This window comes from Telopea speciosissima, chromosome 8 (assembly GCF_018873765.1).
Source record: "Telopea speciosissima isolate NSW1024214 ecotype Mountain lineage chromosome 8, Tspe_v1, whole genome shotgun sequence".
Classification (NCBI taxonomy): domain Eukaryota; kingdom Viridiplantae; phylum Streptophyta; class Magnoliopsida; order Proteales; family Proteaceae; genus Telopea; species Telopea speciosissima.
In genome coordinates this window covers 45,676,831-45,748,919 of record NC_057923.1, presented here as the reverse complement: position 1 = coordinate 45,748,919, position 72,089 = coordinate 45,676,831, and the positions used below count along the sequence as shown (strand labels likewise).

General features: G+C 40.7%; 1 protein-coding gene across 1 annotated transcript; it reads left to right on the top strand.

Annotated features, from left to right (window-relative positions):
* Positions 1–27,975: 27,975 nt before the first annotated feature.
* Positions 27,976–67,514, top strand: LOC122672703 (elongation factor Ts, mitochondrial). The gene is made up of 8 exons (XM_043870173.1): positions 27,976–28,330; positions 28,439–28,611; positions 29,091–29,180; positions 52,569–52,743; positions 52,913–53,097; positions 56,566–56,691; positions 66,255–66,343; positions 67,135–67,514. Exons 1-8 carry the CDS (start codon positions 28,021–28,023, stop codon positions 67,178–67,180), a joined length of 1,194 nt encoding a protein of 397 aa, XP_043726108.1. The 5' UTR covers positions 27,976–28,020; the 3' UTR covers positions 67,181–67,514.
* Positions 67,515–72,089: the final 4,575 nt, after the last annotated feature.

Below are 72,089 nucleotides of genomic sequence, written 5' to 3'. Positions count from 1 at the left end.
TTTAAGTACTAGACAGTGGTGAACGATAAGCGTTATAATGAGTTGAAGGCTGAGTTTGAAGCAAGAAATAAAACTCCAAGAAATATCTTTGATAAGTCACCCGTTATGACCCAAGCATTAGAAGTTTATACTCCTAGAATATTTGAAGAATTTCAAGAGGAGTTTGGCTGGATTACTGCTTGCTACATCAAATATCGAAACTAGAGTCCACCCATTCATTAATATGTAGTTGTTATTGTGAATAAAGAAGGGGATTTTAATGTTGTGTAACCCAGTTGGCCCTACTATTGCTTGTAGTTGCAGGAAGTTTGAGACATTAGGCATTCTATACTGGCATGCTTTGAATATCGTGGATGTGTGAGATATAAAGTTCATACCTGCAACTTATATGTGAGGAGATGGACATGGGGAGTAAGGAACATGATAGTGGAAGGTAGTGATGGAATCCAAGTTGAACAAGATGTTAACTTGGATTGTACACAACATTATAAGCTTCTTTGCCTAAACTAGTAAGGATAGCCTCAGAAGCATCGAATTCGTCTAAGGGATATGCATTGGTTGACAGGGCTACCAATGTCTTGTTTGAACAGTTTCAAAATATTTCAATTGATGCCCCCTATATAGGTGTCTCAAGTGAGTATCATGATGTGAACATAGTAAAAGGGTTGAAGAAGAAAGAGCCTGGCAAAGGTGGAAAGCGATTGAAGGGTTGGGAAAAAAACCTTCTAAAGAAAAACAAAACGGTGAAACAAATTCTTTCTAATGTTCTCATCCAATTCAACCTAGCGCACAACTCCATACTTCCCAATCTTTTACTTCATTATTAACGGTAAGAAGTCTTGAAACAAAATTTTCATTGCATTAAGTTGTGTATTATCGAGTTTTCTAATTGCATGTATGTATGTTTGTGCAGGGTTCTTTTGATTATTCTCAGTCTTCCTTGTGCTTTTCTCAATCCTTAAATATGTAATTGTCTCTTCTTGTATAAACTAAAATTTTGATTAGCTAATGTATGTGGTTTAAACTGCCTCATTTAATGAGTTCAACTCTACTTTTTATACTATTATGTTATTGAACAACTTTTAAGTTATTAGTTTTGCTTGGTTTTACCCGGTAAATTGGTCAATTATGGAAGTTCAAGGTATGTCTCGTTATACTCTTCCTTGCATCCGAAATATGTCATTTTATTTTTTTTAATAATTTTTTCTGGGAGAAAGAACTCTACTTGGTTGCGTAGGTGGCACATTTTCTACGCAAGCAGTCTTCTTATCGTCGGATTAGGACTAACCATTTTAGACCCTTGATTATATCCAGACAATAAAAAAAATTGATTTAACAAGCAGTCTTCTTACAAATGGAATACTTATTTCATTCAATTGGTCTTTTTTTATTGGTTTAATTATATCAAGGGTCTTAAATGGATAGTCCTAGTCCGACGGTAAGAAGATTGACTACGTGGAAAATGCGCCACCTACGCAACCAAGTAGAGTTCTTTCTCCTATTTTTTATATTGGATTAAACTAACATGGTTTATGGAGATAGGTGAGTCTTTAGCTCAAAAAGGAAGAGCACCTGGGTTTGGTCCCAGGAGATGGTGATTCAAATCCATCGGAATTCTTAATTTCTTTATTAAGGAATGTTCCTTATTAATGATAAAATTCTTTTTTTTTTTAAACCAAAAATATATTAGAAATATCTCTGTTAATTTCTATAGATTTATCTCAGCAATTTCTTTGAAAGGGCCTTGGTGGATTCGAACCACCATCCCTGGAACATTCTCATGTTCCAAGTGCTCTACCAATTTGAGCTAAAGACCCATCACTTGAATGCAACAACTGTTATTAGCACTTGGAGGGCTTCCAAAATCAATCAATAGCCTCAAGAATTTAGATTTAGCGGTAGTAAATGAGAAGGTGGATGTTGTGAATGTGAAGGTGCAATGAGTTCAAATGTTGTTGAACAGATTTAGATTTTGAATATCAAGTAATTGAAGGCTTCTTTTCTTTGTTATCTATTTAAAAGGAGAGTGAAAGAGTAAATGAATGGATGGACAGATGGGAAAGGAGTAGGAAAATTGAGATCTAGTAACTGTGATGATAGAGAATCTGAGTTCTGGGTTTTAGAAATTACCCGACTGATTCACAACCTGTGGAAAGAGAATTAATAATTAAACACCCAAAAAGAGAGAGGGAGTCGTTTATATGATGTATGAATAGAAGGTGAAATGTATTTCAACAACCCATAAAAGTGGATAAATCAGGACCGAGACAAGAGGACAACTCCCCATCCTAGCTGGAACAATTTTGTTCACTAATAGCCACTCAAAAAATCATATCCCACTTCCTGTTCCTGCCATTTTGTTCAATTTCATGTGTAAAATGCACAATTTTTCAAGACAACGCTATGCTAAATCCAATCAAGTATGTGTTTTCATCAGATCATGATCCAAAATTCACCCTTAGCAGCAATAAAGATACTCGTTTTGACTTCTAATAACCACCACAGGCACCAAATAATAAGCCCTAGTAGCTCCATCCACACCACACTGCATCCAAGATCTAGAATAAGGAACCCTTAGAACCATTAACTGCTGATCTGAATTCAAGTTGCTATTTTGATAGCAAATGAATGAACATTAGCAACCTCTATAAGTGAATCTGGGTCCTTGATTGATCTTCTAATCAAGGATCAATCATGATACAATTGCATCTCTCAGTGTTAAAATTTATTGAATCTATATTTTCTTTTCATTACTAAAAAATGTAAGTAATCCACAATTTCACAAACATTTACATTTCTTCCAAGTAATATCATAATTGCTTGCAAAAGAGGGGCCCTTTCAGCTAAAGACTCAGAGCTCTTAACCCCACTATTTTCATCCAATTTCTCTTGTTGGGATTTTTCCCATACTGCAGCATAAAACCTAACAATATGGTAATTGCCTTTAAAGTTCATTAGAAGGAGGAGAGAGAGAATGTCAATATATAGTGATGTAACAATTTTCATTGAAAGTGAATATCAAACATTTATCTTTACCAAAAAAAAGAAGAATATCAAACATTTATAGTTCAGAAGAAAACAAAATAACCATAATACCTTTTTTCTTTCAAACTTTCTTGCCTTTGTTTTTATTTCATTTAAACAAAATAACCTAAACAGTTTGATAAATATTTTTGTTGGATCTAAACAAGAACAATCATGTCAGTCTATTATTGTGTTAAGTCTCATTTTATTCCTTTCTTACAGCTTCAAAGAATTTGGCTTCTGAATTGGAGCTATAACAAAATAGAGTAACATTAAAAATTTTCTAGTATTTCCCAAAGACGCCCTGGTCCTAAACACAGGTGGTCAAGGGATGGGGGTGGTATCTTAGCAATTAGAGTTAGCAAATTAGGCTTATTGTAGCTACCTAATGATAAGACCTTGGAGCCATAACGTAAGAGAGTGGATCCATTCCCTCGACAAAATGATTCAAGAACACCTCTATTGCTCCAACAATGATCATGGCTCCCTCACTTGCACCAATAACTGCTTTCAGTTGCTTGTCCTAAAGCGACAGAACACAAAATGGTAAATTAAAGGGAGAGAGAAAAAAATTTGAGTTGAGAATTTGCATATTTTAAATCAATTTAGAGCTAATTGATTCTCCACTTAGAAGTAATCCATTGGTTCAAAAAAACAGTCAAGTAGACAATCTGAATATGGAAACAGAAACATATTCATAAACATCTACTACCTTGAGGATGATGGTAGGAGTCATAGTGTAAGTACCATGGTCCTCGGGACGAGGGTTCCTCAGCCCTTATGTATGGCGACATAGGGTTTGGTATATATATATATGGATGGATAATAGATAATATTGTCAATGTATAATATTGATAAATGGGGGATTAGGATCATGCATTAAAATATGCTAATATAATGTGAAGTCGCCACCTAGGGTTAGGGCCTAGGACCCATTAAGTGTAGCCCTATCCGTTGTGAACAGAATCGGGCTACATGACTCCATATGATCTGACCAGAGGTTTGGGTAAGGGGTAAGGTTACGAGTGTGGGAAGGTGTTAGGCACCCACCTCGCTCGGTCGAAGCCGGTCTCTCTGTATTAGATGCTACATAAGGATGAATGTTCTCTCTCTTTTATTACGGGGATGGGGAATATTATGAACTACATTCAGATGCTATGAATCGAACTAAAACATAATAAACTACATTACATATATGAAAAATACGGACTAAAAAGATGGAATACAAAAGGACTACAATGAATCAACAAGAATGCAGTTATTATACCTGTATGGTTGTATTCCCTTGGCTCAGGGGAGATAGACGAATGGACTGATGCCGATTCCTTTCTGGGCAGAGTAACGACTCTTTCAAGTGATTTGGAGAGGAGTAAACAGCCAGAATACTGTCTGTGATAAAAGGGTTTTGATTGTTAGCCGCACACTGATGGGATAACAATGCCTAGGAGCAAAAGCGCTCTATACTCAGAGGGATAATCGAAGGATCTATCTGCAACCAAGAAAACTTCACTCACTCACACTCTTATGAGAGAAGGAGGAGAAATGAGGGTGGAAAGGGAGAAAAGAGGGTAGGAATTACTTGGGGAGGGTCTCTCCACCCAAAAATTCCTTTTAAAATGTGGGAGAGGACCCTCCTATTTATAGGGAGGGACCCCCTCTCTCTCCTTGCCAGATAAGTCCTCCACGGTGCCGTGGAGATGTCCACGGCACCGTGGGGGACTTTTCCACGGTGCTATGGGTGACGTCAGTAAGCTGATGTCATACCCCCTCATGACGCCGTGAAAATCTGGTACACATCCCCACGGTGCCGTGGGAAGGCGCCCATGACGCCGGGGGAAGGAGTCCACGGCGCCGTGGGAGTGCAGTGCCATTTTTCCTTGTTTTTTTGCCTAAAATGGGCCATTTTGTGCTTAGCATGGTTCTTGGTCTTATGGGTCAGGTATCTTGGGTCTAGAAAGAGGGAGAGTGCGTCATCCATCGTCCATGTCCCATTGTCATCATCGCCAATTAGGGGGTGACAAAAATTAGTGTCTACAGTTTGCCCCTCTTTGGCCGAGGCCTGTGCCAACAACCAAAGGGTAAAGACAAAAGATCGACTAATTTTATCACCAAGAGCATGTACTGCTGACGCTTTGCTCAAATGCGACAGAGTTGCTAAAAATAGGCGGTTAATCACGATGAAATCTTTCGATAATCCTCAAAAGAAAAACTCGAAAGAACCAAATCTTTTATCTTGTGAGCATTGCTCAATCAATTTTTTAGGTTGATAAGGCACCGCTCGACCAAAGATCTAGATAAGGCACCATTCGGCCCACAAGATTGAATATGAGGGACTCCACTGGGGTAAGAATTTTAAGGGTGATAAGGCACCACTCAACCGAAGATCTAGATAAGGCACCACTCAGCCCAAAGATCAAATTTGAGGGTGATAAGGCACCGCTCGACCGAAAATCAAACTTTGATTGAAACCTCAAGTTTGGAGGGTGATAAGGCACCACTCGATCGGAAGTCAAACTTTGATGGTTATAAGGTGCCACTTGACCGAAACCATCAAGTTTAGACGGTGATAAGGCACCACTCGACCGAAAGTCAAACTTGGATGGTTATAAGGTGCCACTCGACTGAAACCATCAAGTTTGGAGGGTGATAAGGCACCACTCGACCAAAGCATTCAGTTTTGAGGGATTTCACTGGGGAATTTTTTTTTATTTTTTATATTATTATTATTATTTTTTATTTTCTATTTCTTTTCTTTTTTCTTCTTTATTTTCTTTCTTCTTTTTTTTTTTTTTCTTCTTTATTTTCTTTTCCTTCTTTACGTTCTTTCTTCTTCTTTTTTTTTTTCTTTATCTTCTTTCTTCTTTATTTCCTTCTTTTCTCCTTTTATATATATATATATTATTTTTATTATTATTATTTTTTATTTATTTATTTATTTTTTGTTGTCCACGACGCCGTGTGAGGGTTCGCACTACCCCGTGGATGGGAGGCACCGTGCTTGCACGGCCCCGCATACGCGGCTCCGTGCCAGACTTCACGGCGCCGTGGGCGCGATGGAGAATTCTTATAAATAGAAGGTTCCTCCCTCATTTCTTTACTCTCATTTTTGCTACGAAGCTCTACTGTTTTTTATTTTTGACTTCACTCTCTTTTTATTCACTCACATCATGTCTTTCCGCCAACGAGGAGGCCAGTCTCACAGGGAACCACTGCTCGGCACTACTGCTCGCGACGCACGAGCTACATGGTACCCTTTAGGGGCTACTTTAGTTGACACTGCCCGCCATGGTTGCCGCTCCATATGGGGCCAGGTCAGTAGTCTTACTCTTTCCCTTTCAATTTATGCATTTTATTTACATTAGTAGCTTCATACCTCACCGCATAGATTTGAGGTAACGTCCCTAGATTCTGCCCCAAGCACTTAATGACACGTAAATCAAAGCAAGGCCATCAGATACTACCATAAGTGTCTTTTGGCATGCAAATCTAGGTAACGCCTCTAGATACCATCCTAGGCACCTAGTGACACACAAATCAAAGTGAGGCCATCAGACACCACCCTAAGTGTCTTTTGGCACGCAAATCTAGGTAACACCTCTAGATATCATCCTAGGTACCTAGTGACACACAAATTAAAGCGAGGCCATCACACACCAGCATAAGTGTCTTTTGACATGTAAATCTAGGTAACGCCTCTAGATACCATCCTAGGCACCTAGTGGCATGCAAATCAGAGCGAGGCCATTAGACACTACCCTAAGTGTTTTTTGGCATACAAATCTAGGTAACGCCTTTACATACCATCCTAGGCACCTAGTGGCACGTAAATCAAAGCGAGGCCATCAGACACCACCCTAAGTGTCTTTTAACATACAAATCTAGGTAACGCCTCTAGATACCATCCTAGGCACCTAGTGGCACGTAAATCAGAGCGAGGCCATCAGACACTACCCTAACTATCTTTTGGCACATAAATCTAGGTAACACCTCTAGATACCATCCTAGGCACCTAGTGGCACGTAAATCAAAGCGATGCCATTAGACACTACTCTAAGTGTCTTTTGGCATGCAAATCGAGCTAACGCCTCTAGATACTATCCTAGGCACCTAGTGGCACACAAATCAGAGCGAGGCCATCAGATACTACCCTAAGTGTCTTTTGGCACGCAAATCCAGGTACCGCCTCTAGATACCATCCTAGGCACCTAGTGGGACGTAAATCAGAGCGATGCCATCAAACACTACTCTAAGTGTCTTTTGGCACGTAAATCAAGGTAATGCCTCTAGATACCATCCTAGGCACCTAGTGACACATAAATCAAAACGATGCCATCAGACACTACCCTAAGTGTCTTTTGGCATGTAGATCGAGGTAACCTCTAGATACCATTCTAGGCACCTAGTGACACACAAATCAAAGCAATGCCATCAGATACTACCCTAAGTGTCTTTTGGCACGTAGATCGAGGTAACACCTTTAGATACCATCCTAGGCACCTAGTGATACACAAATCAAAATGATGCCATCAGACACTACCCTAAGTGTCTTTTGGCACACAAATCGGGGTAATGCCCCCCTTTTTTACAGCCTCTCTCTCTCCTTTTTTTTTACTATTTATTTAATTGTTGTCCCAACTATTTTGGCTAACCATTTGCCTTATTTTTCTTTGCAGGGCAGCCCCCTTCCTTCGCCCAAGAAGTATTGTGGGCTGGAGGCTATTTCAGAGTAGTACCGCACACTCTGCCCGACGGTACAGTCGCGGGTGGTTCGGATCAGGTTGGGACACATCGCCTCATCCCTAGCCCACGAGTTGGACAGCCCGACTGTGAGGGCTTTGATAGAGAGGTGGTGGCCAAGCACCCATACGTTTCACCTTCCCTTTGGTGAGGCTACGGTCACCCTCCTAGATTTCTACATGATCACGGGATTACCCTTTGGTGGGGTACCCATGACACTGACTCAGGAGGAGAGGATTATAGCCTCGAGGAAGCCGTCAGAGCACCTAAAGTATTATAGGCAGCAGCTGGGGGTCGCTGTTACAGGGAGAGAGATCCCCGCATCGGTCCTGAGAGGTACCTGGGATGAGAGGGTCATTACAGACCAGTCGCCGTCTGGCCTTCAGGATCAGCAGGCTCGATGCTTCCTCCTCTTCTTACTGGCGGAGGTGATCTTCAGTGATATGATGGGTACGGTGACAGCCGATGCCGCATATATTCACTTTTTTGAGCACTTTGGCGTGGCCGTGGGCTACGATTGGGGCGGTTCAGCATACGCCTACTTCTTAGATATGTTGGACTATCTAGTTGTGGGGTCGCCAAACCTGATCGGATGCTGCTACGTCCTATGGGTAAGTTTTCCCAACTTTGCCTTTCTCTCTTTTTTTTTTTCTATTTCTATCTTATTTTTATTTATTTGAGCTCATTTATGACTATCTATTACAGACATGGAGCTATGAGATCCTTCGATTCTGGGTCCCCACCTTCAGACCTGGGGATGATCCTGGGACCACCTTTCCTCGGACTACGCGATGGCATAAGTCCCATTTGCTCAAGAGTGGTCGTGATAAGGACCTTGGGTCCATTCATGGCCTCCTGAACGAGCTGCAGCCTACTGAGGTAAATCTAAACTGATTGTTTATCTTATTTTCTCTTTTCTTCTTTTTTTTTTTGCATTGATCTTGACTTTTACTTGACATGCTTCTCTCCGCCCTTACTTGGGGGAGATGATTTTAGAGTCGGACCTATTTGCTAGGGCCTCAGCTCTCTCCACCCGCAGGGTTCTCTTCGAGGGCCCATGGGGGTTGCCTTTTACTTGGGAGACCGAGTGTCTCTGCAGTGGTCTGAGGCTTGCTTGGTGCCCTGCCCTCCTCCTGCTTGGGTCCATCAGCTAGCCTTGATGGATCGGGAGGAGATCGAGCACTGGAGGGTTGGTGAGCCCGCGACGGGGCTGGTGCTAGCCGAGACTGACTATATCGACTTCCTTCTCCGAGAGACAGTCTGCGTCCCCCTCACCCGCGAGGGGCCTCAGGTGAGGTTTTCTCCATTTTTCCCTCTTTTCCTTAGATTGTTAAACTAGCCTTTATCTTGACTTGCTTCTTTTCTTGATAGTTTCCAGGTCGCCCCGTGATTCCAGGGGTCTATGGTGGTGGGAGCTCTTCTCGCGCGTCTCAAGCGATGGAGACAGAGTCAGGTGTTGGGCCTTCTGGAGAGGCCCCAGCCTTGCGGATTGCCGGTCCAGATGACCACATCCCAGGATATCGTTCGTGGTTTATCCGCCACCACGAGCCTGGGATGGTCGAGGTCATCTTGCCACCTCCTCGGGCTACAGACGCTGACCTAGGCCTCCCCCTTCCTTATGATGGGGTGAGCACACCTAACTTTCCTAACATTTATCCATTGTCTTTTCAAATTCTTGATATTTCGAATGGATATCTTATCCAGGTGGATGTGAGCCGATATGCCGACATGAGGCGTATGATGGCGAGTATGGACGAGATGATCATATCTCGCGTGGATGCGGGCCATCGAATGGTAATGCTTCATCTCTTTCCCCCCTTCCTTTTTTGTTTATTTTATTTCCATTTTTTTTTATTCATGCTTATCTTTTAATTTTCCCCTCTCTTTTTTAGAGGGTTGAGCTTGACCATTGTAGGAGAGAGATTGAGAGACTGAGGCTTGCGAATGAGCAGCTGCAGCTCAACCTCACGCGGGTCGAGGTCGAGAGAGATGCCCTGATGGCATCGCAGAGTGGAGAGGGGGAAGGCTTGGATGTTGACGATTACTCCCCTAAGCCGTGACTCCTCCTCTTCTTTTTTGTTTTGTTCTTTTTCTTCTCTTTTTTTTTTGGAAATGTTGTTACAACTATGTACATTTACTCTCCTTCCTTTTTTTGTTTATATTTATTTTTTTTTGTATGGATACTGGTGCAATTTTTATGTACACTTTTCTTCTCTTTTTTTTTTTGTACACATAATTGAATTTTTTTTATGAATTCATTGGATATTTTCTTCTTTGAAATGCACATGAGACTCCATCCCTTTCTTTAGAAGCACAAATTCCATTGGTAAATGATTTCATTACATGAGAAAAGACAGACAAACAAGTAAAGATAGGAACATCAAATTGATATCACTTATTTATATCATTTTTCAGATAACAGAATCACCACTTCTTGTGAAATTCTCCATCTTAGGTTGTTCCTGCCTCGGAGATACTAAGGAAGGGATATAAAAACTGGTGTGAGTTAAACCCATGAATCTCACATAATTGTACCCTGTTGTTTCTGGTTTTTCTATCTCGGCCTTCATCCAAGGGTAGTTCCATTAGATTTCTTGGACATCTTTCTCCTCCAAATATTTCTTCCAGTCTTGGACCTTGTGGAATTCTGGCTTTTCCCTTTTTATTTGATAATGCATAGGTCGGAGGTGAGGACGCGGAATTGGTGTTACCAACTTTAGTTTTTCCATCAACCACATTTGGAACACCGCCGGAGATCCATGAAGGAAGTCTGTTCCGTATTTCTGAGACTGATTCATGGTATCAAACCCTTTGAATGTTTTTGGTAAAATGGTAGGAGCCATGTCGCATCCTTTTTCAATCTGCTTAACCACTTCTGTAATCATTGGAGACATACCTTTTCTCGGAGATGCTAACAAGTACCTCCCAATCATACAGAATAAGTACGCCCACTTTCTGCATCGGATCTGTCTTTCTTGTTCAAATCTATTATTGTTAAAGATCTTCATAACTTTCAACGCATCCACCTTGTCATAATTGAGAATTTGTTTTAATTCCTTTTTATTCATGACAAAGAAATCTTCCAAATTTTTGAAAAGTTGTTCTTTCTTCATAGTTGGGAGGAACAACTTTTCTCGAGGGGGTGACATCATGCAAGTCCGGAATTCTTTAATGGTTGGAGCCAGCCAGACTTTTCCAAAGCGGAATGCATGCAATTGGGGGTTCCAACACTTCGACACTTTTCTCAGCAAGTCATGATGGAGCTTGAAGCAACTAATTCTTCCTAATACTGTTAGATGGTGATCCTCTAAAAGTGTAGGCCCATCCACATTCATCCGGAGAGTCCACTGGCGCAATTATTCGTCAAGTCCTTCTTTCTTTGGTCCCCTCATACTACCTGCATCAAGGATTAGGTTAGCATTTTGCGACATAGAATGAATAAATCCTTCGTTAATAACCAGCTCTAGATGACTCTACTCCTAAGCTATATCAAGGGATAGAAGGCCAAATGGCGAGATTTACCCATATGTGCAAGGGATGCCGGCTGGCAGAATTTATGGGAGGAAACCAACACAATGCCCTCTCTCTTTTATATATATATATATATTTTTTTTTTTTTTTGAGACCGTACCCAAATACATCGAGTTGCCTACATATCCCTTTGGAGGAATCAGGTCGAACGTAATTCAAAATTGCTTCACATATCTCAGACAAAATACTTCTTTAGCTGGTCCATATTGACCAATCCCCGAAGATCTTCTCCGTCAAGATCAGAGAGTTGGACCGCCAGTCCTGGCAATATGGTCTTGACTTTGTAGGGCCCATCCCAATTGGGTCGAAGCTTTCCTCTTGGGTCGTGGATTGGAGCTCGCTGCTCTCTAAGGACCAAACCTCCTTCTTCAATGCTTCAAATGCGGACACCGTTATTGAATGCCCTAGCCATTCTTTGCTGATATTTCTTGAGATTGTCCATGGCCTTCATCCTTTTCTCATCCAGGAGATTAAGCTCTTCGTATCTGGCCCTTACCCATTCCCCTTCTGGCAATTGACTATTGAGTAAGACTCGAAGAGAAGGGACCTGAATTTCTACCGGCAATACAGCTTCCGTCCTATATACCAGAGAATACGGGGTAGCTCCGATAGAGGTTCGGATGGATGTCCGATATGCCCATAAGGCCAGTGGAAGTTTCTCTGCCCAGTCATTGTGTGTATCTGCCATCTTTTGTAATATGACCTTCATATTTTTGTTAGCTGCTTCTACCGCTCCATTAGTCTGTGGCCGGTAAGTAGTAGACTTATGCCTCTTAATGCCAAATTGGTTATGGAGTTATTCCACTTTTCCCCTGAAATGTAAGCCTTGATCTGAAATCAACTGTTGCGGCACACCGTATCTGCAGATGAGATTCTCTTTTATGAATTTTGCCACTTTGGCGGAAGTTAAAACTGCATAAGATTGAACCTCCACCCATTTTGTGAAATAGTCGATAGCGACTAACACGAATTGATGTCCATTTGAAGCTTTTGGAGTTATTTTACCAACTACATCAATTCCCCAGGTAGAAAATGACCAAGGGGCATTTAATGAGTGCAACTCTATCGGAGGAATAGGAATGATGTTGGCAAATATTTGGCATTTATGACATCGCCTCACGAAGGCAACACACTCAGCTTTCATAGTGACCCAATAGTATCTCATCTTGAGAATTTTCTTGGCCAGCATCCTTGCATTCATGTGTGGTCCACATATTCCTTGATGGATTTCTTCCATAATGATTTGAGCCTGATCCTCATCTACACATAATAGTTGGATACCATTAGAAGACCTCTTATACAACAAGTTTCCTTGGAGGATGAATTGAGTAGCATATTTTCGCAAATGCCTCTTCTCTTTTTCTGAAAACTCTTTAGGGTACCTCCTTTCCTTAATGCAGTTTACCACTGGAGCATACCAAGGCCTTCCATCCTCGGTGAGTGCATTGACTGGCTCTCCATATGCTGGGCGGGTCCTCATTTCTATTAGGAAAGGTTAGATCTTGTCCTGGGTATCACATTCTACCATGGACGCCAAAGTGGCTAAAGCATCGGTAAATCGGTTGCTATCCCTGGGTAGATACTCAAAAGAAACTTCCTTGAAGCATTGAGTCATTTGTTCCAGATAAACTTGGTAGGGCTTCAACTTCTCGTCCTTAGTCTTCTACTTTCTTTGTGTTTGACAGATCACAACGGAGGAATCTCCGTAAACTTTAATTTTGTCAACCCCTACAGACAGAGCCATTTCTAACCCAATAGCACAAGCTTCATACTCTGCTATGTTATTGGTACAACTAAATTCTAATCTAAAGGCCATCGGCAAGTAAAAATCCTTTGGGGTTATCAATAATACCCCTGCGCCAAATCCTTTTTGATTGGCGGCTCCATCAAAGTACAATTGCCACTCTTTAGTCGATTCAGCTCCTATGGAGTACAAATCTTCATCTGGGAAGAGGTCCTCTATTGCTCGGGAATCATCCTCTAAGGGAAATGCTGCTAGATGGTCGGAGATTGCCCGCCCTTTCACAGACTTTTGATTGACATAAGTTATGTCGAATTCTGATAATAACAACAATCACCTAGCCATTCTCCTTGTCAAAGCTGGTTTCTCGAAGAGGTACTTCATTGGATCCATTCGAGAGATCAACCTGACAGGATGTGACACCATGTAGTGCCTCAGACGCTTAGTTACCCAAACAAGAGATGTGCATGTCTTCTCTACTGGAGCATATCGAGTTTCATACTCGAGGAATTTCTTGCTTATATAGTAGATTGCGTGTTCTTCTCCATCTGCCTTGCCAACTTGGGCCATCATTGATCCGACCGCTATTTTTCCCACAGACAAATACAGGAGCAAAGGTTCACCGAACACTGAAGGGACAAGTATACGAGGAGAAAGTAGATACTCTTTGATTTTCATAAAGGCATCTTGGCATTTCTCATTCCATTCTTTTGGCTCTTTCTTCCTTAGGAGTTTGAAGATAGGTTCACAAGTGGATGTCAACCGAGATATGAATCTGCTGATGTACTGGTTGCGGCCCAAAAACCCTCGTACCTCTTTTTTTGTCCGGGGTAGTGGCATTTTTGTGATGGCTTTTATCTTATCAGGGTCTACTTCTATCCCTCTTTCGGTGACAAGAAACCCCAGTAATTTTCCTGCTTTGGCCCCAAACACACACTTCTGAGGGTTCAGCCTTAGCTTGTATTCTTTGATTCTTTCAAAAAACTTTCTGAGAGCTACAAAATGGCCTTGTCAATCAATAGATTTGACTATCATATCATCGACATAGACCTCTACTTCTTTGTGTATCATGTCGTGTAGGATAGCCGTGGCCGCTCTTTGATATGTTGTCTCAGCATTTTTCAACCCAAAAGGCATTACTTTGTAATAAAATGTGCCTCAGGGTGTGGTGAAGGTAGTTTTCTCCCTTTCCTTTGGGCACATACTAATTTGGTTATATCCCGAGAAACCATCCATGAAGGACAATAGAGCATGGCCTGCAGTGTTGTCTACCAAAATATCAATATGGGGTAATGAAAAATCATCCTTCGGGTTGACCCTGTTTAGGTCACAGAATTCCACACACATTCTGACCTTCCCATCTTTCTTAGGGACTGGGACAATATTGGATAACCATTGAGGGTACTAGGTTACTTAGAGAAATCATGCATTCCATTGTTTGATGACTTCTTCCCTGATCTTCTCACTCCATTCTAGCCGCATCCTTCTTAACTTCTGCTTGACTGGGCGAGCCTCCGGATATGTTGGTAGTTCATGTTGCACAATCTTTGGATCGATGCCGGGCATATCCTTGTAGGACCAGGCGAAGACTTCCTTAAATTCCTTGAGGAGAATGATCATTTGGGATGTTTCATCATTATTGAGAGAAGCACCAATTTTGATCATTCGAGGGCATTGATCAGTCCCTATATTTACGGGGTGGGTGTCCTCTCGGACGGGTTGAGCTCTTCTTTGCTCCAATTGTTCTAACAGATTACGATGTTCTAGGACATTATCATCATCAGAAGAATAGGAAGAAGAAGAAGAAACATACTGAAAATCAACAATTTCATTCATGATAAGGGGAAGAGTACAGACAGACCCAATGGACTGGACATTTCCACAGGACTCAGAGACAGACTTAGACAGGATTATGCTAGAGCTGGTTACAACTTCAGACTCATCAATATGGAAATCTTCCATCATTCTTGCCCAATTCGCTATGGATCCTTGGAGAGGTTGTATAAGAAGATGTGGTGTCGGTCCTTCTTCCTCTTCTTCAATGATCACCGCTACTTCGAACAGCTTGTCGATCCCTTAATCCCCTGTGACTTCCTTCTTGCTGGCTTGATCCGATTTCATGGCTATCCAGTCCACATCATCTCCGAAGAATATTTCGAGCCCTGGTAGACGTTTGCCTTGCTCTTGATCGAACCATAGTTCTTGATTTCCACAGTAAGGGAAGTCTTCTCCCTCTTTCACGAAGTACCCATTTAGAGTCTTGAAGTATGGCAAACCATTTGCCGCACTATTCTTCTGTCCTACTTCTTTCTTCCTTAGGTCCTTCAGGTTAAACCCTAATCCACATCGGTTGGCATTGGTTGGTATCTCTGGGAATGTTGGTATCCCCTGTTGGTTCTTTCCCAATCCTAGTCCAGGAAAATATTTCATCTTTTTTATGATCTTTACAGAGGCCTCGCTCCACATCGTCGGGAATTTTCCTAGACTCTGATCTTCTTCACTTGCAGAGGTAGTACAAATGTGGCCGATTTCAAACCCACCCAGCTGCACCTCCTGCGAGGATGAACCACCTACTTCAATGTTGACCAAAGTGTGCATCATTTCTGCGTCTCCAAAGATGGTAATTACTTTCTGGTCATATATGAACTTCAGCTTTTGATGAAGACTTGATGCTAGGGCTCCTGTTGAATGCAGCCATGGTCTTCCAAGCAACATATTGAAGGATGCATGAATGTCGATGACTTGGAAGTCTATGGTAAAGCAGGCTGGTCCAATCTTAACACTGGTGGTAAGAATCCCAATTACCTCCCTCCTGGAATTGTCGTATGCCCTGATGGTCTGACTGGATGACTTCATCTTGTCTAGAGATAAACCCATGCATCTGGCTGCTTTGAGGGCATTATATTGAGGGCGGACCCATTGTTTATCAGAACCTGGGGGACCTGATTCTTGTTACATTCCACCGTAATGGAGAGTGCTCGGTTGTGATTCTTTCCTCCCGAGAGTAAATCCTCTTCTGAGAAAAAAAGTAACTGAATGGCATAAGTGGCCCCCACTATGTGGGATAATTCCTCAGGCCCCATTTCTATGGGAATGTGAACCTTGGTAAGAGCTTTCAAAATAGCTTCTCGGTGGGTTGGTGACACCATTAATAATCCCCAAGTTGAGATGTTAGCTTGGGCCTTCTTCAATTGGTCTAGTACTCGGTTTTCTGGCTAAACAACCGTCGTTGATTGGCTAGATCGATATTTTTCCACTGTTAACTCCTTATTCTTGAAGTTTCGGCCGCTCCTGGTTTTCGTAACCTCTGACTCTCTTTCTTTGATGACCAACTGGACTGGGCAAAAGTCTCCATCTTCTTCGTCACTATCAGTGATGATAAGAGGACCCTTGGGACATATTCGGGTTTTACCTCCCTCATCAGACAAGGCCAAAATAGACTTCCAGACCTGATTTAGGATTCCTGATAAGGTTTCTTGCTTTTCAGCAACCTACTAGACTGTATGAGATTCTTCTGGTATCAATTGGCTAATGGCATGAAAGGCTTTCGAAGCCGCTTGGTACATCTTTCTTGCTTCCACCAATGACTTATAGAAGTTGCTATCCTTCTTTTCTTCTTGAGAAACTGGACTTTCGGACCTCTCTTCCGGGCTTGAAAGAACTGGGTGGATATTCCCTGTTGGGTCATTTACTGCTCCTCCCTCATTGACATGACACATATAGAAATCATCATGTGCTCTTGCCCACACACGATATTCTCTGTTACCCTGATATGGAGATGGGGGAGGAGTCCCACATAGGTCTTGTGCCAAGGCTAAAGTTAGCTTTACAGAGTTTTCCAAATGATGAATTGCTTGAGGGAGCACCCATTATTCTTTAACAGGTTCCAGCTGTTGAAGCTCTTCTTGGTACTTATCATCCAAGACTACCGTTCTCATGAGCATTTCCTGGATTTTATCCACATCCCGGTGGATCTTGTTCATTTGAAATGATAATTCCCATGGTGCGGGCCCGTAAATGTTCTCATACTTCTCCAGATGCATCCTTGGTTGCCAAGGTTCGCCATCCTCTGTTTCTTCGGACCCTTCATCATCGGATTCTTCTGATGTAGATTCTTGCTCACTTTCATCTTCTTCGGATGATTGTTCTTCTTCTAACGGTTCTTCCCCTTCATCATCGATGTCTATAAGAAAGATACCTCTGGTGGGGTCATTCTAAAATTCCCCGAGGCCAATATCATTGATCCATACGTCCCATGTTTCACTTCTTCGGGGTGGATCCAGATAGGAGAATGAATCTGAATACAAGGCCAGGTCTTCTAGAGGAGTTTCGAACAGATCCCGAGCCAAAGCATTGACTAACTAAGTCATGTTTTTCAGTTCATGGAGGGTCCGAGCGAGTACATCGCTCTCATTTGGCATCACCAAGCCCTCACAACGTGCTGCGAAGTTACTACACACCAGATCTGGGAATAGAGAAGTAGCCTTGTACAGGATCTCTTGAGTATTGATGGAAATATCGAGTATATCTGCGACCTGGTAGAAGGCACTCATGCTCCAACGCTCGAAATCTTCTCTGGACACCGTCCAATCGCCTCTGGGGACCTGTGGAGATGATATCTCCTCATCATCTCTGCTTTCATCCTCATCTGATTATGGGTTGAATAAGGCTGGTAGGATCATTATTATCATCGCTTCCGATGTTATTTACCTAATCCATCGCTTCTACTCCTTCGTTCTCCATCATTGGACTTTGCTCGGCATACTCTATCCATCCCTCGTGGATTTCTTGGTCGTCCACCTCATCTGAGCTGTCATCAGTATCCCCCCCTATATGGATAAGAGAGACTTCTTCTGTCAGAGCTTGACCAATAGCTAGTGTTGAGACTGCTTTAAGGAGTTGAGGTGTAACTTTGGTGATTTCATTCCCTTCTTCTTCTTCAAGAACCAGGTGACATATTTCGGGTGATGAGAAACCATACTTGCACAATGGCATCATTGTCTCGAGACCTTCTAATCCATACTCCAAGAATTCCAACTTTTGAAGCTGGTTGATGGATGCTATACCTCTGCCTTGATCACATGGTTATCCACCTGTTCAGATATTCCCGTCACAGTTGGTTCGGGCGCAGTAAATGTAGACCTACATCCTTTCTGCCCGTGCTTGCCGTGACCGCTCATCTCTTCCTAAATACCATGGGATGGGCTAGATCAATGTAGTAGGATCTTGGAATGGTGTCTCTTCCTGCAACATGTTTACTGACCCTGTAGATGACTCTGGGGAATAGGTCCCCTTCACCAGTGGTTGTGAGATTTTTCATGCAGGTATCTGGTATTCTACCCAGGTGGCACCTTCTGACTTTGGATGATAGATAGGGGAATCGGGCCGATCCACTTTCTAAGACACCTCTTGTTGAATCTGTGGTTCTTTTTCCTCCTTAAGTTTCTTGGTCAACATTGCTATATAGACGTGTGCCTTCATTAGCTTCCTCTTCCCGACTGGATGAATCAAAGTGGTAGGATCTGCTTGCTTGGCATCCTCTTGAAGCATGTTTACTCCATGGTTAGGCAGAGGATTTGTGGTGACATTTGGGAGCTGCTTCTTCTGAAGTTCAATTTTACCCTAGTCAATCAAGTCCTGGATCGCATGCTTAAGAGCTAGGCATCTATCCATATGATGGCCTTGTTGGTCGTGGTAATGACAGTATAGATTGGGCTTATACCAGGTAGGTGGATTGTTCAAATCCACAGGCCTAGGAGGAACTGAATTGATCATTCCCTGCTTCTTGAGCTTGGTGAATAACAACGAGGCTGTCATTTCTTTAAAGTTGAAATTCCTCCTGGATGCTTCAGATTCAGTTTGGATCACAAAAGGGATGGATCCTGCGGCTACCACCTGGACTTCTGCCGCTTGGCCGCTTGTTCCTGCAGTACTTCCTCCTTTGGCTCTTGGGTTTTTCCTCACCGAATAGTTTCCTGATGCTTCACGGGTCATACCCCGATTCTGCCTTTCTTTAAAGATCTTGTCTTCAATCTTTTTCCCAATCATCATAAGAGCATCAAATGTTTTGATGTGCTGGTAGTATATCTTCTCACGGTACTCCCCGCACAGATTTTCCAACAATATCTTGACCTGCTCCTCTTCAGTAGGGCGGTTCCACATCTTTGCGGCCTTCTCTCTGAACCTCATGATGTAATTTGAAAATTCTTCACTTGGTTCTTGCCTAAAGGTTTCCAATTCTCTTCGAGTAATAGCCATCTTGGTGTTGTATGAATATTGCTTAGTGAAGACTTTAACCACAGAGGCCCATGACTGGGTTTGAGTGTGATCAAGCTGGGTTAACCACCTCAAAGCAGATCCGACCAAAGAATACAAGAACGTTTGTCCCATTTGGTTTTCAGAAAGTCCCCATGATCTGGCAATGGTGGCAAAAATCTTGAGATGAGCCCTAAGATCTCCTGATCCATCGAACTTATCCAAATTCCACTTGGAATCTTTGGGGATTTTCCCTTCAGGAAAGAACACCAGGTCTTCTTCATCTTTTTCTTTGACTTTGCCCTTGACAACCACTTCCAACTCGGCTACTTTTTCTCTTATTTTCTTCTCCCTTTCAGTCTCAAGAGGGTCCACAGGGTGGCTATCTTCCCCTTCTTCTACTGGTATGATGATTGGAGTCTTGAGGGTTGCAGGGTTAGTTTTTTGGACTTCCTGTTCTGTTGGTCCAGCTATGGATCCGCCCTTAGATAGTTCATTGACTAACTGAACTAGTTGTGTCATGAGTTGCCGCGTCTCGGCCATGTCTGCCTGCAGCCTATCTACTCAATTTTTGACGTGACTTTCAGATAAGTGGTCCTCCGTAGGATCCATGTTACTCACAAGCGATACCTCAGATGATGAACTAGAAGAATGAGAAGGAGTCGAGGAACTTGAGAAGAATGGTGGGTTGGCCCGGGTCAACCTTCCACCGCGTCGGATCCAGATGGGCAAGGGCGGAATCATGCTTCTACGAAAGAGAGAAGAATACCTAGTTTAGACCCTAAGAAGGCTAAAAAAAGAAATTGTTTTTTTACTTTATATATATATATATATATATATATATATATATTTTACCATTTTTTTCTTTTAAGTTTTTAGGATTTTTTTGGTATTTTATAACATTTGTTTTATATTATTTTATTTGGCTCAAGTAATCGGAGTGGTCATCAGAGTTTCAACAGACTCCTTCTGAGACCAGACTTCGAATGTCGTCATTGCCTAAACATGTTTGAACACAATAAAAAAAAACAAACAAAAGAAAGATCCTAGTTACCGGGTAATTGACGATTATGTCTGGAGTCAAAATGAGATGCCCTTATTTTGAGGGACATGTAAGGTTCCATCATATGGAAGTGAGCTTCCATTCTTCTTCGAGGGACCATCGCGAGACTATGGAATTCCTTACCTTCGGTGGCATCTCATGTCAAAGCCAGGTTAATCGTCAAATGACCCTAAAACTCGGTCTCTCTCTTACAGCTAACAAAGGTTAGTTTGTGTCGTACCCTAGTCATATATGGTCTATTTTCCTACATGATGCATGTAATGGGTAGGCTTTGATAGGACAGAACAAGGTCACCCTTGACAGAATCGATATACCTATCGCTCGTGGTCGCGAATTGTAGGCACGTGATTCTTTTGATATACCTGGAGAATAGGTCACACAAACTCAGAGTAATCGAGCTAGTGCCTTTTTTGAGTGGCAAAGCACTCCACAACACACTAGTGAATACCCTTGCTGGTGATTCTAAACTCGTATAGTAAATATCAAGGGTTGTAGCTTCGCCGTGAATTACCCATGACTACTCATGGGGTCCAATAACTAACTACGGGGGTAAGAGGGGTTCCCATGCAGTGTATGTATGCAAGAAAGTTGTACAGGAAGCGGCTATCATCCGATCTCAGAGTACTTAGTATGATGTGCCTCACCTTCCCGGGGGTAAAGGCACGACAGGGAGTACCTTCGCTGTTTGATTTCACTTCGAGCACTATGCATGATGCGGTTAGTACACACAGGGGTTAGCTAGACAAACATATTATGGTATTTCTTTTTTGTATTTTGCTTTGTACATTTTTTTTTTCTCTTTTTTTTATTATTTTATATATATATATATATATAAATATATATTTTACATAAAAGTTTGGAGAGAACATTCTGTCATTTATTGATAGCACCTATTTAGAAAGTTTGACCTCGAGTGAACGTTTGTCCACCGATCCCCAGCGGAGTCACCACTGTAAGTACCGTGGTCCTCGGGACGAGGGTTCCTCAGCCCTTATATATGGCGACATAGGGTTTGTTATATATATATATATATATATATAGATGGATAATAGATAATATTGTCAATGTATAATATTGATAAATGGGGGATTAGGATCATGCATTAAAATATGCTAATATAATGTGAAGTCGCCACCTAGGGTTAGGGCCTAGGACCCATTAAGTGTAGCCCTATCCATTGTGAACGGAATCGGGCTACATGACTCCATATGATCTGACCAGAGGTTTGGGTAAGGGGTCAGGTTACGAGTGTGGGAAGGTGTTAGGCACCCACCTCGCCCGGTCGAAGCCGGTCTCTCTGTATTAGATGCTACATAAGGACGAATGTTCTCTCTCTTTTATTACGGGGATGGGGAATATTATGAACTACATTCAGATGCTATGAATTGAACTAAAACATAATAAACTACATTATATCTATGAAAAATACGGACTAAAAAGATGGAATACGAAAGGACTACATTGAATCAACAAGAATGCAGTTATTATACCTGTATGATTGTATTCCCCTGGCTCAGGGAAGATAGACGAATGGACTGACGCCGATTCCTTTTTGGGCAGAGTAACGGCTCTTTCAAGTGATTTGGAGAGGAGTAAACAGACAGAATAATGTCTGTGATAAAAGGGTTTTGATTGTTAGCCGCACACTGATGGGATAACAATGCCTAGGAGCAAAAGCGCTCTATACTCAGAGGGATAATCGAAGGATCTATCCACAACCAAGAAAACTTCACTCACGCACACTCTTATGAGAGAAGGAGGAGAAATGAGGGTGGAAAGGGAGAAAAGAGGGTAGGAATTACTGGGGAGGGTCTCTCCACCCAAAAATTCCTTTTAAAATGTGGGAGAGGACCCTCCTATTTGCAACAATATTGTTCGTCTGAGATGACTTAATCTTATAAACTCTTGGACATTTATAGAAGATCACATGAAAGACTGTAGTGGTCATTCACAGATACTTGACATTAAAATCTTGGTTGTCCGTGAGGATAGACTTAAAATATTTTAGTTTGCCACTCGATCATTCGTTTCTATTTACAAAGACCATAGATATCAAAATTAGACTTCCTTCTGAGTCAAACCGCCTACTTCCTTGGTTTTTCCATTTAAGTCCATTTTTATGTCATTTTCTTTTTTTAGTTTTTCACATCTTTTTGATCATATACATTAGGATTACAAAGATATTTCAATATAATCAAATCCTAATGCCTTGACATAATCAAATCCTAATGCCTTGACTTCAAGAATCTTCCATTTGATGTAGCATTCAGCTTTTTGATTCTTTAAGTACACAGAATGATCGTCTTTGATTAACTATTCTTTCAATTAACGAGCCTTGGTTTTTTTTTTTCAATTGTACCTCTTCAACAACTTGGATAACATTTACCTCTTTGCACATTTAGCTCACTCAATACACAATGGTTTCATATCCAAAACTCATAGTATATACATGGATCGAACCTTCTAGTCCCAACACCCATATTAAAAATAAATGACAAAATTACAATTTCATTAGTTAGATCAATGCCAAATTGATTTGCTTTTGCTCCTAGAAGTAATGGAATAATTAGCTGTCGTAATCTTGATGAAAAAAATGATATGTTGATTGTGCTACATAATGCAATGTTTTGTGATTGAAACTCACTGCAAGTCAAGTTTGTCAAGTTTGATGAGGAAAATATATCCACAAAATTTAGACTAATGTAAGTTTTCATGTACCATATTTTTAAGGTTGTGTAAGTTGACCTTGATAGGCTATGAGAGAAATTTCAAGTCCATGATAAAAATGTCTTATGAGAGTGGTTCTTCTGGATAGCTTGCCTAGAGGACTATTTAATAGTCCCATATCTGCCTCTTTTTTGAATGTGCAACTATGAGGTTAGGTCTTTAGCTTGTTTTGGAGTTTCAGATCCAAAACTTTGTGGTGGAATCAACTGTGTAGACTTAATTATGTGCATCAGGGATATTTTTTAACTTGACTGTTATTATAACTTTAGGGTCATTGTTCTCTATGCCGTAGCATAGGCTACGCCCAAGCACATGGGGATCGGCGCAATGACCACCCTGCCCCTCTGAGTGGCAGGCCCATGTGCCTGGGCACAGCCTGTGCAGCGGCACAGAGAACATTCTCCCATACATGATTCTTTTTTCGACCAAAAAGAAAATTACCACTTCCACGTTTCATCCGTAGTTGGAAAGCAAGGTTTTTTTATTCGACTCAATTCACCTTTTTCTAAACCTAGTGACTCAGATGAGTTAAACCTGATCAGGCCAGGTCACGTACTTTATGAATACATTGGATAAATTAGTGAGAAAGAGAGTTCAAGGTTCCAAGCCTTCCGTTCAAGCCCTACGACCATGGTTTAAGGTATTAGATCAAATTGGTCAAAAATAATCGGATTGGATCGGTATCGGTTCAGACCGATCCCGATTAATGACTAATCCGACAAGGTATTCCTATATTGCTCCCTGGATCGGTCTACTTGGTTGGATTGGCCAATCTAATTCGATACTTGTCATTTTTTTGGGTTTTTTTACCGATATTTTGGGGATTTTGACCGATTTTTTTATTTTTATTTTTAAATATTTTGACCGATTCTTACCGATTTTTAGTATTTTCTATTAATTTTTACCGATACCAAAATCAATCCAGTAAAACCTGGATTTTGGTCATTTTTGGCTGATCCAGGCTCATTTTGACTGATCTGGATCGATATCGGCCTTGACCAATCCTGAGATCGATACTTGGATTACAAACCTTGCCTACGACCCATATTTCCTTTCTTTTGCTCCGTTGTCCTTAGCATGGTTGAGGAATCGGTATTGGATCAGTTGATTTGTATCGGTATCGGTGGAGACTGATACCGACGGATCCCATATTAATGGATCGGTTTGGAAAAGGGTAACAATTTAAAAAAAAATCAATTTATCAAAGGAAACAAGGGTAAATTTGTTCGATCTAGATCGATATCTACTGACACCGAGACGATTACTAAAACGGAGCTCATTAATTGAATCCCAAAAAAAAGTAGCCTGGATTTAGGAGCTTGTTTTGGAGGATTCAAGCAGAAATTCGAAGTCAAGTGAACAAGAGATCGAACCAGAAATTTAGCTTCCACTATGACCCTCTCAGCTATGCCCTCAATTTCGACCATGATGATTTTGGGTTTTTCTGCGAAATTGAAACAACAATAACATGCACATAAGGTCCTTAGTTTTCTATTGTTTGTTTGTTCTTCATCTTCTTTTCTCTCTCATGTAGTTAGCAAATGCGGAAGACTCTTAGGATCTGTATGGTAACCATTTTGTTTCAAAAAATTGGTTTTGAGTCAAAATCGATTTTTCCTATTTCCAGATTTTTGGAGTAATTCTGTGCCAACAAATGTTGTATGGTAAACCTAGTAAAAAATTTTACCAAAAAAAATAAAAAAAACACCTAGTAAAAAATTGATTCTGCTATTACAGAGAAACAAAAACATGTACGGATTGCCATTTTAACAGAACCATGCAAGAACTTCACGTCCCTAGTAATAATTTGTAGAAAATCATACATTAATGCCACAAAAAGGGACTTCAGATTAAGGATGTGTTTGATATGCGTTGTCATAATAGATTCTACGATTTTGAAATTCTCAATCCAAGAACTATAACTATAAAAACATTGGGAGAAAAGAATGCCACCCGGTAGGCTACAGCACAACGCAAGCCGCCCCTGTGCCCAGGACACAGGGGCACGCATAATGACCACCGCACCCCCTGAAAAGATGGAAATGACCATGGGTGTGACAGTCATTTCATGCACCCCTGTGTCTGGGTGCAGTGGCAGGTGTGTTGTCGGGTGGTGTTCTCTTTCCCAAGAACATTATAAAACCCACTTTGGTAATGCAGACCGGAGGAGTTGGGTTCAAGCGTTTTTCATCTTTTTCTCTATCTTCTTTAAACTTAAAAGTCTTGACTCGTAAGAGAAACCCACTTCAGTAATGGAGAACCGGAGATGGATTTCAAAAATTTCTCATATTTTGCTCTGTTTTAGAGTTAAGGAATGGTGCTCTGAGCTTAAAATTGATTAGACCTAGCCGAGCTTAATAAATGGTGACCCTTGTCTCTATGGCTCTCTTTGGTTATTTTTTATTTTTGCCTATTTAACAAAAATCATTTGTGAAAATCATTTTTGGTCAAAACATAAAAATCGTTTGGTAATCCTTACACAGATTAGATTTTAGACAAAAAAATATGTTTGACATACCTATGTGCATAATAGTTTTTTGAAGTAGGTGGGTGGAGAGATGCCACTTTTACCCATCTTCCTTCCCAATAAAAAAAGAAAAAAAGGAAAAAAAAAAAAACACCAAAAAAAAAAAAAAAAGAATTTATAGCATAAACCAGAGGGACCGAGATTAGAATGTTGGGTATCAATCTTTTTGGATTTTCTTTATTTCATTTTGGGATTTTGGGTTTAGATCACTCATCCATATGCGATTTAATCCCCTAAAAACCAGATCCGAAAGGTTTCCGCAAATCAAAATTGAATTAGACCTGTTCATTTTCACCCAAGATCTCATTTTTATTAACACTCATTCATCCTTGGTGAAGGAAAACTACCTCCATGGCAAATCTGTGTCGGGTTTTTATTATCTCCTTTATGGTTTTTCTTGCTGGTGGATATGGAAATTTTCAAATACCACCAAAGTCAACAGAAGCACCTCATAAAGATCTTCATAAACCAATCCCACAAAAGACCTACCAAACAAAACCCTATATTCATCCATTAACTAACAACATCCCCGGACATGAGTATTGAAAGAATTTATAAAAAAAATTGGCAGAAAATTCAAAACCTCTAGCTCAGAAAACAAAAACCCTATAATAAACATCAAAATGAGGCAAACTCAGCCTTTACAAAGATTAAATCTTTTCGATCTCTACCCCAAACAGAAAGAGCCCAAACGTAACCTAATCCGTCGAATCTTCTGAAACCCTCCAAAAATAGGAGGAAAATACGGTATCAGAACGATCAATTCCATGAGGAAGAAGTCTCAACAGTTGAAGAAAAAGGAAACATTTCCAGAAATCCAACAACCCTAATCCTAAACCTTAAAGAAGAGAACCCAGATGATAAAAATCGAAAGGATCTTTGGAAGATACCTTTTGTGATAAGCTTTGAATCCACGAAATCAGTGGCAGTGGGTTGCAGGTCATTTGAGGAAGATGACTGATTTTGGGGTTTTTAGTTTCAAGGGTAAAATCATAAATCAACATTGGTCAAGGGTAATTTAAGGATTTAAATTTATTTAACTAGCTGACATCATCACTTAACAGCATAAAACTAATGATAGAGACTAATTTGTCATATTGGGGTGTCAACTAGGGGGTGATTTGAGTTTTTTCAAAAATCAGGGGTTGATCTATAATTTACCCAAAAAAAAAACTATACCAAAGACACCTTATGAGGATGTGGGTTTTCGTTTTTTGGTTCGAAGCTTCTACATATTATCTATTGTCCATGTAACAATGGTAACTCAATACCAAAACCCCCCTTGTTTTGTTGGACTGATCCCTCCAGCTCCCGCCACGGCTGTAGGAGAGCCAGATCCAATTCAATGACTCATATCAATGGAATTAGGATTCAGAGGTAGAGTCTTGAAGGGTAGAGGATATTTAACTTGATTCGCGAAGTTTCGAGTGACTCGGATAAAAAAGCCCTCTATTGACTAGGATAAAATTTGAACGAGTCTAGAGTACATTCTACATGACTCTAAATCAGGTTTTGCATTCTACCAAAAAAAAAAAATCAGGTTTTGCAAATATTTTTTGCCTCCATCCGGGTGACTCGCCCGTGTCAAAACCTGATTTTTCAATTCCATTCAAATGGAATTTGTGAAATCGAGGGTTCTAGGAGAGGGCAATTAGAAGTTTAAAACAGCATAGCTTGGGTTTCACTGTTTCAGGCCCAAGCTCATTCCATCATGGGCCAGGCTATCCAAATGGGCCAAGCCGTTTGCCGCTGCCCTACCGAGTCAAAACCCTACGATGGATCGGTCATCGGTTCGACTGTGCAGTTCTGTGAGAGGCTCGCAGCAGCTCGCTTGAATTGATGCAGCCAGACCTTCACTTCTCCTTTTATCTTAATCTTCCATCTTGCCCCTGCTACTTCTTCTCCTGTCGTTCTACATAAGTTCGCTTTCCCTGTTTTCAGAGCTATAGATCGTCAAATATGTGACAGCAATTGAAGGGGGAAAAGATAAAACAACCGATCCGAGTATATCATTTCAGCATCATTTTCTCTTTTTATTAGGTTCTTTCCTTCTCCTTTCTCCTTATGTTTTATTAGATTCATTTTCTCTGCTTCTTCATAGTCAGTTCTTCACTTCCATGTGATTCTTTACAGTCGATGTCACCGTTGATTGACAGAAGTAGTAACACTGCAATTTGCAGGAGAGGATGATGGTGACAAAGTTCATCTTCTGTATCGCTTCATAATAGCTCCATATGCTTAACAAAATTACCAAGAGAGAGAGTAAAATAGGAAAATATGTCCAAAATGCATTTTGTTTCTGAAATCAGAATAAAATTAAGCAACCAGACAGAGAAAATCCTCTATTGAGTACTTCTGAATTGAAATATAATATTCTTTTGGAGATTTTTCAGGTCGGAACCATCATATCTCGGAATGGCCTTTTCTAGAAGTGCAAAATCCTCTATTGAGTTTCTCCTCAACCGGGTTAACTATTCCATGCATTGCGGGCATTGTTATTGTTCATCGGCACATAGAGAGGCTTACGTTGCCGGAGTTATACAATCAAGAAGCTTGTTTACTTCTCAATATGCTTCTCCTTCTCCACACAAATCGTTTATGAGAAGGTTCAGTGGCGTAGTTCCTGCTTCTGAACAGATGAATCTTATCAAATTATTGAGGGAAAGAACTAGTGCTCCAATAAAAGATGTCAAATCTTCTCTTGTTGATTCCAATTGGGACATCGGTAGATATATAAATTTTCTCCTTTTCCTTTACCTTTTGCGTCAGATTTTGTTTTTAATTATTATTTTAATTCATGGTCTTCATCTTAAAGTAATAGTCGTGTATGCAGAGGCTGCCCAAAAGGACCTGCGGAAAAGGGGCATAGTTCTTGCATCGAAAAAGTCTTCCCGAACTGCTACTGAGGGTTTACTTGCTCTAGCCCAGACTGAAAGCAAAGCTGCTGTCATTGAACTTAATTGCGAAACGGACTTTGTTGCAAGGAATGAAATATTCCAGTACTTGGTTAGTATGAGTTCTTTTTCTTTCTAGTTTGCTTCTGAAACTTCATTATGAGTTAGTTTGTTAGCATGAAGGTAGGATTTTAGCTTTCCATGAAATTCCTTCATGCATCAGTAAATCATGGAAACTTGGCAAATCAACAAATGGGAACCAATTGGTTTATTGATGACTTTAACTGGATTGGGGAAATGTAAGGAGGGTATTCCTTAGTAGTAAGTTGGGACCAGTGACTTTTTCAGGCATTTTTCTCGTCCATTTTAGGTACTCATTCGCTTTAGCGTTTGAAATGGTTCATAAGTTCACTTAAGAATAAGTAGTAATGCTCATGTAACGTTTCTTTTTGGATGAATTCTGCCCATGGTACATGCTCATATAACATGATAACTATGCCTAATGTTCTTCTTTAATAACCCATTCCAATTTAACTGACAGTCTTTATTTTTCTTTCTCAGTAACTCTTTCATAAACTATTATTCCTGTAGGCTTTGTCTTTGGCGAGGATAGCTTTGTCAGTTGACAGTTCTGCTGAACAAGTCTCCACAGCCATTCCTATTGGATCTGAATACTTGGAGGTGAGACTCTTGCATTATTACAAATTTATTTTGTAGGTGGCCCATAAAATGCTCAGATAATTAACATCAGATAGTTTGTATGATCATTATGAGGGTGGGCCTTAGTGCAACGGTAAGGTTGCTCCATTGTGACCATGTGGTCGCAGAGTTTGAGTCTGGAACAACCTCTCTGCGAAATCAGGGGTAAAGCTGCGTATATTATGACCCTCCCCAGACCCCACAGTGACAGGAGCCTTGTGCACTGGGTACTCCCCCATAGTTTGTATGATCATTCAATCCCTCTTTTCCCCACCCACCAAATTACAGTTCTCTCGCATTTCAGGAGCAGCTTGCTACAATTAACAACAACTATCATCCAAAAACACCAGTGGACACAGAAATTCATCAGGAATTTGAAGATAATCTTTAGACATATATTATTGTTATGTTACGTCCTAATGTCCCATCCAGTTCCAGGTTTAGTTAACTGTTTTTTTTTTCTTTTTTTGGGGGGGGGGGGGGGATAATGTAGTCCTAGATAGGAATGGAATAACTCCCACTAGAAATCAGTGGATCAGGATCTCTAACAATGCTGGCCGATTGGAGTAGGAAGGGGTAATGTATTGTAAAACTAGGGTTAGGGTGAGGTAATGACAATAAGGTTTATATGGTTTTGTTGGGCAGGTCTAGGGGGTTATTATCAAGTAAAAACAACAGGGTTTGAATGGGTTTGAAAATTCTGCAGAATTAGGGTTAGGGTTTCGGGTTTTAGAAATTAGGAAAACACTTGAATTTAGGGTTTGTAGTTGGAGATTGGAGTAGGGCTTTTGTTTGAATGTTAGGAACAGGGAGGAGGATGTTCGATTGTAATTTGAAGGTTTTCTGATGGATGAATTGGGTTTTACAGAAATTAGGGTTTTGGCGTTTTGTGGGAGATGGAAGAACTTAGGGTTGTGATGGAAGGATGGGACTCAAAGCTGGATCGAGTAGAGGGGATGTAACAAGGGGCTGTAGTTTGATTTTCATGGTAATCTAATGAGGGAACAGGTCTGAACAAAGTTAAGACTAGCTAGGGTTTATGGAATTCAAATAGAAATAAAAGGGGATCGGTTGGGGAGGGGGGAAGGCTATAGAGGGTTAGGAGAAGATGAATGGGGATGGGGCTTCAAACTTACTTGCAGTTACAGGTGGTCTTCAATGGAGGATGCAGCTATGTGGTAGAAGGATAAACCCACCTTCCATCTGAAGAAGATCCTCCCAGCCGTTACGGCGTAAGGAGTCACTTGGATTCCACCAATCCCTTTTCATCTTGATGTCCACAAGGATGCACACACTCACAAGGGAGCAAGGAGCAGCAGCAATGGCAGCCAATGGATTCTTTTTCAAACTTTAAAACTTATTGGGGAACCTCCCACGATTTAGACTTTTATAATTAAAGGCTAATGCCAAATCCTAGTACAATCTAACCTCTCCCTTGATAAATCGTGGAAGGGAAGGAGTATAATTCAAAAGCTAGTAATTAAAAATGTAAAATGTCATAACTAACCCTACTAACTTAACTTAAAAAAAAAAAACTTAGCTAAATAACTTAAATTGACCCAATTGAACCAATTGGTTGCAACCAATTTAAACCGGTTCAATTTAACTAGCAGAAATAAACCAAGTATGGAATGGAAATACTAGAATGTAAACCTAAGCTATGGCTCCCTAACTAAGCCCTAATGTCAGGACTTCTTCTTCTTCTTCCTACTTGGTGTTGCATCAACTCTCCCGGACTTAAAAGGATTCATCTTTGATGAATGGTTGGAGATCATAGAATAGTCATTCAAATCAGGATCAAGTCTCTTAAGATCATCCTCAGCAGATAGCTCAAGCTTGTAGGTGGACAGCAGCTCTTTGATGGATGGAGAAGGCTGGAATTCTGGCTGGATAGTAGTCTCTTGAAGCATCACATGAACACCTCTTGGATCATTACCTTCGTCTTAAAAATAAGCAGCCGCATCTTCATCATTATCAGCAGGATAAGTATCGAAACCCTTTTCTTCATCATCGTCGTGGGCTCCTTCTTTTTCAGCCACGTTGATGGACTTCTTCTTGTGTGGACCGTCCCTAGCAATATGCCCCTTGTCTTGACAATACTAACAATTAAAAGGGTCATTACGTCCCATAGGAGCTTTGCCCTTGTCATCAACACGTGGGGGAACAGCAGGGCGAGAGGTACTGCCTATAGAAGGACCCTGTTGTGAGGTGTTAGTGTTGATGTAGGCCGGCTTGGAAGTAGAACCTGGCTGTTTGCTTGAAGCTAGTAGTTCCTCTACTTTCAAGCCCTTCTCAAAGCATTCTCGAATGTCTGTAACTTCAACCACCCCAATTGCCCTGTTGATCTCACTTGTCAAACCCAACCTGAACCGGGAAAGCATCTGGATGCCCTCTTCCCTAATGCCAGTGCGAGAAGAAAGGGCATCAAATTTCCTCATGTACTCAGATACAGTTATGGTCCCTTGGTAGAGGGAGTTGAATTGATCTTGTAACTGAGACCTGAAGTGCCTTGGCAAATTTTTCTTACTCGGTCGTATTTCATGTCTTCCCAAGTGCGGGGTGCAGGACCATCAAAGCCCATCTCTCTTTCAGTGATTCTCTACCACTCACATGCTGGTCCGACAAGTTTAGTACGGACTAGCTTCATTTTCCTTTCTTTAGGTAGATCATACCAGTCAAAATAATCATCTAGGGCAGCAATCCAATCATAAAATACCTGAGGGTTAGAATCACCATTGAACTTTTTCAATTCAAGCTTCACTTTCTGGTTGTCAGTGTGGCGACGATTATGAACTTGTTCTCCAGTGAAGTAGGACCTCATATACTCCTCAAAAGTTGGCTGGTTACCTCTATTTCTGTCCCGGTCTTCTCTATCTCTGTCTTTGTAGCCTCTATGTCGATCTCTGTATTCCCGGGAGGCTCACGGTTTCCTTTGGGTCTATCTCGATGATCTCTGTAATGGTATCCGTCATCTCTGTCATCTCTAAATCTATCTCTGTGATCTCTGGGTTCTTCTCTGTGAACTCTATATCCATCTCTATGACCTCTGGGTTCATCTCTGTGAACTCTGTATCCATCTCTGTGATCTCTGTGATCCCCATCTCTGTCAGGTAGTCTCTGCACCACTGAATGGAGCTAGTACCTGTCTTCCTCTATAGGTAAGTTGCTGTCCCTATCAGGAGGGACTCTTTGTTCTTCCAAGTGTTGTAATCTAGTCATGATTGCATCAGTTGCAGCGCTTTTATCAGCAGTAAATTTCTGGAACAACTCCAACATAGCAGCCATAGGGTCTGCTGGTGGATTTACTACTTGATTACCATGCTGATCCGTGGCTCTGATACCAAGTTAATGTAGTCCTAGATAGGAATAAATCCCACTAGAAACCAGTGGATCAGGATCTCTAACAATGCTGGCCGATTGGAGTAGGAAGGGGTAATGTAGGGTAAAACTAGGGTTAGGGTGAGGTAATGACAATAAGGTTTATATGGTTTTGTTGGGCAGGTCTAGGGGGTTATTATCAAGTAAAAACAACAGGGTTTGAATGGGTTTGAAAATTCTGCAGTATTGGCGTTAGGATTTCGGGTTTTAGAAATTAGGAACAAGGATTTAAGTCTCGGTCCGTATCGTATCGTCTCGGCCGATACGATACAGGCCGAGACGTATCTTTTTTTTAAAAAATGCAAATGTCTCGACTGTATCGAGACGTATCGACCGAGACGTACCGATACGATACGATCGATACGTATTGATACAGTCGAGAGTTTTTAAAAAAGATTATTTTATTATATTTAAAAAACGATATGTATCGAGACGTATCGAGTCGTCTCGATATGTATCGATATGTATCGACCGATACATACCGATACATATCGAGACGACTCGATACGTCTCGATACGTATCGTTAACTTAAAAAACACATGGCCATTTCATTCTTTTCACCTAAAACTCGATTTCTAGCAGTCCTGGCGGAAAAAAGCTCTTCCCAGCTTTGAGAAACCCTTCCAAAAACACATTTAAACTTGCTTTTTGGGTAAGATTTCTTGAGGGCTTTCAATTCTTTGCCAAAAACGAACTTAGAGGAGCTGAAATCACATCATTTGGTGGATCTAACAGCCCACATTCGAATTCAAAAGCTGTTCTTGAAGGGTTAGGTAAGTTTTTTGAAAAAAACTTGAATCTTTTGCTTTAATCTTTGATTATTGGTATGTTTTTTGGTATGAATCAAAGAGAATATGTTAAACAAACATAGAAATTGCATTCTTTGTATGCATTTACAAAGATTTGGTTTCAAATCCATGTTTCTTTAACCATTTTTACCCAAAACCGAAAATTCCTTCTTTAAAATGAATTTTTTTTTTTTCTTCTTAACTTTAAAACAAATGGTAATGTTTATAAGATATGGAGTACATTATGTATAGATGTATGACATCCCAAGAAGATTATACATTTACCCTAAAATCTGTATTTTTTTTTTTGGGGGTATTTTCTGAATTTATAAAATACTTAAAAAAATGTAAAAAAATCTGATTTTTCCATCTATACTCTTTCATTGTGGTTTGATAAAATGTATAATTGGCTGAAATAGAATCAAAGACTTAGATTCATTTATGTAGTACATTATGTCATTTTTTTTCATTATTTAAAAAATTAAATAACGTGTAACTAGTTGTAGAAAATATAAAAATGTTTAAATATTGTTTAGGGCAACTTTGCTAGATAGTAAATAAAAGAAGATGATGCAATGCATGACATGCATCATAATGTCTGTCTATACTTGTATAAATAATAAATTATTGATGTGTGGATTTGAATATTGTTTAATATATATCTTATATAGTTATCTACTTTTGTTTGGTATTTAGGATGATGCCGCGACAACAAGACATTGGGTGGTCTTATTGTACCAAAATAAACAATAATAGATTGCATACACAGTGCAACTTCTGTGACACCCAACATCTTGGAGGTGGGGTAACTCGGCAAAAAGAGCACATGGCAGAGGATATGGAAATGTTTCCAAGGTACACGTCCTGTAGAGTTAAGCGAGGCAATGCAAAAACACCTTAGAGATTCTAAAAAAATCCAAGCAAGCACATGCCGATGTTGATGCATTGGTGAAAAATTTGATGGAAGATTTTGAAGATTATGAAGGATCGGATATGGAAGCAGAGGAGGACCCAGAGTTGGCATTGGCGATGAAACAATCAAGACATGAAGCAAAAGAGCAACAATGGAGAGCTGAGCAATTGATTAGAAGTCAATCAGCTCGACCACCAGGCCTTGTAGATATTGGTGTTGGCTCCTCTTGTCGTCCATCTCTAAGTAAGGGTAAGCTCCTTAGTAGAGCAACCAAAGGGATGTTCGGTTTACAAAGAGTAAGGGTAGAGAAAGAAGAGCCCGTATATCGAGACATGGATCCTAATGTCTATAGAGCAAGGGATGCTAGCCAACAGAGGATTAAGAAAGCTTTCAACCCAAAACACTTAGTAAAAGGATAGGCGAGCAATCTCCGGATGGTTCCACAGTTCTATGATTCCACCACATAAGGCCAAAGATCCCCACTTCAAGGCCATGGTAAAGGAGATTCAGCGGTGTGGGAAAAATGTTAAGCCACCCACACCTCATGAGATTGCTGGGCCTTACTTGGATGATATTGTCCAAGAGGTGCATGAGTATGTAGAGAGGTTCAAGGAGAAGTGGCCACTATATGGAGTGACCATCATGTGTGATGGATGGAGTGGACCAACAAGATTATCCATCATCAATTTTCTTATCTACTGTGATGGAAGGACGATCTTCCACAAGTCGGTCAATGCATCTAGTGAAATCAAAGATGCCAACTACTTGTACAAGTTAATGGATGAAGTTGTGGAGGACATAGGAGAAGAAAATGTTGTCCAAGTAGTAACTGACAATGCAGCAAATTTCAAGAAAGCTGGTCAGTTGCTTATGTTAAAGAGGCAACATTTATTTTAGACACCATGTGCAGCTCATTGCATAGATTTGATGTTTAAGGACATAGGAGAATTGCCCAAGGTCCAAAAGTTGGTTGGTAATGCAAGGAAAATCACCAACTTTATTTACAACCATAGTTGGGTTTTGGCATTGATGAGGAGTTATACACAAGGGGATTTAGTGAGGCCTGCAACAACAAGATTTGCAACAAATTACATTGCAATTGATAGCCTCATTTCCCGAAAGCATGGGCTACTACAGATGTTCACCTCTACTGAGTGGTTGACTAGCAATTATGCAAGGTCTGAAATTGGGAGATTTGTTCAAGATCTTGTCACCTCCTCAAAGTTTTGGACTGCAATGGGCTGACTTTATAATGTTATGATGCCACTCTTTTGTTTGCTTCGAGAGGTTGATGGGGATAAAGAGCAGACCATGGGTAAGATGGTAGAGGCCATGGGATGTGTGAAGAGAAGAATACATGAGAATAACCCAACATCAAACAAGAAGTATTTGAAGATTATATCCGATCAATGGGAAAATATGTTGGTTCAAGATGTTCATTGGGCAGGTAATCTTATAAGTATATGACTTTGGTTTCATTTTAAACACTTAGTAGTTAGTAAATTACTATTTATTTATTTATTATTAGAATTTCTAGGTTTCTAACCATCCATTACAAACCATGTGCATCATATTATTTGAATCCGGATATCCAATACTCCAATGATATAGGGTATAGACCGGATCTATTGCGTGCCCTAAGGAATGTTGTGAACAGAATGGAGCCAGATGTAGTGAAGGCCACACTTGCCATGGATGAGGTTAGAACTAAATTAGTTGTATAAATGATTGAAACCAAGAATAGAGTGATTGGTGGAAGTGGAACTAATATATATATATTTTTAATACCTCTCTAGGCTAAGTATTTTCGGGAGGCCACTCGTGGTTTTGCTGATAGAATGGCTATCCATGCTAGGAGCACACGACGCCCAGGTAAGTTAGGTTTGCCTAATTTATTATATCATTTAAAATTTATTTTAAGGTTTTGTCTTTTAATATTTCATTTATTATTGTGCAGTTGATTGGTGGCTCAATTATGGGGGTACTAGTGCTCCACACTTAACCCGAATTGCAATTCGAGTATTATCCCTGACGGCATCCTCTAGTGGCTGCGAACGTAATTGGAGTACATTCGGGTTGATACACACCAAACCCCGGAATCGTCTCAGTTATTCAAAGTTGGAGAAGCTAGTGTATGTCCATTACAACATGAAGCTGAAGCTTAAATATTTAGAGCTGGAAAGAGAAGGAGATGATGTAGATGTCAACCCAATCGACATCAACCACCTACTTGACGATGAAGATTCAGTTAGAGCATGGATAGAAGATACCGATAAGATATTGGTGATGGATCAATTAAGTGAGGATCACCAGACAACCAAACCTGATCCAGTGATAGAGAGCATCATTCAACAGATGGATGGGGATGCAACACAGCCACCATCACAAGATCCTTGTCCTAATGTTGAAGAAAATGAAAGTAGCTCTGAAGAAGGTTTAGTCAGGAGGACGAGGTCAGGTCATCCGTATGGAGGAACTCAACAACATGTTGATGATGAGGATGAAGACGACGATGGTGATGATGATGGTGATGGTGATGGTGATGGTGGTGGTGGTTCTGTTGCTGCTGCTGCTGCTGCTGATGATGATGATGATGATGACGATGATGATGATGGTAGTGGTGGTGGTGGTGGTGGCCATGGTGCTGGAGGTAGTGGTGGTGGCCATGAGGCTTCACAACATCGTGGTGGGGTTCAGTTCACATGTGAGGCAGGATACACACATACTACCCAAGATATGGATCATGGTCCTGAGCCTGCTGGCCATAAGACTTACTCGCGGAAGCCGCATAAGGGCAAGTCTGCCAAGCGCTCCCACAATCCATATGATAGTGATGTGCTTATGAGTGGCATGGAGTCACTTAGCATTAGTTCTGATTATGCTGGTGCTTCATCAGGCCATGGGCATTATGCATCAGGTTCTTCTTCAGGCTATGGACATGGGGCTTCTGTAGGGTATGGAAGTTATGGATACGGAGAGAATCAAGCACAAGCACAACCTAGTGCTTGTCGTGACATTAGCCACTCCAGAGCAAGTACACACGATTCTACCGAGCGGGAGAGTCACTACCATCGATTTTGACCGGGCTCGATATTGTGCTTATGTTCGGACAAGACACAACATCATCCTAGTCGCTCCTATTGTTAAAGACCCTTACAGACATGACTTTGATCCACCCCGACATTCTTCATGGCAATAGAGTGACTCTACATGTAAGGAATTTCATCTTTTAATCTTTTATAACAATTTCAAAGTGCCGCACTTGTCTGGTTATTGATTATTCACAATTTTTAGTATATATGCATGATATATGACACAAATTGCTTGTTTATATTGTTTTTTGTGTCCAAAAGTGTATTTTCATGTGTATTTTGATCATTTTCATGCGTTTCTGCACCGATCGATACGTATCTCCTATACGATACGATACGATACGATACGATACGTCTCTTAAAATCGCCTGACCGATACGATACCCGATACCGATACTTAAATCCTTGATTAGGAAAACACTTGAATTCAGGGTTTGTAGTTGGAGATTGGAGTAGGGCTTTTGGTTGAATGTTAGGGATAGGGAGGAGGATGTTCGACTGTAATTTGAAGGTTTTCTGATGGCTGAATTGGGTTTTACAGAAATTAGGGTTTTGGGATTTTGTGGGTGGCAGAACTTAGGGTTGTGATTGAAGGATGGGACTCAAAGTTGGATCGAGTGGAGGGGATGTAACAAGGGGGCTGTAATTCGATTTTGATGGTAATCTAATGAGGGAACAGGTCTGGACAGAATTAAGATTAGCTAGGGTTTATGGAATTCAAATAGAAATGAAAGGGGATCGGTTGGGGGGAAGGCTATAGAGGGTTAGGAGAAGATGAATGGGGATAGGGCTTCAAACTTACTTGCAGTTACAGCAGGTCTTCAATGGAGGCAGCAGCTATGTGGTAGAAGGATAAACCCACCTTCCAGCTGAAGAAAATCCTCCGAGCTGTCACGGCGTAAGGAGTCAATTGGATTCCACCAATCCCTTTCCACCTTGATGTCCACAAAGATGCACACACTCACAAGGGAGCAAGGAGCAGCAGCAATGGCAGCCAACGAATTCTTTTTCAAACTTTAAAACTTGTTGGGGAGCCTCCCATGATTTGGACTTTTATAATTAAAGGCTAATGCTAAATCCTAGTACAATCTAACCTCTCCCTTGATAAATCGTGGAAGGGAAGGAGTATAATTCAAAAGCTAGTCATTAAAACTGTAAAATGTCCTAACTACCCCTACTAACTTAAGTTAAAAAAACACTTGGCTAAATAACTTAAATTGACCAAATTGAACCAATTGGATGCAACCAATTTAAACCGGTTCAATTTAACTAACAGAAAATAAACTAAGTATGGAATGGAAATACTAGAATGTTTCTAAGCTATGGCTCCGTAACTAAGCCCTAATGTCAGGACTTCTTCTTCTTCTTCCTACTTGGTGCTGCATCAGGGGAGCTTCTCTACCGGATATAAAGTATTGTTTTTTGTATTTGCCTTGAGGGTGGAACTCGGTGCAAATTGCGACCTAGTGGTCACGGGTTTGAGTCAGAAACAGCCTCTTCCCAAAGCGCGGGTAAGGCTGCATACATTATGGCTCTCCCTAGGCCCTGCAGTGGCAGGAGCCTCGTGCACTGGGTACACCCTTTTTTGCATGCCCATCATGTTTCTTCTTCTCCTTTTTTTTTTTGTTTGCTCAAGCCCATTGTATATCAAGGGCCTGACTTTTGTGTACTTTCAGCAGGAAATTAAACTTAGCGAGTTATCTCTATTTCTAAAATGTATCTTTATTTACAGAAGTGAGAGGAGAACCATATGGATAGAGCCCAGATTTGGTAACAATTTGATCTAGAAATTCTGCCCACAAATCAGATACAGTCACAAGATTGTGGGATCTCTCAACACCCAAGAAAATCAATCTGGAAAAGATAAATGTAGAATAGAAAAATGGGTTTCAGATCAATGTGGAATTCAAAAGTAGGTAATATTGGGTTGAGGAAAGTGGTGCACCTAGGCTAGAGTTGAAACTTTCAAGCTCTTATGCAGGTGTGGCAGGTATGGTTATGAGAAAAAAACTGAACACAGTGGAGAAATGAAGATTGGGGGTAATCATCTAGAGTTTGTAGTTGGGTTTCTTCCCTTCCCCCCCCCAAAAAAAAAAAAAAAAAAAAAGGGTCCAAATAGTTGGGTTTCAATTGGCTAGATGGAATAGTGAAATGTTGATGGAATGGGGTGTTTGTGGTGATGGGTGAAGTCTTGATGTTTGGAAAATCGTAAAGAAGTGCAGGTTGTGGGTAGATAAAGTTAAAAGTTGTAAAAAGGAAGTGCACCAAGAATTGTAAAGGGAATTTAACACAGTGAGTCCATGTTGTAGTGAAAATAATTGATTGAAAAATTACTGATTTTCCACTACTGTCGAAAAAACTAAGGAATTTCCTTATGTAGATCTTGTAATACCTGTATTCTTATGAACAACACTTGCAAATTGTTGTATTTTCTAGTTCTTACTCTTTCTAACATTAGGTTTGGTACAGAGTAGATAAACATTTTGAACCATAAACAGGGACTTTCAGAATTTCACCAACAACTTTTCAAATTACCTTAATGGAAATTACAAAAATTCTCCTACTTAACAAAAAAGGTACAAAATACTCCTACAGAAATCACATATGAAGGATTTTGAGTGCCTGCCCAATGGGTTATATCATGGGTTGACCACTTTTGGGTTTTTATAAATGGTCAATTCTATAAGCCCAAATATGAAGGATTTGTGTCCTATACGAGATTGGGTGTTAATTTCTTCTATTTTCAGTTTTCTAAAAGATTTAGGTTAGATGGGGTCTATATTGAGTTACTAATTTGGATTGTTTTTGTTTTGTTAAAGAACTGTTGAATATGGTTTTAGAAATTCTAGAAGTTCTAGAGAGTTTCTATTTTCAGATTCCTTTGGTTCTCAAGTTTAGGAATTCATGAAAGTTTTTAATTTGTTAGCTGTTTTAAGAATAGAAAGTTGAGGGATTAGTTAGACTATAAATTAGTGGCCTGCTGTGCTATTTAATGCAATTCATTTGATTAATGAAATTTTGACTACAGCCTTTGGTTCTGTGGTGATTCAGAAGGTCCCTGCTGTGGTGACTCAGTAGGTTCCTGATGGTTATTTTAGGAAACCCTTGGTAGTGATTCTAAGGTTGGGGTACTGGTGGTGATTCCAGCCCTACAGATCAAGTGGTGACTCCTTATCATATCCTTCTTTCTATCTTTTCTTTACCACGGTTGTATATCAGCTTCAGTTCATCAAGTTATCTGGTTCTATCCCTAAACCTGCGATCCTGTCGTAAGCTGATCTCCCGCTGGCATACATCGCTTCGAGGTTAGTTTTGCATTACTTTGGTTCTCTCTATCTCTTGAGCAAAATGAAAAGTACTTCAACTTTTCAACTGCTTGACACTTTTGGACCAAATGATGCTGCAATAGAAAGATACTGCCTATATCGAGCCTACATATCATAGTTGTCTAGGCAGTGGAGGGTGCCTAGGCACTTAGGCAACAAGAGGCCCTAGGTGCCTAAGTGTTATCCGCCATTCCCTCCCCCTCTTTTCTATTAGATGATCCCATCAAATAGTAGGCTATAACGTATAACTTATATAAGTACACTTATATCATAAATAAAATATCAACATTAAGCTACATCAACTCATCAAGAATCACTAAGGCTGTGTTTGGTTGGATAGAAAAGAAAAGGAAAGAAAAGAAAAGAAAAGAGAAGAAATGAAAATATTATTTGGACAGAAAAGAAAAGAAAAGAAAAGAAAAAAACTTAGGTGTTGTTGGGGTCAATTGTAAAGATGGAGATGATGAGCTGGAATCAGAAATGGGGAAGGGCGAGAGAGATGTCTCGCATCTCTCTGGCGATGTTTCGAGACTCCACCAGTGTGAAACTCGACACGACGACACCTTTTCCAGCACATTCAACTGCAGGCACAGCAGCGTGTACTCCTGTTGCTCCAACCCTTTTGGAATGTTACTAAACTAGACCCATATAGATCAGTCGATTTGTAGTGTTTATGAGTAAAATCAGCACCTGGTGTCCACAATCAGATGATGAGCGGCTTGAATTGAAACCACTATGGTGACTTAACAATCACATCCTGTTGGTGTTTCTTTGCTGAAAACAGGTTGTAAAAACGCTGCCACCATAATGTCTTAATGCAAACCCGGGTTGGATTAACCCTTATTGGGTGGCTTACGGGCCCACCCAAGCAAGGAAACACTCAAATCCAAGTTCTAGTGGTAACGTCTAAAGGAGGATGGCAATTTTGTAAATAAGTTGAAGGTCATAAAAGGGATGGCAGAATTGTAAATAAACAGGAGTTTATACTAAGATGGCAGTATTGTAATTTAATGAAACTCAACTAACAATAGAAAGGGAACCAAACGTGGGTGAGTGGATTTGTAATTAGAAGGGTAATCTGGGAATCAAAGGTAAACTATGGGTAGAGGATGAATTAACCTAAAATCTAGGGGTATAATTGGAAACTGAAGAGAAAATTTGTTTAAAGAAAGACACGAGAAAGAAGGGGAGTTGGAGAGGTCGTCTCCTACCTCCCGACTCTGAACCATGGCAGAAAACCAGCAGGTCTTTTCAAGGATAGAACTCCTTTGTTAGAGGCTCAATCAATCTGAAATTTCAGGCAAAGCTTTGTAACACACTGGCCTTTCAAGATCATCCAAGAGCAGATGCAGATTTCAGGCAATATGCTGATATAGTTTGGCTGAAACAAGTTGGGCAGAAATCTACGAACTAGATTTGATTTTCTGGTTAGAACTTCCAACATATAGCAAAAATCGACTCGAGGCTGTGAAGGGTGAATCGTTTCTATCACAGGGATGTTTCTTTACAACCTCAAACCGTTCTGAAGAGAAGCAGTAGAGATCGATGCCAACACCTGGGTTACAAATCACGTTCGGCAGAATAGGGTATCTGTAATGAAGGTAAGTAATAGGAAACAAAAGGGAAGAAGAAGAAGATAATAAGAGAGAATGGCAAGAAAGAGAGAAGAGATTTCAGAGGAGGGGAGAGAGAAGATATGAGAGAGAGGGAGATATGGTCATACAACCTTGTTCGTACCAATCTGGTAACAAAACGAAAAAAACTTTCATTCATTCAAATCTGCTTCCATCGTTGGGTTACATCTCTATTTATACAACAACGACAAACTCAGCCTTATCCCAACCATAGTTATCAAGGCGTCGCCATGGCATCCAGGCTCCTTGGTTGCCATGGACGCCATGGCGGTGTCGCCTTGAATTTTGACCCTCTAAAACGCCATGGTCGCCTTCCCGCCTTGATAACTAGTTCCCAACTTAATGGGGTTGGCTACATGGATGCAAAAAAAACCCCAACAAATGAAAGGTGGCAAATGCAAAGAAGAAGAAAGATAGAAGTAAGAGGAACTATACATGGCCCAACAAGTCAGGAGAATCTTAGCTAAATGGGGTCTGCTACATGGATTTTTTCCCCTCCAATAGTCTCTATCCGAAGTCATACTTGGCACAAGACCTAGACTATACATGTCCTTCCTCACAACTTCTCCTATGGTCATTTTAGGCCTACCGCTGCTTCTTTTAGCTCCTTCGATTATGATCATATCACTCCTCCTTATTAGGGCGTCCCTTGGCCTCCATAGAACATGACCATACCACCTCAAACGACTTTCTCGAAGCTTATCATCGATTGGGGCAACTCCCAAGTCAGATCTAATACGTTCATTCCTTATTTTATCCTTCCTAGTTTTTCCGCACAACCATCTTAACATCTTCATCTCTGCTACACAACTTCTGAATATGACATTTCTTAACTGCCCAACATTCTGCCCCATACATCATAGCCGATTGTACAACAGTCCTATAGAACTTTCCTTTAAGTTTACTTTAATTCTTTGTAAGACATCATCCTCTATGTCACCTTCCTTATTTGTAATTGACCCCAAATATCTAAAATAGTCAGTATCTTCCTTTCCCTAATACGCACCATGTCAGTATCCATCATAGCATGGCTGAAATTACACATCATAGAGTTCGTCTTTGTTCTACTAATCTTAAATCCTTTTCTTTCAAGCTTGATCTCCATAGCTCTAACTTAGCGTTAATTCCTGCTTTTGTCTCATCCACCAAAACGATATCAATGGCGAATAGCATACACAACGAGACCTCTCCTTGAATGCTCTTGGTTAGGTCGTCCATGATAAGCGCAAAGAGGTAAGGGCTTAATGCAGAACCCTGATGTAGCCCAATCGTGATTGCAGATTCCTTGTCCTGACCTCCCACAGAGCTCACACTCGTCACCACACCCTCATACATATCTCTAATTACATCGACATAATTACTCAACACCCCCCATTCTTTACTAGAACATGTCGGATTAAGGCACTCAGTCATAGGCTTTTTCTAGGTCAATAAAAACCATATGGAGATCCTTCTTGCTATCTCTATATCTTTCCATGAGCCTCCTCAATAAGTAGATAGCTTCTGTCGTGGATCTACCTGGCATAAAGCCAAATTGGTTCACCGAGATATAGTCTCTCTTCTCAAATGGGCTACAATAACCTTCTTTCAAAGTTTCATAGTGTGACTTATTAGCTTTATGCTTCTATAGTTATTGCAGCTTTGGATATTACCTTTTTTTTTGTTGATTGGACTGCAATGCTGCTTCTCCATTCATCCGGCATCTTCCTTTTGTGCATAATCCTGTTAAACAGCTTGGTTAACTGAAAAACCCCACAGCTTCCTATGGTTTTCCACACTTCTATTGTAATCTCATTTGGGCCTAGAGTCTTTCCTAATAAACTCGTAGTTGTTTACTAAAACTGAAAATTAAATTCCTAAATCAACTCTACTATTAATTAGCCTATTAAAACTACTAAAGTATGGAAAGGATTCTACCACTTAGTCTATTTAAAATAAAAGATTACAAGATAAAATCCCAACTAATAAAAACCCTAATAAATAAATAAATTAAATACCCTACTGAAACCCAATTGGACCTGGTTCATCTTCACATGGAGTACCCAAATCGGTTTGGGTCGGTCAATGGCAGTGGACCTGCATCATGTCTATTGGGGACTCCTGACCCCATTGGGACAATTGGAAATCTGGAAGCAGCTCAATGTTTTCCTTGTAGCCAGATAAAACCCGATACGTCATAGAGCCACCCCAAACTTAGATTGGCTCATGGTTATAGTTTAGAATTAAAGTTGAGAGAATGATGTGACTTGTCATTAATGACAGAAGTCTACTTTATTTATAATGAGAATTACAACCCAAGGGCAAAATAGTAAAGAGGAAAAAATAATAAAACCCTAAAATAGCCTAAAGACAAAGAGGCAATATTCCAATCCCCGGTTCTCAATACTCCCCCTCAAGTTAGTACAAATATATCAAACATGCCCAACTTGGAGACTAATGGATGGAACATCTTACAATTCAGGCCCTTGGTGAATACATTGGCTAACTGATTATCAGAACTAACTAAAGGAATGCAGATCACTCCTTCCTCAAGCTTTTCTTTGATGGAGTGTCTATCGATCTCCACATGTTTGGTGCGGTCGTGTTGAACAGGATTATAAGTGATACTGATAGTAGCCTTGTTGTCACATTAAAGGCGCATAGGATCTTCAACAATGAATTCCCAAATCACTCAAAATTCCCTTAAGCCACATAAGTTAACAAATTCCCTGTGCCATAGCACGAAATTTGGCTTTGGCACTAGAGTGAGAGACGACTGACTATTTCTTGCTACGCCATGTGACAAGATTTCTACCATGGAAGGAGCAATAACTAGAGGTAGATCACTTGTCATCAATGGATCCTACCCAATCGTCATCAGTAAATATTCCCAGTCGAAGGTTCTCATTATTGGAGAAGAGGATTCCCTTCCCAGGGGAAGACTTTAAATATCACAATATACGATTGACTTCTTGAAGGTGAGATGTCCTGGGATCATGAAGGAAATGATTGACAATGCCCATGACATAAGCAATATCAGGTCTAGTATGGGACAAGTAGATCAACTAGCCAACAAGTCTTTGGTACTGTTTTCTATCAACAGGGTCACCCGTACCACTGTACAACTGATGATTTACCTCAATAGGGGAGTTTGCAAGCTTACACCCTAACATGCCGGTGTCTTGGAAAAGGTCTAAGACATACTTCCGTTGGGAGATGAAAATGCCCTTATCTGACCTTGCCACTTCAATTCCAAGAAAGTACCAATGACAACCCAAATCCTTGGTTTCAAATTCCCCTGCAAGTAATGACTTTAAATCGGAGATTTCATCATCATTGTTCCTAGTGATCCCTTTGTCATCAACATATAGAATGAGGGCGGTGATCCGGGCTCCATCTCTTTTCACAAACAAGGTGTGATTGGCCTGACTCTGACGATATCCAAAATTTTGCATTGCTTTCAAAAATCGACCAAACTAGGCCTTGGGTGATTGCTTGAGACCATATAAGGATTTCTTCAACTTGCAGACATGACCAGTGGCTAAAGGGAATGAGAAACCAAGAGGTAGATCCATGTAAACTTCTTGAAGATCTCTATTCAGGAAGGCATTCTTGACATCCAATTGTTGGAGATTCCAACCCAAATTGGCATCACAAGATAGTAACACTCTTGCTGTGTTCATTTTTGCAACAGGGGCGAAGGTTTCTTGGTAGTCGATCCCATAAATTTGGGTGAAACCTTTTGCAACTAGACGTGCCTTGTATCTCTCAACAGTGCCATCAGCTCTTTGCTTGACTGTGAATAGCCATTTGCAGCCACTAATTTCTTCCCTGCAGGATGAGGAGTAAGTTCCCAGGTACCATTTTTATCCAAGGCTTACATTTCTTCTATCATGGCAGCCTTCCACTTTGGATCTTTGATGGCTTCCTTCCAATCCTATGGAATTGACACATAAGACAGAGGAAACAAAAGCCCGATAGGAGATGATAAAGACTCATAAGAAACAGAGTGATTAATGGAACGAACCCCCTTTTCTAAGAGCAATGGGGCGGTCAACGGGAGCATTAGCACAAACAAATACAGAATAAATAACAGGAGAGATGTTACTTGATGGTGAGGGCAGATTTGGTGGAGGTGCCACAATGAGTAATGGCTGAGAATCGTCAATGGTATCCTTTCACATGGATTTGTTCCGAGTATTAGTTATCAAATCTGGAACAGTAGGTGGTTGTGGGACTGATGTCTACCCCTGAACAGGAACAGGTATAGAGAGACTACCAACTACTAGAGTGGGTAACAACAGCTCTTCTTCCTCAAGACTCTCCTCCTGAAGAGGTGTCGTGAAATATAGTTCTTACTCATGAAAAGTGACATCTAGGGTGACATAAAGACTGCGAGAATGGGGATGATAGCATTTGTAACCCTTCTGATTGGCCGAATAACCTAGAAAAATGCACTGAATAGCACAAGGATCCAATTTTGACCAAGAGAGAACAATCATGGGCGAAACAAACACACCCAAATATTTTGGGAGGAAGAGAAGATGCAATTGTGGTATCCGATAGGAAAGAAATGGGTGTCTTAAAATTAAGGACACTAGAGGGAACCCTATTAATGAGGTATGCAGTAGTAAGAACAGCATCACCGCAATATGTTTTAGGGACACTAGTAGTGAACATTAAGGCATGGGTCACACCCAGAAGGTGACGATTTTTTCTTTCAAGGATGCCATTCTGTTCTGGGGTCCGAACACATGAAGTTTGGGAAAGAATTCCATGGGAAAGGAGAGACTGTTGAAAGGAACTATCAAGATATTCAGTACCATTATAACTCCTAAGAACCCGAGTGGTTGCATTGTATGAAACATGGCATAGAATGACTGGAAGCATGAAAAAGCATCAGATTTATTGTGCAAGAGGTAAACCTAGGTGAGTCAAGTACAATATTAATAAATGTAATAAACCAACGAAAACCATTACGATCAACAGTCCTAGATGGACCCCATATATCAGAGTGCATGATAGAAAATGGAACATCACTTTTAGCATCACTAACAAGATAAGAATCTCTAGTGTGTTTAGCAAATTCACACACATCACAATGAAGTTGTTCTAAACTAATTTTAACTAAATCTGGAAACAAAGAATGTAAAATATGAAAACTAGGGTGTCCCAAGCGACGATGCCATTGGTGAAGCTTGGTCAATGCACTATCAGAACGAAGGGTGTGAGCAGAGGATGGGAGAGGTGCTATTAGTGGAGACTCCAAGTGGTAGAGACCATCACGAAACCGACCATACCTGATTGTTTTTCTCGTCACCAGATCCTGAAACAAACAATGAGTAGAAAAGAAGTGAACAAAACAATTCAACTCAGTAGTTAGGGGGTAAATAGACAATAAATTCGCACACAACTTGGGAACATGTAACACAAAAGAAAGAGAGAGATGGGGAGAATAGGAAACTGAACCTTTACTAGAAATGGAGGACATAGACCCATCGGCAACGTGTACCTTATCCCTGCCAGAGCAAGGAGTGTAGGTACAGAAGACCTCAGAGTTACTAGTCATGTGGTCCGTGGCTCCAAAATCGATTAACCACGAGGGACTCGAAGATGAAACATAAAAATTACTTGACTGGGCAAGGTTGGAGACAGGAGAAGAGGTAGAACTAGTTGTTAATTGTGTCACCAATTTTTGGATAGCAGCGATCTGATTCGGAGAGAAAGGTGCCATAGTAGAAGCGGTTGGCGCAGTGCCGGATGCTTCAGAGGTGAGCCTGGGAACGAGCTTTGGCCTGTTTAGAGTTGCGGCCACCCTTAGGGTACCCATGGAGCTTCCAACAAGTTTCTTGTGTGTGACTAGGCGACCACAATAACCACACCTCATAGGTTCTTGTGTAGGAATAGAAGCCTTGGAGAGATCTGCAGGAGGTGATGTACCCAACAGAGGGGAGTGGTGAGCAAGACAGATCGAACAGGGACAATAAGAGGCATCATAATAGTCCGTCGATGTTCTTTAGACTGTACCAAATTATATGCCTGAAGAAGTGTAGGGAATTTATCACACCCCAATATCTGCACCCTAACTTGGTCATTCTCGGGATCAGGCCAGTCAAGAAATCACACACATGTTCTATTTCTCTTTCCTTCTGGAAGGTGCTAGCGTCATCAGGGTGGACCATAGGAACAAGATGGTAGAAGTCCAATTGCTTCCAGAGAGTGTTCAAGGCATGGTAATAGGCAATGAGCGAGAGCTCCTTTTGAGTAGTTTTACAAACCTAATGTCATATCTCATAAATTTGGGCATAGTTTCCTGCCTATGAGTAGGTCTGACGAACTGCATCCCATAGTTCCTTGGCCGAATTAAACAAAACAAAGCTGGGACTAATAGAGGCCTCCATCAAATTAAGCAGGAAGGACATAACCAGCTCATTAGACAACCATGTAGAAGCGGCTGGCTTGAAAGTGTCTCCTTTAATGAGGCTAGAGTAATTATGTCCCCGGAGTGTGAGAAGGCAAACTCGGGACCAGGTAAGATAGTTCCGATCATTCAGTTTGATGGGGCCAGGTTGGAGAGTGTGATTCCCAGTTCTACTCGATCGACCAAGTGGTGCCACAGGAGGGTACACCAAGAGAGGTAGTACTCGTATTGTTGTCGCCCATGATAACCAAGAGAAAAGGATCAAGGGCAACAACTAGTAGGAGTATTTGGCAATATCCAAAATAAAGGGAGTTTCAACCCCGGCTGCGGAGGAGAAGGCGCGTCAACCAAATGGGTTGCGGCGAGGGAGCACCACTGGCGGTAGGAGGGGCTGGGGGGAAAAGGCGTAGTGACCTGGAGGGTCTTTGCCGCATTGGAAAGAGAGGTTGGTAGAGGAGGCACAACGACTTGGAGGGTCGCAGCGGAGGCAGCGCCGGTGGAGAGAGACCGGCGGGGAGGCACGACGACCTGGAGGTTGCAATAGTGGTGAGAGAGGCCGCGGAGGAGGCACGATGACCTGGCGGGTCGCGGTGGCTAGAGAGGCTGGTATTAGAGGTGTGGCAACTTAAGGGTCGCGGTGGAGGCTACAACGGTGGCTAAGGGTGCGCGGCAGAGGGGCGACTAGGGGAGAGGTTACGATAGTGGAAGAAGGCGGCCAGGCGGTGATTGCGGCAACTAGAAGAGGGACAACCTGGGATCGTGTTTAAAGAGGCAGCAGCAATGGCAGTAGAAAGGCGCAGTGAGGAGGCACAAGGTAAGGGAAAAGAAATTAAGGTTGCATGGTACGGTGGTCGTCTACCATGCTCGACGAGTGGTGGCGATGGTGAAGAAGGTCAATGCGAAACCAAAAAGGATTTCCTAGCGTTTTGGGCTCTGATACCAAGTTTCGAATCAGAGTTGAGAGAATGATCAATGATGTGACTTGTCATTAATGGCAGAGGTCCACTTTATTTATAATGAGAATTACAGCCCAAGGGAAAAATAGTAAGGAGGGAAAAATAACAAAACCCTAAAGTAACCTAAAGACAGAGACAATATTCCAATTGCACGGTTCTCAATAATTATCCTACCACTAAACAGTACCGTAACATTTTTTTCTTTTTTCTGTAATGTCATTTTCTTCTCTCTGCCGCTGTAGTTGCAGGTGCAATTATAGGTTGTGAATCTTCCATTGCTTGCTTCACCATCTATCCGTGATGGTGAATCACGATCGTTGTCGACTGCTACTAAGTGGGTAGCAAAGAAAGAAAACAGAGATAAAGAAGACCCATTTTCATGGCCGGAGAGAAATTTCTTTTGCTTCCTTCTCCATAAACACCTAACTGGTGTGGAGGGTTCCCAGCTGCCGGCAACTCATTTCTCTCTTTCTTTCTCTCCCTCACCATCTCTCCCTCTCACCCCGGTTCTGTTTCTCTCTCTCCCCTGGCCCACTCTTTTTACATCTCCCTTTCCAGTTCTCTCTCCCCCTGCGAACCCGGCTGTGATTTTCTCCCTTGAACCCCATCACGATCTCTGCCATTTGCGTGCCTATTGCCCCTGCCTCTCTCTTGCAGCAGGAGTTTTCTCGTGAAAACCCATTTTTTCTTGCCTTCACCGTGAGATATTTTTGTTGAGGCGCAAAATCCGATGCGATTTCAAATTTTAGGAACTGAATCTTCTCGCCGGTCTGGGGAGAACCAAATGCAGAGAAAATACTTAGAGACAAGAAAAACTGTATCAAATTCATATGGTTTTCTTTTCATTTCTTTTCTTTTCTAGCGTTCTAAACACAGCATGAGAGTAGTAAGTGTATAACTAATGCAAAATCGACGTCAAACCAGGGAGAAACCAGTGAGAGATCGATTGCAGCCAGGATCAATACAATAAGCAACAAAAATTAAATAATTGAAACTCTCTCTCTCTCCCCCCCTTTATACGAATATTTCTATTACATATGAATGGAGAATATAAAGAATAAAAAAAGAAGAATAAAGGGATATAGAAGGGGTGATAGGATCAGCTCTCTCAGCCAGGCTCTCACCAGCCCATCATCCTCTCACCCACGGTCTCTCACCAGACCATCATTGCGTCGTCACAGCTTCAACCATAACTCTTTTCTCTTCAATCGCTGTCCTCTTCTGCTCAGCCACTTATATGTATTTATAATAAAATAAGCAACCCAATCCTAATCTAAGTAAGAAGCTAAATAAAAGGAAACTACTAATTCATAAAACCTATAAAATAGAAACTTCCTATAAGATCTAGCTGCCATACATCAAATTAGAAACTTCTATTTTAAAGAACAAAATAAAAATAGTAACAAACTGAAATAAGATGGTAACAAACTGAAATTAGAAACTTAAGCCTACTTTCTAAATATGAAAATAGGAACTAAACTTTGGTAGCATTAGGATAGAAGCTTTCTCCACTTGATGGGCCCACGAGATCTTCTAAAAAGCATCCCCACACAAGGCAAATATGGGCTGTGACACTGCTCACGTAAACAGTACCATGAATAGTTTTTGGTATTTTTTTTTCATATTTCGATCTACATCAATCACCACTTACCAGAATACCAGATACAAACAAGATAAATGCAGTCAATCTCGTTCATAGTATCATATGCCACTTATACTCCAATACCTTCTGCTTTGGTCAGTTTTGGTTCCCTACGCTTGATCTTTTCTCCTTTTCTTCCCCCACCCCTATTTCATGCTTATAATATTACAAGCAAAGAAAAAATTTATTTATGAAGACGGTAAAGAAGCAGGATGTTGTGGATATCTTTTCTGTGGGTAGGGTGTATAAAAAAAAGGTAGACCAAGTACTGTTCAGCAATACAAAGAAATAACTTATAAGTTATATCGTACAACCTTTGGGCACCACAGAAAAGTGGAAATGAACAAAGAAGACTTGTTCTTTTGGTTTTTACAAGTAAAAATATATTGCTCTGCAAACAGAAGGGGTCAACCTAGAATACCATTGATGCAAAAAACTCTGCCGAAAGGAGAAGATATATCTCCTTGCTCTGCTTGATAGTGGAAGACCAATAAATGGAGCAATTGACCTTTTTTACATCTCTATACTTTATCATTAAGGGTCAGTTGTTTCTCTCTTTCAATTTACCCCAACAAATGCAAAAAGGTGTCTTCTTCTACAATAGTTGAACCCCTTAACTCTAGACTTCAGAGACCTGCCAAGCCATCCCTCCATTTGTTCCATTATACTATGCAAGAAATAGCTCCAGAAATAGAATAAAGATTCCAGCGTAGATCTTTTAGGAGATGCCATTGGACCTCTCTCTAAAATTTGCAATGAAGCCTGATGTGGTAGGCCAATCCTCCATCTTGTTTATACATGCACAAGAGCTGATCAAGAATTTACTACGGGTGCAAACTTGGTCTGGATTGAGTTGGGCCCGGCCTGGTGTAGTTCAAATATGAGCCCAATCTTCTTATGGGCTGGCTGAGTTGCACCCCTCCCCTCAGTATTTACATTTTTTTTGATAAGGTGGTCCACTTTCAATATGTTGTCTAGGGCCTCAGTCCATACAAACTGATAACCTTGTGAGGGTCCACAGGAGGGATATTGATCTCCAGGTCAGCATAGCTAGATAGGAAAGGTCTTCTTTTTATGTTAATATTTTGTCTATTATGTCATTAGTTGGTATCTCTTATCCCCATGAAAGTGAAAGCCCAATAAGAGTTAATAGAAAAAGAAAAGGAGAAATGGTCCTGTTGGAGTCATAACTCATAATTCGTTTGCTAACACTATTGACAGCATCTGTTCTTTTATGCAGTGGTTGAAGATAAATTTAGATCATCCAAAACTAAGTGGGGTAGCAACAGTGCAAAGTGCAATTACTGAAGTGGCCGCAATTATGGGCGAGAATGTGACACTTAGAAGAGGGTTTCAACTGTCCTCATCTGCGCATGGTGTTGTTTCTTCCTACCTCCATACCAGTCCCCAACCAGGTAAGGCAGTTTCTGAGAAGCATTACCATATTTTGGCAGATGAATGGGTTTACCTTCTGAGATAAAATGGTCACATATCTAATTGTGAGTGAGAGGCTGAAGCTGATAAATTATTTCCCAAGTGCCATTATTTCGTAGAGGTTGCCAAACTTGTTTGATCTGGATGCAGGTTTGGGTCGTATTGCCGGAATTCTGACTCTAGAAGTGGAGGATGATAATGTGCAATTGGACACTCTCCAGGAAGTTGGTTCACAGCTGGGAATGCATATAGTGGCAGCAAAGCCATTGTTCTTGTCTAGGGAACTTGTTTCCAATGAAGCAATAGAGAGTGAACGTGACATCTTGAAATCTCAGGTACTATGTGATGTAATCTTACCATGCGGTAATCATGCTCCAGTGTAATAATTGGGGACACTATCAGTATAGTTTGACATTAATTAATTTTAAGAAACAGTGTAGCAGCATTGTATGGGTGACCACTTTGCTTAGCCAGTTGCCTGGCACCTACTTCAGGATCTAGTTGTCTGCAGAGTGAGAGGAGCGTTTTAGAGGTGGCAACAGAATTGGTGAGGAAGCTTCTTTGGAATATTAATTAAAATAAATCTGCTGAAAGGTCCAGTAAGAAGTCTTGTGGTCAGATGGTTACAGTCTGATGCAATCTGAAATTCCAAATTAAGGATCTCAGATGCAAGTAGGCCCAATAATCAAATCTGTAATCAAATCTGAGATAAAGGAAGCAACTGCATTGTCAAGGGAAGAAATAAGATTGATGGAAGGGGAGGGAAGAGAGATGAGATCGATCTTCTTGGGAGAAAGAAGAAAGAAAAAGAGAACAAAGGAGGAGGAGAAATCAAATTTGGGACACCAATCCCCATATCCATTGCTCAACAGCACAAAAACTCTTCAAAAAAAAAAAAACTCATTCTTTATTCAAATCATCTCTAATTGATGGGGGATGTATTACATATATATAGACCTTCTAAAATTCCTAATCTGACTCATAAAAGGATTCCTAACAGAATATCTAACTATTAAGTAAATAAACTCAAAACAGAATTCTATCTAGCTATTAAGTATCCTAATCAAACTCAAACGTTCAATTTAATTACTAATCCCGTGTACTAACCATAGTTGTCACGGCGTCACAGCGATCCAAGTCGGTGGAGGGGTGTCACGTCGATATATCGACATGTCGCCTGCCATGGCGTTGCCATGGCGAGCATGTCGACCATGTTTTATTTTTTATTTTCTCTATTTTTAATGTTTTAATAGATGTATACTCAAGCCATGTTTTATTTTTTCTCTATTGTTTCTCAAGTTTTAAGAAGAAAATTCAGAAGTCGAAGAAGAAATCGAAGAGGGAAAGAAGAAATCGAAAGAAATCGAAGAGGAAAAGAAGAAATCGAAGAAGGAAGAAGAAATGGAAGACAGGAAGAAGAAATCGAAGAGGGAAAGAGAGACAGGAAGAAGAAATCAAAGAGGGACGCCATGGTGTAGGTCGCCATGCAACCTTCTCCAGTGCCAGGACGCCATGGTGGGGCCATGGCGACGCCATGACAACTATGGTACTAACACTATCCCCAGTTTATAGGCTCATATATTAGGCCCAAAAATAAGAAGCCTAAGGTCCATAGAACCCAACCATGGGCCAAAATAAAGTCTTCTGAGGCCCAATTGACCCAATTGGACAATCTTAACTGCATCACAATCATTTAATTGAGATAAGAGATCTTATGCATGTGTGATGAGGTTAACTAGGCTGAGTAAACAAAAACTAGAAAACCAGAACTGCAGCGTACCAAAATTGAGAAACTTTAGGCAGAAAATGGTGATTATGATATCTCATAATCCAATGAACCAATGTGGCTGAAACTAGGGTTGAACGAAGGTCCTAATAGGTGGATTATATGTCTAGAATATCAAGGCAAACTGATGGTTTGAGTGGGAGAAAACAAGGGCGGTCAGAAAATAGAAACTTAAGAAAACCTGAATTTTGTATCACATAGGAGAAGCAATAGCTCACAATCTGTTGATCAGATGTCTCTTCAAGTCTGGTCGAAGGTAGTGTGGGTCAGAGAGAAGACAATATCAAAACAGGGAGCCCTTCCAATGGCTGGATTGCTAGGACTGAAGGCACAATACTAGAATGGAGTAAAACAAGAACCGTAGACTAGGACAACTGAAGAAAAATCTGCAGAAAAGTGAGTGAGCAATAGCAGCAGAAAAAAGATGAATAAAACACTAGAAGGTTTAGAAATCAACCAATGATAGGCCACGATAGATTGAAGGTGATTGCTGGAAAAAACTGAATAGTGAAACAAAGGAAGTAGAAGAAAAGAAAGATAAGAAAAAAAGGGAGATATGACTTGGTATCACCACCAAGGCTATAGTTAGCTTCACCACCAACCAACCTAGGTTTCGCCACCTAGGGTCTGCAACTGAATCACCATGGCAGCATAGTCTCACAGGGGAGCATTAGTTTCAATCACCAAAATCATGAGCAGCATGCCCCTTCTCTTTATTTATAATAAGCAGCCAGCTGACTACAAAAATAGTAACCCTATTATGCATTGGGGGTACTTGGCTGCCAAGCTAGTTGGGATCTTTTAGAGGAAGATCCAATAAAAGGGTGTATCCAGTGCACGAGGCTCCCGCTACTGCGGGTCTGGGGAGTGTCATAATGTATGCAGCCTTACACCTGCTTTTGCAGAGAGGCTGTTTCCAGACTCGAACCCGTGGCCACTTGGTCACAATGGAGCAACTTTACCGTTGCACCAATGCTATTACAAAAGATAGAGACTTGCTAAATAAAATAACAACTATGGAAGATTGTAGCAGCTTCATGCCTAGCTGCCTTTGGAGGGAACCCACATCAGCACCTTCTAGACACGAAATAACAACCCAAACAGGGCCCATGTGTATTGGCCTAAGGCTGGCCCTAGTTAGGACCAGAACCTGAACTATTGCTAAATTTATGAGCTAGGTTCTGGCCAAGGACCTTAGCAGAGGTCTGCTGGCCCTTCTTCCTATGGGTGTATACCCTTAACTCTGCATCAATGTTAGGCATGCAGTGTCCTGAAACCTGCATGTTGAATGTATTGTCTTCTTTTATGATTTATACTAGCTTTTTGAAAGTCGTCTTCCATCAATAATAATCAGACCAGAAATGCATTTGTAGCATTGATTTTTATAGAGATGCATTGACATCCTAAGATTGATTAGGTTGTGGAGGATTCAAAATGTTATAGTATTGAAATGCGTGTCATCCTGGAATAATAGAAAACCTTGGAAGATGTTAGACCAGAACTGAGCTAGGTAGGTGTTCTTCGAAAGTTTGATCAAGTGCGTGCCTTTTTCACCGATTTAGCTGGCAAAGCAGTCTTTCGGTTTTCTCCCCAGTTTTTCTGCAACGGTGCTCTACAATCAGCTCATTTATAGGCTGGTTGTAAATTAGGTGGTCTACAAGCAACTTGACCACCGAAGAGAGTGGTCTAGGATCAGTTAGCTCAGCCATTGCTTGGTTGGGAAAGCTCAGGACCCAGGATTTGGTTGAATGGTTGTTGCAGTTTGCTGGAAAATGCCCTAAAAACAGGTTTCTGGTTTACTCCTGTTTACATTGTAACTTGCAACTTTAATGTGATCTTGTGGTATTAGAAGATGATTAGTGTAAGAAAATAGCATTGCCTTTTTCTTTCCCTCCTTTTTGGGGCAGGAAAAGACCTGCAAGTAGAAAAAATGATCTAAAGAATGCCACTGTAGTTATGTGCCATTCTGTTTTTTGTTTTCTTGTTTTGAAAATTTATTTTCCATTTATGCTTGCAGGCTGAATCATCAGGGAAGTCTCAGATGGCCATAGAAAAAATGGTGGAAGGTCGTTTGCGGAAGTACTTTGAGGATGTAGTCTTCATGGAGCAGAAGTTTGTTGTGAATGACACAATCAATGTCAAGGTATGTCATACACTGTCCCAGGTGGTTGGAATTCTTATTTATTTATTTACTTTGTCAGTGGGGTTGGAAAAGAAAGGAAGTTATTTGTTTATTTCGTTGATAGCCCCCTGTAATCTTTTAGTCTTGAATTACCTAGGAATTATCCATTATGTCGACTATAGGCTATGCTTTTGTGCTTGGTCATTAAATGAGTAACCTAGTGTATTTAAAATTTTTCGCTGAAGGATAGGCGGAGAATCCTAGATTTCTTCATTACTTTACATCATTGACAAAAATGATATGGTTAGTCAATTTAATGTGTAGGCTTTGTTGTTTTCCATATATTTGGAAAGATGAAAAAGTATGATTGCTATTAACCAATTGACTGCCAATTGAGACATGTTGAGTCATTCTCCAAAGGGAGTGCTCCAATTGTGGGAACCACCATCCTTCAGTTGCAGGTGGGGATATTCCTACATGGGAGCATAATGTAAGATTTGATTAGGTTTAACCTGGCCTCAAATAAACCCACAAATCAAAATAGTAACAAAGCACATAATTAGAAGGTTTTAGGAATTCAAACCAAACCAGCCTGTAGAACAGTATCAAACTCAAATCGATTGAAGATGGAAGTGAAGAGAACCTACACTCCAAATTTCAGCCAATTCCGATGGCTAAAGGATGAGATATGATGATAACTCAAAATTAGAAGGTTATGGAATAACTTGCAAACCAGCACTGGGAATGGGCTCCAAAGGGAATCGAGTTTCAGCCTTGATGGGGTGAAGCTTTGCTGCAAGTTTGGTTCAGTTTTGATGATCAGCAGAAGAGATCTGAGTTGGTGATGAAATTAGAAGGTTAAGGCTGCAGGTTAATCCAGCCAGTCACAGGGGCTCAAACTGGGGTCGAGTGGGCTTCTTGTTGGTCTGGTTCAATTCTCAAAAGCCCTGCTGAAACAAGCTCCAGGCTTCAAGGAAAAGGTGGCTCCATGTTGCAGGAGGAGCAGGACGGAAAACTGATCTGCAGGGTGCACCTCAATCCTTCTCTGGTGATGATCAGCAACAATCAGTCAAGAGCTTGATTGGGAATCACTTCTGGTCTTCAGCGGCAGTTGATTGCACTCAGTTGCAGTCACAAAATACAGCAGGAATATGGTTCGGTTGGATGTAGAAGACAGCATAGTTGTCATTTATCAAGGCGGCAAGGCAACCAAGGCGTTTGAGGGCCTTCCTAAGCGCCTTGGCGATAGGGCGGCTGCAAGGTGTTGACATAGCGAACAAGGCGTTCTAGTGTTCTTTTTTTTATATAACCATTTTATTTAGCACAAATAGCATATTAAAAATTATATAATTCATTAGACTCATTACAATGAAGTTAACAATCCATCCATAAAACATTAAAATGAAGTCAACAATCAAGGAATTACATAATCTTATAATCACAACATTACAAAATAAATGAAACACAAAATCAAATAATCTCAGATTACATAATCATATAATCAGAAAATGATAAAATTACATGACTTATACTAACAGTTGCACAATTTGATTTGAATAATAAAATCACATACCACAGAATTACAGCCACCGGCCACACCACCAGCAGCCACCACTACTGCCACCAACATAGAAGAAGGAAGATGAGAAGAAAAAGGAGGGGAAAAAAACACAACAGAGCAAGAACATTGAAAGTTTCAGAAATTTTGTTTCTGAAAATTCTAGAGATCATGATTATCTTCAGAGAAGTGTAGCAGGGAAAGGGGAACCGACACAATCAATTTTGCAACAAACAGTTGACAATCGAAAGAGGAACAAAGAATACTTCAGAGGTGTTGCAGGGAAAGGGGAAGAAGAAGATGATCTAGTTCCTTCGATTATTCATTCGATTTTGTTACCTGATTCCTTTCTTCTTCAGAGAAGTGTCGCAGGGAAAGGGGAAAAAGAAGAACAAGAAGAAGAAGAAGAATATTAAAAAAAAATAGAAGAGAAAATTACTTGGACACCCCCTAGACTATGGCCATTTTGCTTACTATCACCAACATTTCAAACAATTACTTGACACGCCCTGAAACCTGATAGTGTTAGTCTGCTGTTAGTATTTAAATGGAAATGTCCAGTTTACCCTTACGAAGTTAAATGACCAACTTACCCTTCTTCTTCTGCCAGCACCACCATCATCACCACCACTACCGCCGCCGATCCTCTTCCACTGCCAGCACCACCGCCAGAACCACCCACCGCCAAAACCCATTCAACTCTAGGAACTAATTCAAGAAATTCCTACACATAATCTGTGTAGAAATTGTGAGAAGAAGAAGCAAGAGCTTCTTAGCCACATTGCCCAGCTCCACGCAGCCGTGTCTATGGCCGGGGTCGCCGCTGCTATTGCCGCCCTCACAGCCTCCCAAGGGATGTCACCATCGGACACCACATCCTTTCCTAATTTACAGAGCTCATCTTCCAAGACATACACTGCCGTGGCATCGGCAGCAGCATTGGTGGTTTCTCACTGCATTGAGATTGCCGAGGAAATGGGAGCACCAGATCATCTACAAGTCATTGTTTACTCAGATGAAATCCCCAGTCGCCTACTCCAACCTTGCAAGTAGTGTGCTGAACAAAGGGGGTATGCTTAGCTTTTTTTTTTTTTTTTCTTGGGGGGATTATGGATGGTTTCCTCTGATATTCTTAAAACAAAAGAAAGAAAGGAAGAGGAGAAATCATGAAGTATGGAACGACTTTGTCGTTGATGGTGGGACCACACATTTCTCTTCTACTGCTGCTTTGGGCTTTTTTCTGGTGACTTCGATTTCTATTTCTGGTTTTATTTTTTATTTTTATCTTTTCTTTTTCCTCCTCTACTTCTTCCGCCGCCTTCATCTAGCTTTGGCATTGTAACCCCACACCAGATGCTTCAGCACCTCCATCTGACGGTACCACTGCTTGAACCCCTCTCTCTTCCATCTCTGCCTTGAAACAGTCTCTCTCCCATCTCCTCCCTGAACCCTCTCTTTCCCATCTCCTCTCTGAAACCCTCTCTTTTCCATCTCCTCCCAGCTCCGTTGGCATCGTCAAATGACTTGTAGATGATCTGGTGCACCACCATCCACGTGTTGGTGACATCGCTTGGGAGGCTGTGAGGGCGGCAATAGCAGCGGAGGATTCTCAGTGAAGAATTAGGGATTAGTCATTACGATAGGAAAGGGTAATTTTGTCACTTCACTACCCTTTAAGGGTAGTTTAGGCATTTAGAAAAAATTTAATTGATGACATCATCACTAACTAACAGACAGGACGGACTTGAAAGAAATGGTAAAATGCAGGGGGTGTTCAAGTAATTGTTTGAAAAGTTGGGGAGAATAAGTAATTAGGGGGTGTCCAAGTAATTTTCTCAAAATAAAAATAAAAAAGGAATCGCGTAACAGAATCGAGTAGCAGAACAGTCGCCAGAAAAAAAAATTGAAAGAAGAAGGGGGAAAAAAAATAGAACATCGTAGCAAGGATTTGAGGTCGCAATCTGTCACTGGAGTAGGGTTCGTGGTCGCGATTCATCATCATCGAAGGAAATGGTGGAGTCGCTAAGCAAGAGTCAGTATTGCTGGAGCAGGAGGTCCAAAGAAACTTACAGCGAGAAGATTCGAGGTTGCAGTCCCTCTGGAGCACGAAGTCGAGATTGAAGTTGAGGGGTTCGTTCGATTTTGTTTGCTTTAGGTGATTCTATGTAACGCAATATACAAAAATAATGTATAAGTTGATGGAAATCTAAGAAATGAAGTAAAATTCCACATATTTTTATTTTGTTTTGTTTTTAAATGATTCGGTGCATCACACTGTATGAAAATCATATACACAAAACCAATACAAAATAGGAAATAGAATAAAATAAAAATAATAAAATAATAACATAATGCCTTTCCATTAGGCGACTGCTCGCCTTGACCCTTGAAAACCGCCAGGATGCCATGGCGTCGCCTTGATAACTATGGAAGACAGTGAGAAGAAGAGGATAGGAATAGAAGATAAGGGATAAGGAAATTTGGTCTCACCAGCCAGGCTCCCTTAGCCCTTCATGGGTTTTGGCTCCCACCAGCCAGGCCGTCTGCCCTTCATCCTCACAATGGGATAAGAAACTTGCTCAAAGCAATACTCAATCATTCACTAAATTGTCGGCAAGGTTCGAGAACTCGCGAGATCTCGCCGAGATCTCGCTAAGTTTCTCGGTTTTGGGCCATACCGAGTCGAGTTACCAGTCGGTTCCTAAGGAGTGCAATTTCTCGGCTGAGATCTCGGCGAGATCTCGGTGATATCTCGGCGAGATCTCGGTTGGGCCCAAAAGTGGTATTTACTTGTATTCAGCCCATTTTCCACCCAAAAACCCATTTCCAACATAAGAGAGAGCAGGGACAGAACTCGATAGGCTCTAAACCAAGGGGAAAAACACCTCTCCTTCAAATTTCTTCTTCTTTCTTTCGATTGTTGGCTGGAATGCACTGTTTGGAGTTAGATTGAAGTGCCAAAGTAAAGATTCAAGTGCCAATTTGGAGCATCATCACCTATTTGCAAGATTTCAAAGCTATTTTCTATTTCTTCCCCAAATCTATTTTTTCCCAAATTTTTTTTTGTAATCCTTGTTAGATTCATGTGGTTTTAATATATGTTGAACATCTTTGCCCAATCTATCACTTGATGGAGTCGGATTTTTTTTTCAGTTAATAAATTATTTATTATAATTTCTGAAAAAATAAATGATTTATTTGAAAAAAGAAAATGAAAAAAATAGGATGAATAGTGATTGTTTGAAAATGATTTTGATATATGTGAACATTGATGTAATGTACATTTTATTTCAATGTTTTGATTGATGTGTACTAATTAGAATGTTTTGATTGCTAATTTGCTATGTTTTACTAAATTATATGTAGATTAGGTTGTTTTAGTACGATTCGTCGCCTACCAACCTATGGTCCAAAGTGAAACTCATATTTGGACTTGTTTTTTGGCAAATCTGGGCATGCCATTGTGTTTAAATGGCCTGAAATAGGTTGGATACCAAGTTTCAGACCCAAAATATGTGTACAACCCACCGAGTTGGGGGTCCGAGTCCAAAAAAAAAAAATTGCAGCAACTCGCCGAGATCTCGGCTCAACTCGGTTTCTGGCCTGGCCGAGATGCCACCGAGACCCGAGTTTTTGAACCTTGATTGTCGGGAGCCTCTATGGGCTGTTACATATAAAGAGACTCAAGGGGATGAGTCAAAAATAGAAGGAAATAAAATAGCAGTCCCTTATATATGGCTGAGACTTGCGTTACAAGTATTAAACTGAATTAGAAATTAACTGAAATAGAAAGCCTACTTGACTAAGTTACTAAAACAGAAAATAGAAACACAATAACTATTAAAATAGAAACTAACTGAGCTCCTACATCCCCACGCATAGTCAAAATTGACCCTACTAAAAGGAAGTCTTCACATGATCTGGTCTTGGGCCCTACAGGATCTGCTAGTAGCATTTACACCAAGGCAATATAGGGGCTGTGACACTGTTCACGTGAACAGTGTTTTGGCCTCTTTTTCTTCATGTTTTTGTCCTCCATCAGAGCATTAACTGAGATTTTATGGGTATGTGACACCTTTATGGATTGTAATCACATAGACATTGTACCAGCTACGCTATAATCACATAGACATTGTACCAACTTGGCAATCTTAATTATTCAGAGGAAGCTACAACTTGAAGGCTAAGGAACTCATGCTAAAGGTTAGGATGATTAGTGGTGCAAACCCGGGGTCGAAACCCTAAGGTTGAGGTCGCTATGGGACCACCCAATCTATAAATAACTCAAATAGTAAAAGTAGTGGCAATGCTGTAATTACTATTTACTAGTAATCAAGCTTACAAAAGAAAACAATTGGAATAGCACGTATGAATGGGGAAGGGGTATTCTTGGAATAATAAATAAGTAAATAAATAAGACTTAAAAGAGAAATAACAAGATAAAGGGGGGCACCATTGGAAATAGGGGTTAGGGAGATATATTGTGGGGGACAATAGAGATATGGGGAGCGAGGGGGGAGTAATTCTGGAAATAAAATCAAAGGGAAAATTACTGACCCCTCCCCTGTACTTTGCCCTAATTATACATTCCTCCCCTTGATTTTGCCCAATTACATACGATTTCCCTGTAGTTGTCGCAAAATTACTAAGACCTCCCCTGCTGTTAGCTTCCGTCCGTTAAGTCGTGACGTGGCGTATTTGTAATTTTAATACCCAAACTAACTCTGGTCCATCTAAATAGACTATTTTACCCTTTTGATTAAAAAGGATGATTCTTCTTCTTCTTTGGCGCATTTTGAGGTTTTAAGTGTGCTGCCTTAAGAGGGGCTTTTGATAAAGTCAACTACGCTCCCATACCATTGACTCTTTTCACCCAAAGTGAAAATCTCCTGGTAGATCCGAATATGAAGATTGAGGTTTTCAAGCCCTCCCAGGATAGCCCCCTCTGTCAATTCTGCGACCGTCCAAGAGTAATGTCCTCTTTCTCTAAAAGGGGCTTCGCCAATCATTCCTCTGCAACCATTCTTTTGAAGCCTTTTATATGCTTGGATGGGCGAAACCCAGCATATGACCATGAGAAGGGCTGCCATGGCTAATCCCAGAACTTGCAGAAACTGAAAAAACCCCATCTCTCTACCTCTCCCTTTCACTGTTTCCTCTCTATGAACAGCTTCAAAGTTGATTAATTCTAAGGGAGCCTTCATTTAAAATCCCAGAATCCAATTAGAATTCTCTCTCTCTTCTCTGTCTGCAGAGAGATTTTTCTTCTGTAGCTTTAATGGTGGGAATGTAGTGGTGAAGCCAGACAAGGGAGTACCGAAGCTTAGAAAAATTAGGGTTTTTTTTAAAATCCTTGGGAACAAAATGCTGTTGACGAGGTACCAGATAAGGAATGAGTATAGCTAAGCGGATCCGGAGCTTTACAGAGCTGCCGTTAAAGATGATCCCGAAGCTCTACTTGAAGGTGTCACACCCGTGTGCTTGATTAGCTTTGATGGGGGGATGGGGATTTGGGAAAGAAAAGCTAAAGTTGTATGCCCCTGTCTCCCTATCTTGTAATCATTGATAGCATTTTTTTCATCTTTCTTTTCTTCTAAATTCTAAGCCCGCCCTGTACCCACTTTCTTCCTTCTCCTTTCTGAATATCGTTAGACTCAGCTTTACTGTTATCAGTAGCAGTATACAAGCATGATTTCTGAGTTATGTCTTAGTGGTAAGACCCTTAACCGTTAATATGACTAACTAATTGGATGGATTCAAGTCTTATGAGGGTTAGGTGTTGTATACACTGGACACGTTGAGTGGCATTAATGGCGTACAATAACAGGAAGTTCCAGCTCTAGGGTCACTGATCGTCTTCTCCAACTCAATCGGCTCGTTGACCAGGTTTGGATTACGAGGAAGAAGACGACAGAGAGAGATCTAGAGAGCATGGGCGTGTTACGAATGGACCACAAGGCTAGGGCGAAGCAGAGGCGGCGGCGGCGGCGGCGGTGCTGCGGGCGGAGTTGCAGGAAAGGGGGTGGGACATTTTAGGTTGAAGATGAAGGAAAGGGTGGTATTGTAAATTTAATTCTAATGTTTTAGTACAAGGGTAAAATAGTCCTTTCTCACCAATAACTAACATCAGACTAACACCATAGGCTGGAGGGGGTCTTGGTGTAATTGGGCAAAGTCAAGGGGAGGAATGTTTAATTAGGGCAAAGTACAGGGGAGGGGTCAGTAATTTTTCCAAAGTCAAAAGATGGACCAAAGTGAATAACAGCATAAAAGGAGGACAGTATGGTAAAATAAACGAAAGATGCATCTATCGTGAAAGGGAGGGTATTGTCTTCTACCTCCAACCTAAACCAAGAACAGAATTCGATTGGAGTGTTTGAACTCCTTTGTTTGGCAGCTGATTAACCTGAGACTACAGGGTTAATACTTACTACTAGCCCTCCCAAAGCAAACCAATATCAAGTTGGAATAAGAAACAACAATGAAATGGAAGTGGTCTGAAATCAAATCCAGTGGTAAGTAGAACCCTAACAATAACTTCAATCTCAATCTCATGATAAAGAAGTTATTTGGGGGGCAGGGTTCTAGCGTTTAGGTCACCCTAGGAAGAGATGGGTTGTAGAAGTGAAGTTCCAAAGAACTTTTCTCAAGTTAACAGTACCGCTGCAGGGAAGAGGAACAGTAACGGAACGTAGAAGAAGGGATAGGGAAGCAGGTAAAAAAAATTCGAATGAAGAACTGAAGAAGGCAGGAAAGAAAAAGAAGAAAGGAGGAGAAGAACCAGGAAGAAAGAGAGAGTAAACGTACTCCAACAGTAGCTCACGTAAAACGGTACAGCAACCTTGCTGACCTTTATTTCATTCGACTCCAATTTTCATTTACTCTATTCTGTAAAATCAATCGTACATTACATGCTAATATATAAATAAAACTCCAAACAAAGTAGAAACTACTCTACCTAGGAATCTAAATTATGAAAACTATCTCTTACGTAATCTACCCAAAATAATATATTACAATAAAATAAGATTACTCCTATCGTCCTATAATCTATATAATCTATAGGGGCCCAAATGGTCAGGGAGGACAATGTCAGTGCAGCCCACATGGTCAGGATGTGAGAGGACGTGGGAAAGGATATCCCTCACTGTCGGCATGGGATTTCCCCTCTTTATTATTTATAATATATAATTTCATTAAAACATCTCTTCCCGTGAAAATATGAAGTTGTTTTATGTTTGAAACAACTAACCTTTTCCTGTTTTTTAGTTGCAAATTAGCAATTGACTTTAGGTTCTCTGAACCGCTGGAGTAGGATACACTAGCAATTCTGTGTCCATCTCTCTCCTACTCACATGAAATGACTTTGTTGCTCTCCTATGAATGATGCTGTTTTGTGGCATCTCATTGATGCGTTTCCCTTTGCCCGCTTGCTCAGAGAATGCTCTCCCTTGACTTTATTACTAGCATTTGGAAATTGGAACTATGGTAGGCTTTCTTAAAACTAACACTTGTGATGGGAGGAAATTTATTCCGTAGGAGATTATTGGGTTATAGGTAATTATTATGAACTGAGGGTGGACCTTGGTGCAACAGTAAGGTTGCTCCATTGCGACCTAGTGGTTACAGGTTCGAGTTGGGAAACAGCCTCTTCGCGAAGTAGGGGGTTAAGGTTGCATAGATTATGACCCTCACCAGATCCCACAGTGGCGGGAGCCTCGTGCACTGGGTACACTTTTTTGGTTTTTTGTTTTTTTTGAACTCCTATGTGGTCTACCACCCCTTATAGACCAGAAAATCGGGTTGGGCCGGTTGCGTCTCGGTTTGGGTCTCCAAAGTGGGTCGTTCTGGTCCAACCATGTTAAGGCAACTGCATCAATTTTGGGCCATGAACAAGTTTTTATTTTTGGATGGTGGGGGTTTGATATTTTTGAGGTTACAAGTCTGATGTCAGGTGCCTGCTAGAGCACAAACATAAGGCTTTATACGGTGAAATTTGATTGATGACTTCTTCGTATCTCTGCAGTCACTGCTAAGTGATCTTTCTAAGAAAGTAGGGTCGCCCGTGAAGATCGGCAATTTTTTCAGAATGGAAGTTGGAGAAGGAATTCTGAGGTATATTCTCTTTTCTCACTCCTTTGTTTCGTTTTAAATGGTTTAATATTTAATGAAGTCTTAATTTTATGATGCACGTTTATAGACCTGTAAGTTTTTCTTTGCATTGCTGGGGTACGATTACATCCATGTTGCTAGGAAGACCACAATTTTTTGCACTAACTACCCTTTATCTGCATGTGCGTAGTTTATTTACAATTAGTTCTTTATATACCTTGTAAGACATGCTTATTCTAGAACCCTGTACCACATGGCATATTTTTGAATCCCATTTATTAATGGTGATCCATGTAGTTGGGCCGTAAACTGTTGTTACTGCTTTGTATTTACCATGAACTAACCTATGACTTTTCCCCTTGGTTTTTTCAATGGTCTCTATTGTTCAAACAGAGATGAAATTGAATTTTTTTTTTGAACATTTCTTAAAGCATATAACAACAAATGACTAATTTAGATCGGTCTAAACATTAGCACTTGGCTAGATGATGAGTGGAAAGTGCAACATGTACATTGAATTTGATGTTAACTGAGGTTTCACATTGCAGTTATAGCCACAATGTAGGCAAGAGTTCCCAAGTAGAAACCAGTAACCCTAAATAAAATTTGTGTGTTATTTTGATTGTTATTGAGGTGCCACGTGGTAGTTATAGCAGAATGTAGGCAAGTGTTCCCATGTAGGGTGTGTAGGAAACCAGCGCCCTATATAAAATCTGTGCATGTGCTCGTGTTTACCTGCTTGTGTTCATAGAAATTTCAAATATTTCATCTCTGAAGGTTATGAAAATCTGCAGGCTAGAGACATCCAGTGCATCCGAAGTTGTGGCTCAAGCAGTTTAAATTGACATTCTATGCTCCTCAATTTGAAGAAAATTTTCATTAAGTGAGAGTTACTTGTATTTTGGCAATTATGGTGATTATTTCTGGTTCATGTGAGAGCTTTCGTCATTGTCAGGATACAATGTTCAATTTTCGTATTCTGTCCCATTTTCTTCCCTTTCTTTTGGTTTCTCTTTCATAAGATAAGAGCAGTGGCAGCAAAAACCAATTGCTTTGGTTTGTTTACCTAATCAGGCAAGGGCTTACAACAATTTTTTTTTGTCATGTAGATCTCTCCTTTGCATTCTGCAATGTTTGACTTGATATATGTTCTATCATTAAGCATTTGTATTCTCATCTTTGGTGTCTTGGTGCAAATGCATTTCTGGTCTTGGTATTGGCAGGGACCAGTCCTGAGTTGACTCGCTGATGCCTTTTAGAATCCAGTTGGAACAGGTCTCTCTACGCTTGATTTAAACACCACAATTTTAGGTGAAGGTTCGAACTCGTATTTTGACACCAAATGCTGGGGAGATTTGTAGCTCTGATTTATCCTGAAATCGGAGCTCTCAAATTAATGTTTTAATACTCGGTGAGTTAACTTGGAGGTTGATTGTTCGCCTGGTCAACTTGGTTGTGACTCGTTTCCATGGATCAGTTTTTTATTACATGGTGGTTGAATGAGGGGTTTGGAAAACTGAGGCCAATCTGCATAGAAGGTAGTCGGAAATTTATCGTCCCCAGTATTGGGGGCAGTCAAGTTCCCATTGTGCGATTGGGGCACCACCCATGTGTGCACAGTGGCCCCACCCTGCATACATGGGTGGTGCCCAACCGCACGATGGAACTTGACTGCCCCCAGTACTGGGGGCGATAAGAATCCAAGGTAGTCAGGTTGAACGAGTTCAATCGGATAAAACCATAGAAACTAAACCCTCTTTTTCATCTGCCACTCATGCCCTTACCCGGATCTTTATCCCTTGCAGTTCCTTGGCCGATACAGTTCTTGCAATTCTTCTCGTTGGGGGCAGAAATTACCACCTTACCCCCTACCTGGTGGAGTCCACCCCCCTCTTATTAGAGGTACTAGGGAACTGTATGGGGCAGTGCATCACAAGAGAGAATTTTCTGGCCTTACCCTTTTCTTGCTATTGCTGGTCAATAGAGCTCTCAAAAACCAAGAAAAAGAACCATGGCCACACGGCTGTGCTTGGTTCCAGCACCATGTCCTGCAATGCGAGAGAATTAGTCCAAACTTAAACTGAGATCCTACCTGGCTGCCACTAATAGACATTGAAAGAGACCCTGGCTTCTGCTTCAAGATGGTGGCCTGTTATAACATAATCCAATTCTATCAAAACAAATTTGCTTTGGTACAATAGTCCTTCCAAAATGCTGTTAGAAGCTCTTGAGCATATCAATATTGGATAACTAAAAGTGGGCAGATAGGAGGGGAGACATTAATGTCTGTGGATACAGGAATAGGAGAGAGACAGAAAAGGAGATAAATGCAAATCAGAAATCCAATAGTGATGTTATGCCATACCATCAAATGATAAGGTAGGGGAAGACAGAATGCTAACTGGTGCTGTGTGGTTGTGTATTTGTGCCCAGACATAGCTCGGTGTGGAAAGATCATCACAACCCCTTGGAAAGGTGGCAAGGTTCAGGGGTGCAGTGGTCTTTTCGTATTGGGCTGTGTCTAGGCCTCAGGTACACACCCACACATAGCACCAGTTAGCGTTCCTTTTCCTATAGGTTTAATATTAGAGACAATGACTTGGTTTCTATGAACCTAAATTAAAAAAAAAGGTGGCCCACTACAGGAAAGAACCAATGCTGGTCTTGAGAGGACAAAAGGGGAATCAAATAACGAGAGTAAAAGAGCAGGAATCGAATTCCCAGGCAATGGATCAGATCTCACATCCAATTGTCCTCCAACCCAAATTATTTGGAAACTTAAGATAAAAAGATATGCCAAATAGATTCACGGTATTTGGGTTTCAATCTCAAATGAGTAGAACTCATAAACTCTATCATTTCTTTCAAAATTGATGGGAGTTCTTTTGATTTTATTAGACCTTTTCAGAGGATTGAGGCAGGGATGCCGTCTTAGTCCTTATGTCTTCTTACTTGCTATGGAGATCCTCTCAAGACATTTCGTATCTTATAAAGACATAGGTAACTGGCGCTGTGTGGTTGTGTACCTGCCCCCAGACATAGCTCGATGCGGAAAGATCGCCACAAACCCTTGGAAAGGTGGCAAGGTTCAGGGGTGCAGCGGTCTTTTCGTACTGAGCTGAGTCTGGGCCTCAGGTACACGCCCACACACAACACCAGTTAGCGTTCCTTTCCCTATAAGTTTAATATTAGAGACAATGACCTGGTTTCTATGAACCTAAATAAAAAAAAAAGGTGGGCCACTACAGAAAAGAACCAATGCTGGTCTTGAGAAGACAAGAGGGGATTCAAATAACGAAAGTAAAAGAGCAAGAATCGAATTCCCAGGCAATGGATCAGATCTCACAGCCACTTGTCCTGCAACACAAATTATTTGGAAACTTAAGATAAAAAGATATGCCAAATAGATTCACGGTATTTGGGTTTCAATCTCAAATGAGTAGAACTCATAAACTCTATCATTTCTTTCAAAATTGATGGGAGTTCTTTTGATTTTATTAGACCTTCCAAAGGATTGAGGCAGGGATGACCTCTTAATCCTTATGTCTTCTTACTTGCTATGGAGGTCCTCTCAAGACATTTGGTATCTTATAAAGACATAGGGATATTCAAAGGCATCAAAATTATAAGACATGCCCCAGAAATCTCTCATCTCCTTTTTGCAGATGACACTTACATTTTCTGCAGAGCCACTGAAGAAGATTTCCTAACCATTAAATCTATCTTGGAGCTTTTTCGGATCTCTCTGGTTAAAAAGTTAATTAAAACAAAGAGTGAGATTTTCTTTAGCAATAATGTGAGCGGGTACCCATCTCATGGAGGCTGAGTGGTTGTCGCAGACTCTTGGGCAGAGTTGTTTTCCCTTTTTAGTGTAGGAGAAATAAGTAAAGTTCCTTTCCCCTTCAGTGTAAGATAAAATGTGAGAAATGTGTAATGAAAACCCTAGCTGAACTTAAATGAAACTAGCGAAGTCTCATCTCTCTCTGGAGTAAGCCTATCCGTTCATTTAAACTACCTAAAACCCTACCCACGAGTGTAAGTACAAAGGATGAAAATCCATCGCACCCGATAAAAGGGGAAGTTGACTGCGAACTGAATCTCGCAGGATTCACTCTGGACTATGGTACCCTCTCACGTCACAGGAGGGTAAATGATATGAAAGGGAGTCACCACCTAGATAGGGTCTAGGACCCGTAAATATCTTCCCTAGTCAGGGGAGAAAAATGACTCATAATGGACAAGGCTCAGGTCTGCCCAAATCACTGGGTAAGTGTCAAGTTATGGACTAGGAGGGTATTAGGCACCCAATCCGCCCAGCCAAAGGATGGTCTCCTTCTATCTAGACCATTGCTATTTACTAATCTTACAAAGAAAAAACAAAAAGTAAATTCTACTCTAGGTCATTGATATTAAACTAAGTAACTAGGTATGACAAAGTGCAACCATACACCAAGTTACTACGTTATTCTACGATAGGATACCAGAGAATGATTAATTCGACATAACAAACAATTAAACTAATTAAACATGGTGAACATATAAAATTGTAATTTCCAAACCACCAGTCAAAAATCGATGTGCAACATGTCGTCAGAAAGTTTGTTCTGAGCACTTTGCAATGATGCGAGACGCAAGTGCAACCTTAGCTGGAAACTTTGTCGCAAACATGTCAAAAGTAGGCACGCTAGCCATACAATGTAAATGGGAATTGAGAGGCAATTCGCGCCACTCTCGCACCAAAGTGTAGTGTCCGATCCGAGGGACAGATGACACTAATCTATAACGTCCCCAATTTTGAAGACCCTTTAAATTTTATGAGAGTAATTTGGTCAATTTTAACACTAAATCTAGGGTTTCCAAAAAAAATCTGAAACATCAAGTGCCGAATCTCCTTGTGTCATCATTGCCAGGTGGGTGACAAAAATTAGGTGTCTAAAACAAGCTGAACAGAACTAGGGGAGTCTCATCTCTCTCCGGCGTGCAACTCTTGTACTCTATCTGCAAGCTGAACAGAACTAGGGGAGTCTTATCTTTGTGCGACTTACCCTGCATCTCAACTATTTTTGAAATATAAATGGAGGATCAAGGACATTTAGTAAATGTTCATATCAACGTGGTTAATGAAGATTCCATGCCTCTATGGCATGGAACTGGTAATTTTTAGGGATTTAGCTACTCGTCAGATTAGTTGTCTCATTTTTAATGATTTGGAGGATTATGGTTTCTCATGACGTAATTTTGAGATATATCACCAAAAAATAGTCAATAGTGAAACTGAATTTGTATTATAACCTTGGACATATCTACCTCCTATTGGATATGACCATGAAATATTAATATTCGAGAAGGTGATGAACTTGTCTGATTATATAAGTTGACATCAACACGACTACATTATAAAAGGTCGCTATCGAAATGTACCCATTTCCCCTTCTATCAGACTTTAGAAGATGATCATGGAAATTATGAAAGGATTGGAATACTTACATGGTATAGGAATAGAAATCTGCTATACAACTTTAACATTGATGGTCAAAATACAAAACATCAATTCCAGTTCTGTATGGTCTAGCTCAAATACCAATTGTTAGAAATCTTCTTTGGTTTTGTGAAACCCTAATCAATCTCCATACAATGAACTAGAACATGATTGAAAAAGAAAACGGGAGAAACGGTGTGTACCTTGCACCCACGTATGTTGGAGATGATTTAATGGAGTCGTCCATGAAGAACACGAACGAAAACCTTG

What these genes read in the sequence shown, in the direction of transcription:
- LOC122672703 (XM_043870173.1), top strand. Translation starts at nt 28,021, where the DNA reads ATGGCCTTTTCTAGAAGTGCAAAATCCTCTATTGAGTTTCTCCTCAAC. An exon ending in TGATTCCAATTGGGACATCG is followed by an intron (nt 28,331 to 28,438) that starts GTAGATATATAA and finishes TCGTGTATGCAG; the next exon opens with AGGCTGCCCAAAAGGACCTG. An exon ending in ATGAAATATTCCAGTACTTG is followed by an intron (nt 28,612 to 29,090) that starts GTTAGTATGAGT and finishes TTATTCCTGTAG; the next exon opens with GCTTTGTCTTTGGCGAGGAT.